The 63,620-nt window shown below is 48.1% G+C and overlaps 2 protein-coding genes across 3 annotated transcripts; one reads left to right on the forward strand and one right to left on the reverse strand.

Annotated features, from left to right (window-relative positions):
• Nucleotides 1–2,365: 2,365 nt before the first annotated feature.
• On the forward strand, nucleotides 2,366–18,151 carry LOC121298777 (E3 ubiquitin-protein ligase CBL-B-like). 2 transcript variants are annotated; one of them, XM_041225986.1, is made up of 15 exons: nucleotides 2,366–2,419; nucleotides 4,586–4,954; nucleotides 9,230–9,376; nucleotides 9,453–9,609; nucleotides 9,745–9,866; nucleotides 11,685–11,822; nucleotides 12,024–12,111; nucleotides 12,384–12,515; nucleotides 13,622–13,819; nucleotides 14,294–14,416; nucleotides 15,078–15,209; nucleotides 16,095–16,168; nucleotides 16,945–17,115; nucleotides 17,407–17,483; nucleotides 17,916–18,151. In XM_041225986.1, the coding sequence occupies exons 2-15, from the start codon at nucleotides 4,593–4,595 to the stop codon at nucleotides 18,083–18,085; spliced, it is 2,091 nt and encodes a 696-aa protein (XP_041081920.1). In that variant the 5' UTR covers nucleotides 2,366–2,419; nucleotides 4,586–4,592; the 3' UTR covers nucleotides 18,086–18,151. The 2 variants fall into 2 exon arrangements, with proteins under 2 accessions (XP_041081920.1, XP_041081921.1); XM_041225987.1 differs by having other exon boundaries at nucleotides 14,297–14,416.
• A 10,747-nt stretch (nucleotides 18,152–28,898) lies between these two features.
• bcam (basal cell adhesion molecule (Lutheran blood group)) lies at nucleotides 28,899–60,077 on the reverse strand. The gene is made up of 17 exons (XM_041226578.1): nucleotides 59,847–60,077; nucleotides 39,877–40,004; nucleotides 39,426–39,642; nucleotides 38,251–38,321; nucleotides 38,034–38,130; nucleotides 37,242–37,424; nucleotides 36,868–36,992; nucleotides 35,849–36,005; nucleotides 35,240–35,355; nucleotides 34,825–34,966; nucleotides 34,170–34,297; nucleotides 33,376–33,520; nucleotides 32,659–32,694; nucleotides 32,180–32,200; nucleotides 31,410–31,554; nucleotides 31,010–31,124; nucleotides 28,899–30,565 (listed from the first exon to the last, which is right to left on the reverse strand). The coding sequence occupies exons 1-17, from the start codon at nucleotides 59,905–59,907 to the stop codon at nucleotides 30,563–30,565; spliced, it is 1,890 nt and encodes a 629-aa protein (XP_041082512.1). The 5' UTR covers nucleotides 59,908–60,077; the 3' UTR covers nucleotides 28,899–30,562.
• Between the last annotated feature and the right edge of the window lie 3,543 nt (nucleotides 60,078–63,620).

Below are 63,620 nucleotides of genomic sequence, written 5' to 3' on the forward strand. Positions count from 1 at the left end.
TGCTTTACAATGCTTCTCTATGCTTTGCCAGACTTCTCTGTGCTTTACAATGCTTCTCTATGCTTTACCAGACCTCTCTGTGCTCTACAATGCTTCCCTATGCTTTACCAGACCTCTCTGTGCTTTACAATGCTTCCCTATGCTTTACCAGATCTCTCTGTGCTTTACAATGCTTGCCTATGCTTTACCAGACCTCTCTGTGCTTTACAATGCTTCCCTGTGCTTTACCAAACCTCTCTGTGCTTTACAATGCTTGCCTATGCTTGACCCTGTTGTCACTGTGCTGTATCACACTGTGCTGTATCACACTGTGCTGTGTGTTTCTGTGGGACACTCAGGGCAGCTGCCAGTGATTCACCAGCTAACCATGGTGGGTAATTCAGGGGCTTCCTGACAGCTGGGCTGCAGCAAACAAGACCCGCATGTGACTGAGAGATTGGTGCCAGGGCAGGTGTGTGTCTGTGTGTGTGTGTGTGTGTGTGCGCGCGCATGTGTGTGTGTGTGTGGATGTGTGTGTCTGTGTGTGTCTGTGCGTGTGTGTGCATGTGTGTGTGTGCGTGTGTGTGTGTGTGTGTGTCTGTATGTGTGTGTATGTATGTGTGTGCGTGTGTGAGTGAGTTATTGTGTTGGTGTTCATGCAAATTGAGAGCTGTTCATGCATTGTGAGATGATGACAAAGTTTATAAAAGTTTCCCCCAGTAAAAGCATAGCCAAGTGTGATAAAGCACAGTGACAGCATTGTAAAGCACAGAGAGGTCTGGTAAAGCATAGGGAAGCATTGTAAAGCACAGAGAGGTGTAAAGCACAGAGAGGTCTGGTAAAGCATAGGGAAGCATTGTAAAGCACAGAGAGGTCTGGTAAAGTATAGGAAAGCATTGTAAAGCACAGAGAAGTCTGGTAAAGCATAGGGAGGCATTGTAAAGAACAGAGAGGTCTAGTAAAGCATAGGGAAGCATTGTAAAGCACAGAGAGGTATGGTGAGGCATAGGGAAGCATTGTAAAGCACAGAGAGGTCTGGTAAAGCATAAGGAAGCATTGTAAAACACAGAGAGGTCTGGTAAAGCTTAAGGAAGCATTGTAAAGCACAGAGAGGTCTGGTAAAGCATAGGGAAGCATTGTAAAGCACAGAGAGGTCTGGTAAAGCATAGGAAAGCATTGTAAAGCACTGAAGGGTTTGGTAAATTATAGGGATGCATTGTAAAGCACGGAGGGGCGTGGTTAGAGTTGGTACAGTTATTAGAGACACTAAAAGATTTTTGAAATTCGGCCCAATGTTGACTAGTATTGTGCTGTCAAAGATACAGGGGGAAGCAGCGACCTCTGCCGTTCAGCAGACGAATTACAGCACAGTATTAACTCAATACAGTTGATAAAGGGTTTTGTAAAAAGGGCTTTTGGAAAACATATCAGCCTCGGTGAGATTTTTTTTGTCATGTTCCGTGTGTGGTTTGAAAAATGATGAAAAGAGATTTGAAGATGACTTTGTCACCATAAAACCAACCCTAAAGCTGAATTCTATTCTTGCGACACTGCGTTATCTCCGAAAGGATTCGGTGTCTGAAAAGCCATTCCATTCGTGACCACAAGGGGGCAGCAGTCATTATCACTTCACGCTGCCAATATCCATTTACAGTAATAGTTCCCCGCCATGCCTTTCCCATGCGTATGCTGTGCAATGGGCACGGTTTACCCTAGTCTGCCAAGTTTATTCATTTCCTTTAATGAACTCGCTGTGCTTTACAACACTTCCCTATGCTTTACTGGACCTCTCTGTGCTTTACAACACTTCCCTATGCTTTACCAGACCTCTCTGTGCTTTACAACACTTCCCTATGATTTGCCAGACCACTCTGTGCTTTACAATGCTTGCCTATGGTTTACCAGACCTCTCCCTGCTTTACAATGCTTTCCTATGCTTTGCCATGCTGTCACTGTGCTTGATTAAGCTGTGCTCTTACCATGGTGAATGTTTCAGAGGGATCCCATGATCTCTCAGGCTGGGTCTTTCCTGTCTCAGAGTCAGTAAAGTGACATGTTTAAAACTCAGGGACATTCCTGTTAGACCAGTTCTGCAGAGAATTAACAGCGAAATATAAGAGAGCTAAAAATAATACTGGAAAATAAGATGTGATCAATTCAGTGCAGAGAGTTAACATTAGCATGAGGTACAGACACACACACACACACACGCACACACACACACACCAAGCTGATTGCTATAGATGGAGCAGGTTATCCATTTTCTAATTACTTCTCTCTCGCTCTCTCTCTCCCCTCCTGTTGTCACAATGACCTCACCAAACAAACCTGTTTGCTGAAGATCAATGAACCAGGAAGAGAACTATCAGTGAGCGAGAGGGAGGGAGAGAGACAGAGAGAGAGAGAGAGAGAGAGAGAGAGACCTCCGCTCAAATACAGGGTAGGTTCAAGTTTATTTGCAGGATCACTCGCACACAAACACACACAGACACACACACACACTCTGAAGCACGCTTTCTCACTCGCTCACACACACACACACACACACACGACTGTGCGAAAGAGTGAGCCTCGCTATACACACACACACACACACACACACACACACACACACTCTGAAGCACGCTTTCTCACTCGCTCACACACACACGCACACACTCTGAAGCACGCTTTCTCACTTGCTCACACAGACACACACACACACACACACACACACACACACACTCTGAAGCACGCTTTCTCACTCGCTCACACACACACGCACACACTCGATGAGACGACTCACTCACTCGCTCACACACACACACACACCACACACACACACACACACACACACACACTCTAAGCATGCTTTCTCACTCGCTCACACACACACGCACACACTCACCTCTCTGAAGCACGCTTTCTCACTCGCTCACACACACACGCACACACTCTGAAGCATGCTTTCTCACTCGCTCACACACACACGCACACACTCTGAAGCAGGCTTTCTCACTCGCTCACACACACACGCACACACTTTGAAGCACGCTTTCTCACTCGTTCACACACACACACACATGCGCACACTCTGAAGCACGCTTTCTCACTTGCTCACACACACACACACACACTTTGAAGCACCCAATTTCAAACTCGCACACAGACAGCACATTAGCGACACAGAAACTCACTGATCAGACTCAGACAGAGCACTTCAGAACACTCACAAACTTCTTCAAACTCAGAGATGCAATCGACACACAGACAGGCTTTCACACAGCATGCAGAACCAACACTAACACAGGAACGAGCAACACACACTGAGACACCCGCACGCTGAGACACACACACACACACAAGACCACGCACACTGAGACCACACACCCGCACGCTGAGACACACACACACACACTGAGACACACACACACTGACACACACACACACACACACACTGAGACACACACACACACACTGAGACACCCGCACACTGAGACACACACACACACACTGAGACACCCGCACACTGAGACACCCACACACACACACACTGAGACACACACACACACACTGAGACACCCGCACGCTGAGACACACACACACACACTGAGACACCCAGCACGGGAGACACACCACACAAACCACACTGTGTCTCTGTGGGTGTGACTCTGGGGTGACACACACCCCACCCTGAGACTTGACTTGGGTGCACACACTGAGGACCCACACACACACTGCCACACACACTGAGACACACACACACACACTGAGACACCTGCACACTGAGACACACACACACACACTGAGACACCCGCACACTGAGACACACACACACACACACACACACACTGAGACACACACACACACACACACACACACACACAGAGACACCCACACCAAACACACCTGAGGGCGTGCACACACAACTGGTCTGACACACCGCACACTGAGACACCCCAGACACTGACACACTGAGACACACACACACACACTGAGACACCACGCACGCTGAGACACCCACACCCACACCCACACACACTGAGACACCACACGCTGAGACACACACACACACACACTGAGACACCCGCACGCTGAGACACACACACACACACTGAGACACCTGCACACTGAGACACACACACACACACTGAGACACCCGCACGCTGAGACACACACACACACTGAGACACCTGCACGCTGAGACACACACACACACACTGAGACACCTGCACGCTGAGACACACACACACACACTGAGACACCTGCACACTGAGACACACACACACACACTGAGACACCCGCACACTGAGACACACACACACACACTGAGACACCCACACACTGACACACACACACTGAGACACCTGCACGCTGAGACACACACACACACTGAGACACCTGCACACTGAGACACACACACACACATACTGAGACACACACACACACACACTGAGACACCCGCACGCTGACACACACACAAACACACTGAGACACCTGCACGCTGAGACACACACACACACACACTGAGACACCCGCACGCTGAGACACACACAAACACACTGAGACACAAACACATCTCAGAGCTTTGCTGCTACTCTCAAAATAGATTTGCCGCTCGTTGCAGCTCAGCGATGGCATCGGGAGCAGGGGCAGTGGCCCAGCGGAGAGGGTCCGGGGCCCCTGGGGTGGTCGTGGCCCCCGTGGATCGCAGGACAGTGGAGAGGACCTGCAGATACCTGGAGAAGCTGAACAAGCTGTGCCAGAACCCGAAGCTGGGCCTCCGGAACAGCCCGCCTTACCTCCTGGAGCTGGTCCCAGACTCCCTCCAGCACCTGCAGCTCGTGGTGGAGGTGTCGGAGCTGCGCAAGGAGCCCCCCTGGCAGCAGGAGTACTTCTGCGTGTACCTGAGGAATCTGCAGAGCAAAGCGCAGCAAGCCATCCGCATCTTCAAGGAGGGCAAGGATAGGATGTACGAGGAAGGGTCGCCCTCAAGGTCAGTGAAGGACAGGGAATTTATCTGAGAGGAAACGCGGCGAGAGGCCCTTTTATACAGTTTGATTTCATACCCCTCAAAGGTCCAGGAGCAAGGGGCTGCTCTAATAAAATCGCACGGCGCTGTATTGGCAGGGCCGCTCGGACTGTCTGCATGCCACGCTTGCATCGTTGCCTACATCTGAGGAATCGCTTATCTGATCGGCGTGGAACCTGGTGTCGACATTGTTTAGAGTAGCTGCTTGCTGTGTGTGTGTGTGTGTGTGTGTGTGTGTGTTTTTGCTGTATTTGGTTTTCAGGGGAATGGTTACACATTGTGCGTGTTTTTGTTTGTTTGTTGGTTTGTTTTGACTAGCTGCCTTCTTTGAAATGTAGCCCCGAGTCTAGAATGCTCTGAAATACAAACAGCATGTAAAGCAAACAGAAAGACACAGTTGGGCCGGTCTCCATAGCAACAGCGCACGTCCTTGTACGGTAACGTTTTAAAATAACAGCTGCACTTTCGCGCAAATCTGCAACGTTGGCTACAAAGCAAGAATGGACGCGCAGGTAATTAAAATCTACGGGAACGAACAGGGGGCTGAATTCACAACGAGCGGCTTCAGAGTCCTGTGCAGTGTTTCACGTTGTGCTTTCTTCCTGTCAATCTGTTAACGCAACATTATTCCAGGGGGGGTTATGAAGCTGAAACGAGTTTGTTCCAGCTGCACACATTCAAACATCAAGCTGGCGCAGTGGAACATGTGTTTTAAATGGACTGATTGTGTCTTAATAACAAGCCACTGTTCAGAGCTCCTGGACTTCCCCCCATAGTGAAGCTGAATTCCCTTGTGAAAATGAATCCGATGGCTTACTGTAGCAGGGTGTCAATGATAATGAGTATGTATAGGTGACAGTTTCCAGTCAGTGTCTCTGACGTGCTCTGTGTGTGTGTGGTGCTTCTGTAGTGAATGCAGGTGCATTTACACATCACTGCATTGTTAGTATGCAGAGTTACAATGAACTTTGTAAGCTGAGCTCAACAGCTCTGTGTGTGTGTGTGTGTGTGTGTGTGTGTGTGTGTGTGTGTGTGTGTGTGTGTGTATGTTCAGTGTGTTTCAGTGTGCGTGTGTGTCACTCTCTCTCACTCTCTCTGTCTCAGTGTGTGTGTGTAGTGTCTGTGCTCTGAGGCTGCACACTGTGTGGTGTCTGTGCTCTGTGCTCTGTGCTCTGAGGCTGCACACTGTGTGGGTGTGTGTGGTGTCTGTGTTCTGTGCTCTGTGCTCTGAGGCTGCACACTGTGTGGTGTCTGTGCTCTGTGCTCTGTGCTCTGAGGCTGCACACTGTGTGGTGTCTGTGCTCTGTGCTCTGTGCTCTGAGGCTGCACACTGTGTGGTGTCTGTGCTCTGTGCTCTGTGCTCTGAGGCTGCACACTGTGTGGGTGTGTGTAGTGTCTGTGCTCTGTGCTCTGAGGCTGCACACTGTGTGGGTGTGTGTGGTGTCTGTGTTCTGTGCTCTGAGGCTGCACACTGTGTGGGTGTGTGTAGTGTCTGTGCTCTGTGCTCTGAGGCTGCACACTGTGTGGGTGGCTCTTTATTGTCCGGTACACAGATGGCTGATAGTTATGCACAGCTCAGCCCCTCTGCTCCTCTCAACCACACCTCTGATTATGGTTACTGCTGTTATCAGAACTCTCTGTACGAGTTTGTGCTTCTGTAGAGAGAACCGTTGATCTGGCTGCTGTGCAGCTCTCGCAGGGCCTTGTTCAGCACAAGCTAACGCCAGTATCACAGTCTGGGGGTGAGGAGGCTGTCTCTCAGTCTGGGGGTGAGGAGGCTGTCTCTCAGTCTGGGGGTGAGGAGGCTGTCTCTCAGTCTGGGGGTGAGGAGGCTGTCTCAGTCTGGGGGTGAGGAGGCTGTCTCTCAGTCTGGGGGTGAGGAGGCTGTCTCAGTCTGGGGGTGAGGAGGCTGTCTCAGTCTGGGGGTGAGGAGGCTGTCTCTCAGTCTGGGGGTGAGGAGGCTGTCTCAGTCTGGGGGTGAGGAGGCTGTCTCAGTCTGGGGGTGAGGAGGCTGTCTCTCAGTCTGGGGGTGAGGAGGCTGTCTCAGTCTGGGGGTGAGGAGGCTGTCCCTCAGTCTGGGGGTGAGGAGGCTGTCTCTCAGTCTGGGGGTGAGGAGGCTGTCTCTCAGTCTGGGGGTGAGGAGGCTGTCTCAGTCTGGGGGTGAGGAGGCTGTCTCTCAGTCTGGGGGTGAGGAGGCTGTATATTCTGTGTGTGAGTGTGTGTGTGTGTATGTGTGTCTGTGTCAGTGTGTCGCAATGTGTGTGTGTGTGTGTGTGTGTGTGTGTGTGTGTGTGTGTGTGTGTGTGTGCAGTGTGTGTGTGTGTGTGTGTGTGTGTGTGTGTGTGTGGTGTGTGTGTGTGTGTGTGTGTGTCAGTGTGTGTGTGTGTGTGTGTGTGTCAGTGTGTGTGTGTGTGTGTGTGTGTCAGTGTGTGTGTGTGTGTGCGTGTGTGTGCGTGTGTGTGTGTGTGTGTGTGTGGGGCTGTGTGTGTGCGTGTGTGTGTGTGTGTGTGGCTGTGTGTGTGCGTGTGTCTGTGTCAGTGTGCGTGTGTGTCAGTCTGTCACACTTGTATTTTAAAGCTGCTCCAGAGCACTGCCTGTGTCTTGCATTGCCATTGCAATGTAATTCGGAATTGCAGGGTTGCTGCTGGGATGGACCCTGGCTGTGGACTCAGTTTCACTGCAGCGCCGGCACTGGTGAGGCAAACAGCTTTTTGTTTTTCGTCCTCAAGTTGTTTTTTTGGTTTCTTGTTCCATTTCGAGAGGGTACGGATTCGAACAGGAAATATAGTGACTGACCACCGACTGTAACCACAGCAACCTAAAAAAACCCACCCTCTGAGCCCTCGCTATACATAACAAACAGCTGCCTTCACCATACTGTGATAAGAGTCTTCTAGTACCTGCTTCACTTACAAAATTGCCCCAAAATAACAGCACAGCACAGTCTGATAAAGCACAATGAAAGCATGATATAGATATTATAAAGCACAGAGAGGTGTGGTAAAGCATAGGGAAGCATTGTAAAGCACAAAGAGGTCTGGTAAAGCACAGGGAAGCATTGTAAAGCACAGAGAGGTCTGGTAAAACAGACTTCCCTATGCTTTACCAGACCTCTTTGTGCTTTACAATGCTTCCCTATGCTTTACCAGACCTCTTTGTGCTTTACAATGCTTCCCTATGCTTTACCAGACCTCTCTGTGCTTTACAATGCTTCCCTATGCTTTACCACACCTCTCTGTGCTTTACAATGCTTCCCTATGCTTTACCACACCTCTCTGTGCTTTACAATGCTTCCCTATGCTTTACCAGACCTCTCTGTGCTTTACAATGCTTCCCTATGCTTTACCAGACCTCTCTGTGCTTTACAATGCTTCCCTATGCTTTACCAGACCTCTCTGTGCTTTACAATGCTTCCCTATGCTTTACCAGACCTCTCTGTGCTTTACAATGCTTCCCTATGCTTTACCAGACCCTCTCTGTGCTTTACAATGCTTCCCTATGCTTTACCAGACCTCTATGTGGTTAATAACAAGGCCCAAGACAATACAATTCAAAACAAGGCAGCTAAACTTGAATGACCAGCAGAACCACTCTGAGCTTTTGTGTTTTTGTTTAAATAGTCGTTTTCTTTTTTTTTATTTTATTTAGTCAAGCAGACCAGCGTTTGGGCTCTAGTGCCTTCATCAGAGTTATTGAGATCCTTGTTGAACGATTTTTAAAGAAATTGACAACAAGTTGTCATTTTCTTGCTTAAAGTGTGACAAACACCCCCACCCCCCCCCACCCCCCACTGCTGCAGTGGAAAGTTCTTTCACCACAAACCTTGCCGGACTGTAGGACAGGAAACTAAGTACTTGTGTGTTTCCTTTGCGCTGTCATCCAGAGAGATTGTGTGTTTGTATGAGAGCGTATGTATGCATTGTAAAGCACAGAGAGGTCTGGTAAAGCATAGGGAAGCATTGTAAAGCACAGAGAGGTCTGGTAAAGCATAGGGAAGCATTGTAAAGCACAGAGAGGTCTGGTAAAGCATAGGGAAGCATTGTAAAGCACAGAGAGGTTTGGTAAAGCATAGGGAAGCATTGTAAAGCACAGAGAGGTCTGGTAAAGCATATTTAAAAAAACACAGTTTGTCACCAGGGTCCATTTGAACCATGGTACGTCTCAAAAATTTGGGCCCCACCCACCCAGTACATGTTCATATGGTACGGACTCTTTCTGTCTGTCTGTCTGTCTCTGCAGGAGGAACCTCACGAAGCTCTCTCTGATCTTCAGCCACATGCTGGCTGAGGCCCGGGCTCTGTATCCCGATGGCCAGCCCCACAGCGGCCCCTACAGGCTGACCAAGAGTGAGGCGGCCAACTTCTGGAAGAGATCCTTCGGGGACAGGTAGGGGGCGACACAAATAAAATGAAATGAAACACCTTTAAAAGCGCGTACCTCTTATCCTCTCTGCTCTCCTCAGGTGTCTGGTTCACTGGTCCTGTTTCCAGGAGCAGCTCTGTCGAGTTCATTTTTTCCAGCATGGTTTGGAGTCTGTGGCTCTCAAATCCACCATCGACCTGACCTGCAACGATCACATCTCTGTCTTTGAGTTCGACATCTTCACACGGCTCTTCCAGGTAACACGCCACGTACAGTAGCAGACACACACGTACGATTTCTCTTTCTCTGTGACTCTTGGTCTCAGTAACAATTCTCCCTTGTTCTCCCCCTCTCCCTTTGTCTCTCCCCTCCCCTCCTCTCCTCTCCCCCAGCCGTGGCCAACCCTGCTGAAGAACTGGAATCATCTGGCTGTGACTCACCCAGGGTACATGGCCTTCCTGACCTACGACGAGGTGAAGATCCGCCTGCAAAACTACAGCAGCAAGCCAGGCAGGTATGAGAGAGAGCGAAAGAGATACACGGAGACAGATGCAGAGAGATACACTTAGAGAGATACAGAGAGATACACACTGCAGAGCTGCAGCAGCAAGCCAGGCAGGTATGAGAGAGAGCGAGAGCGAGAGAGAGAGATGAGAGATAGAGAGAGAGGGAGACAGATACAGAGAGATACACACTGCAGAGCTGCAGCAGCAAGCCAGGCAGGTATGAGAGAGAGAGAAAGAGATACATGGAGACAGATGCAGAGAGATACACTTAGAGAGATACAGAGAGATACACACTGCAGAGCTGCAGCAGCAAGCCAGGCAGGTATGAGAGAGAGATAGAGAGACAACTCTTCTCTCGCTCTCCGCTCTCTCTCTTATAGCTCTATCTATGAGATGATGATATGTCTTCTATATGTGAGTATCTGGCGTGCGACTAGCTCGACATCGTCGTTCGGATCGTCCATACGTCTATACTGAGAAGATCTCGTCGCAAGCCTCTCTATATGACGTCGATGATCTCTCTCTAGACCGAGAGGATCTATGTCTAGACGATCTAGAGGGTGTGACGTGCAGCAGGTCGTCCATAATCTCTCTATTCTATGTTCTCTACAGAGAGTACACCACTAGACGTAGTCGTTCGCAGCAAGCCCATAGCCAGGTCCTGACTATATGTCTCTCTATGTGAGGAGTTCTCACACTGCAGAGAGCGGTACGTCGCATCACCAGGGCAGGTATCGCTAGAGCTCTAGAGATACAGTGCGGATACGTCACTGCAGAGTGCAGCAGCAACGCAGTCTCAGGTCTATGCGCTCCTAGATATCTATGCTGTCTATCGTTCTTGTGAACGTATCGACGTACGTCGTCGTCCTGTCCATATTGCAGAGCTGAAGCAGCAAGCCAGGCAGGTATGAGAGAAAGATAGAGATACAGAGAGATACACACTGCAGAGCTGCAGCAGCAAGCCAGGCAGGTATGAGAGAGAGATAGAGATACAGAGAGATACACACTGCAGAGCTGCAGCAGCAAGCCAGGCAGGTATGAGAGAGAGATAGAGATACAGAGAGATACACACTGCAGAGCTGCAGCAGCAAGCCAGGCAGGTATGAGAGAGAGATAGAGATACAGAGAGATACACACTGCGGGGCTGCAGCAGCAAGCCAGGCAGGTATGAGAGAAAGATAGAGATACAGAGAGATACACACTGCAGAGCTGCAGCAACAAGCCAGGCAGGTATGAGAGAGAGATAGAGATACAGAGAGATACACACTGCAGAGCTGAAGCAGCAAGCCAGGCAGGTATGAGAGAGAGCGAGAGCGAGAGAGAGATAGAGATAGAGAGAGATACACACTGCAGAGCTGCAGGCAGGTATGAGAGAGAGCGGAGCTATGAGAGAGAGATAGAGATACAGAGAGATACACACTGCAGAGCTGCAGCAGCAAGCCAGGCAGGTATGAGAGAGAGATAGAGATACAGAGAGATACACACTGCAGAGCTGCAGCAGCGAGCCAGGCAGGTATGAGAGAGAGATAGAGATACAGAGAGATACACACTGCAGAGCTGCAGCAGCGAGCCAGGCAGGTGTGAGAGAGAGATAGAGATACAGAGAGATACACACTGCAGAGCTGCAGCAGCAAGCCAGGCAGGTGTGAGAGAGAGTGAGTGGAGATACACACTTGCACTGCAGCAGCGAGCCGGCGGTTGTGGTGTGTGTGAGAACGAGAGTTAGAGATGATTCCCCACCAATGTGGCGCCCCCAAGAGCACTCAGTCGGGGGATCCGTCTTCCCTCAAGAGTCTTCAGGCAGTCTCAGCTCCCTGTCTCCTCAGCTATGTCTTCAGGCTGAGCTGCACCCGGCTGGGGCAGTGGGCGATCGGCTACGTCACTCGGGACGGCAACATCCTGCAAACCATCCCCCAGAACAGGCCTCTCTTCCAGGCTCTGATGGAGGGCTACCGCGAGGGCTTGTGAGTATCCCATAACCCAGACTCCCCCCGCACCCCAAACCCAGACCCAGTCCTGGACCCAAACCCCAAGCCCAGACCCAGACACCAGAACCCAAACCCCCAGACCCCAACCCCCTGAAACCCTGTCCCCCTCACTGAAGAGCAGTGTGTGTCCTCAGTCCTGGTGAGCTGGTTTGCTTAACTGAAGTTTGTCCTTCACAGCTACCTGTACCCAGACGGGCGGAACATTAACCCCGACCTGTCCTGTTTAAATGAACCCGCCAATCAGGATCACATCAGAGTGTCGCAGGTAAGGACTGTCTTCTTTTGCAGTGTGGTGCCTTCAAAGCAGAGCCTAACTCTAACCCTCTACCTCTCCCCTCTACCTCCCCCTCTCTCTCTCTCCCTCTCCCCCTCCCCTCTCCCCTCTCTCCCCTCTCCTCCCCTCTCCACTCTCCCCTCTGGTCTATCCCCTCTCCGCTCCCTCTCCCTCTCTCCTCTGCCCTCTCTCTCTCCTCTCCCCTCTCCCCTCTCCCCTCTCCCTCTCCCTCTCCCCTCTCCCCTCTCCCCTCCCTCTCTCAGGAGCAGTATGCATTGTACTGTGAGATGGGCTCCTCATTCCAGCTGTGTAAGATCTGTGCCGAGCATGACAAGGACATTCGGATCGAGCCCTGCGGGCACCTGCTGTGCAACCACTGCCTCCACGCCTGGCTGGTGAGCAGAACCACGAGCCGTCAGAACCACCAGACCCGATCCGCTCCACACACTCACACCCACCAGACCCGACCCGCTCCACACACTCACACCCACCAGACCCGACCCGCTCCACACACTCACACCCACCAGACCCGACCCGCTCCACACACTCACACCCACCAGACCCGACCCGCTCCACACACTCACACCCACCAGACCCGACCCGCTCCACACACTCACACCCACCAGACCCGACCCGCTCCACACACTCACACCCACCAGACCCGACCCGCTCCACACACTCACACCCACCAGACCCGACCCGCTCCACACACTCACACCCACCAGACCCGACCCGCTCCACACACTCACACCCACCAGACCCGACCCTCTCCACACACTCACACCCACCAGACCCGACCCGCTCCACACACTCACACCCACCAGACCCGACCCGCTCCACACACTCACACCCACCAGACCCGACCCGCTCCACACACTCACACCCACCAGACCCGACCCGCTCCACACACTCACACCCACCAGACCCGACCCGCTCCACACACTCACACCCACCAGACCCAACCCGCTCCACACACTCACACCCACCAGACCTGACCCTCTCCACACACTCACACCCACCAGACCCGACCCGCTCCACACACTCACACCCACCAGACCCGACCCGCTCCACACACTCACACCCACCAGACCTGACCCTCTCCACACACTCACAACCAACAGAACAGACACAGAATACACACTGCGTACCAATCCATTCACCTCTCCTATCTCTGCTCCCCTCACCTCTCCTCTCGCCTCTCTCCTCATCTCTCCTCTCACCTCTCTCCTCTCAACTCTCTCCTCACCTCTCCTCTCCTCTCTCCTCTCTCCTCTCCTCTTCTCTTGCCTCTCTCCTCACTTTTCTATCTCTGCCCTCCCCTCACCTCTCCTCTCGGCTCTCGCCTCTCTCTCCTCTTCTCTCGCCTCTCCCCTCTCTCCTCTCCTCTCCTCTCCTCTCCTCTCCTCTCCTCTCCTCTCCTCTCGCCTCTCTCCTCACCTCTCCTCTCGCCTCTCTCCTCTCCTCTCCTCTCGCCTTTCTCCTATCTTATCTCCTCTCTCAGGAGTCAGACAGCCAGACCTGCCCTTTCTGTCGCTGTGAGATCAAAGGCATGGAGCCCATTGTGGTCGACCCCTTCAACCCACCCCAGGAAGGTCAAGTTCAGGGGATGAAAGTCAACGAGGGGTCGGAGGAGCTGGAGGAGGAAGAGGAGGATTTGGAAGATGTGGAGCAGGTGATGAAGATAGTGGCTTCCACGAAGGTAAGAAAAGCATTGTAAAGCACAAAGAGGGCTGGTAAAGCATAGGGAAGCATTGTAAAGCACAGAGAGGTCTGGTAAAACATAGGGAAGCATTGTAAAGCACAGAGAGGTCTGGTAAAGCATAGGGAAGCATTGTAAAGCACAGAGAGGTCTGGTAAAGCATAGGGAAGCATTGTAAAGCACAGAGAGGTCTGGTAAAGCATAGGGAAGCATTGTAAAGCGCAGAGAGGTCTGGTAAAGCGTAGGGAAGCATTGTAAAGCACAGAGAGGTCTGGTAAAGCATAGGGAAGCATTGTAAAGCACAGAGAGGTCTGGTAAAGCATAGGGAAACATTGTAAAGCACAGAGAGGTCTGGTAAAGCATAGGGAAGCATTGTAAACTTTTTTTATGCTAAGTTTATCATCAGTACATTGTAAAAGTAACTGCAATTGTATTTTGCTTATGAATTTTCTCTGTCTATTTGTCTCCGTCCAGCAGTCCCAAGATCTCTCGTCCCCCACCCTGTCCTCTCCCCTGCCCCCCCCTATGTCCATCCCTCCTGTCCCCCCCCGATTAGACCTGCTATCAACCAGAAGCCCTGGCCTTCCCACACCACAGGTACCTTACAGCTCTGTAATCACCACCCAGAACTAGAGAGAGAAGAGAGGGGAGAGGAGAGGGGCAGAGGAGAGAGGAGAGAGAGAGAGAGAGAGGGGAGAGAGAGAGGGGAGAGGGGAGAGGAGAGAGAGAGAGAGGAGAGAGGGGGAGAGAGAGAGAGAGGGGGAGAGATAGAGGGAGGGAGAGGGAGAGAGGGAGAGAGAGAGGAGGAGAGAGAGGGGAGAGGAGAGAGAGGGGAGAGGGGATGGGAGAGAGAGAGAGAGGAGAGATAGGGGATGGGACTCTAGAGGGGAGATGAAAAACCTCTACTCCTGTCGCCCCTACCCTTCTTCCCCATCTACTCTAGAGAGAATCCCCTACCCTATCTATGCTCTAGTTCCTCTCTCGATGGGAGAGGAGAGAGGGGAGAAAGAGGGGAGAGGGGATGGGAGAGAGAGAGGGGAGAGAGAGGGGAGAGGAGTATTTCTCTCTCCCCTCGGGAAACTCCCCTAAAGAGATGAGAAGATCTCGAATAGAGGACCCTTCTGACGGGAAACGAGGGTACCTCTAATGAGAGAGAGAGAGAGGGAGAGAGGCGAGGGGGGGATGTGATTCATTTTAAGCTGATATTATTTAAAGCTGCCCCAGCTGATGTCTTGCTGTGTGTCATTGTCCCCCCCAGGCCTCTTTAAATTCTGGGGCCCCCCCGGGGAGGAACCCCCCCCACCACCCTGCGGTGCCCCCCCGATCACCGGCACTGAGACAACGCACCCTCTGCGCAGCAGACCTGCTCAACAGGACAGCCAGCCTGCCGGTGAGAGAGAGAGAGAGAGATAGAGACACACACACCTAGAGAAGGGGAGGACACGCTGCACTGCACACACACTGACACCTAGAGGAAGACAGGACACACTGCACTGCACACACACTGACACCTAGAGGAAGGGAGGACACACTGCACTGCACACGCACTGACACCTAGAGGAAGGGAGGACACACTGCACTGCACACGCACTGACACCTAGAGGAAGGCAGGACACACTGCACTGCACACACACTGACACCTAGAGGAAGGGAGGACACACTGCACTGCACACGCACTGACACCTAGAGGAAGGGAGGACACACTGCACTGCACACGCACTGACACCTAGAGGAAGGGAGGACACACTGCACTGCACACACACTGACACCTAGAGGAAGGGAGGACACACTGCACTGCACACGCACTGACACCTAGAGGAAGGGAGGACACACTGCACTGCACACACACTGACACCTAGAGGAAGGGAGGACACACTGCACTGCACACACACACTGACACCTAGAGGAAGGGAGGACACACTGCACTGCACACGCACTGACACCTAGAGGAAGGCAGGACACACTGCACTGCACACGCACTGACACCTAGAGGAAGGCAGGACACACTGCACTGCACACACACACTGACACCTAGAGGAAGGGAGGACACACTGCACTGCACACGCACTTAGACCCAATGAATACCAGGGATGTTATTAAGACTCCCATTGCACAGCAGTGTGATCCATTCCTGGTTTCACTGAGTTTAATAATAAGACACACAACTGAGCTTGGTAGCTAGTCACACTGGGGGTAAAACCTGGAGTGGGTGAGATGGCTCTGCAGCAGGAGTCTGATTTCCGTCCCTGTCCTCTGTCTCTGCCTCTCTCTGCAGGTGCCAGTAGAGGTTGACGCTGAGCAGTATGACAATCGTGTGAACGCACTGAAGTCCAGTCTCTCAGTGCAAGAGTGAGTGTGAAGCTACTACTGAACCAAGCAGCTCAGAGAGCCTTTCAACAGAGTCCCGTAGTAAAAGCAGAGCAAAGTGCAATAAAACACAGTGAGAGAATGGTAAAGCATAGGAGAGCATTGTAAAGCACAGAGAGGTCTGGTAAAGCATAGGGAAGCATTGCAAAGCACAGAGAGGTGTGGTAAAGCATAGGGAAGCATTGTAAAGCACAGAGAGGTCTGGTAAAGCATAGGGAAGCATTGCAAAGCACAGAGAGGTGTGGTAAAGCATAGGGAAGCATGGTAAAGCACAGAGAGGTCTGGTAAAGCATAGGGAAGCATTGTAAAGCACAGAGAGGTCTGGTAAAGCATAGGGAAGCATTGTAAAGCACAGAGAGGTCTGGTAAAACACATAGGCAAACACAGGGGTCAGACACTTACGTGAAGCACAGGGGGGGGGGGGGGGGGGGGGGGCTCCGGGGGGGGGGGGGGGGGGGGGGGGGGGGTGGGGGGGGGGGGGTGGGGGGGGGGGGGGGGGGGGGGGGGGGGGGGGGGGGGGGGGGGTGGGGGGGGGGGGGGGGGGGGGGGGGTCACTGGGGGGGTGGGTGGTGGGGTGGGGGGGGGGGGGGGGGGTGGGGGTGGGGGGTGGTGGGGGGAAGTGTGATTATGCAGAGTCACATATAGAGCTGCAGATGGTGTCCTATAAGGACCTGAGTGGTAATTACAATGACAAATCGCAGCTGAGAAATCGACCAATCACCGCTTAGGATTGCTAATTGTCTTGTACCCACCCCCAGGCCTGCCCCGTCACGAATCTGGACATTGGAGGAGAGATCGAGCAGCGAGGAGGAGGAGGAGGGGCAGGAGGCGGGGCTAGGGAAGGGGCAGGGGGGCGGCACTGAAACAAACCCTGTGCTCACCATCCTCTCCTCTCTCAACAGCAGCCACCCCCGCAGGAACCTCGTCTGGTAACTACACTGACACCCAGAGGAGAGGGGGACACACTGCACTGCACAGAGACAGACACACTGAGACACTGAGACACACTGAGACATACTGAGATACTGAGACACATTGAAACACAATGAGATACACTGAGAACTTTGTGTTACTCTATGTGACTTTGTATGACTATGTGGTGTGTTGGTGGTGGTGTGGACTCCTGAGCTAGACACACACACACACACACACACACACACACACATATACACATTTCTGATGAGTTCAATCTTGTTTCCTTGTTGCCCCCCCACCCCCAGGAGTAACGCATTCTGCTCGGAGCAGCGGGGGTCCCACAATGCACTGCAGCCTCCTCTGGTCAGCCACCAGTCATCAGGTCAGTGTGGTGTCAGAAACATTTCCAAATCAACTCTCAGAGATAGCAGAAGAAACATGCTCTGACAGTGCCCCTCCTTCTCCCTTCCTCAAACCATCTCCTTCCCTCAACCCCTCTCTCCCTCCCCCTCCCTCAACCCCTCCCTCTCTCGCACCCCCTCCCTCTTGGGGAGAAAGGAGAAGGAGGGAGTCTGGGGAGGGAGAGAGCGTGGGGGACCGGACCCCCTGGGAAAACCCTTTCTCAGAGGAGAGAGGAGAGGAGAGAGGCGGGGTCTTCCCCACCTATTCCCCTCCTCTCTCCTCTCTCTCTCCCCTCCTCCCTCCCTCCTCTCCTCTCCTCTCTTCTCCCTTCCCCTCTCACTCCCTCTCTCTCCTCTCCCCTCTCACTCTTCTATTCGTTTCTCCCTCCCCTTCCTCATCTCTCCCCTTACAGGGTGCACAGAAGCCCCACCCACCTCCCAGGATGGACCAATGGCGACGTTGCTGCGGGAGGGCTACAGCCAACAGGATGTGGACAAGGCCCTGAGCATCGCCCCCTCCAATCTGGAGCTGGCCAGAGCCATCCTGATATCATTCACCTCGACTGGACACAAGAGGCTCTGAGAGAGGAGAGGAGAGGAGAGGGGAGAGGGGAGGAGAGAGAGAGGAGAGGGGCAGAGAGGAGAGAGGAGAGGGAGAGAGGAGAGAGGAGAGGGAGGAGAGAGAGGAGAGGAGAGGAGAGGAGAGAGGAGAGAGAGAAGAGAGGGGAGAGGAGAGGAGAGAAGAGAAGAGGAGAGAGAGAGAGAGGAGAGAGAGAGAGAGGAGAGGAGAGGAGAGAGAGAGGAGAGGAGAGGAGAGGGACTCTCCCTAGGAGAAGCGGGAGGAGAGGAGGGAGGAGAAGACGAGGAGGGGGAGGAGAGGAGGGGAGGAACCCCGATCACCAACTCTCTCCACACGCATGAGACGCGATTGGTATGTTAACACAGCGAAGACCAGCGCGAGAGCAGACCCGAAGCGCGATGGAGGGGTGGGGGGGGGGGAGGGGAGGGAGGGGAGGGAGGGGAGGGGGAGAGAGAGGAGAGGAGAGGGAGCGGGACGAGCTGGGGGACAGGAGACGGAGGCCGGTGCAAGAGCCCATTGAGCCCTTTCCCATTGTCTTCAATGTAAATTCAGTGACAAGCATCTCAAAAAAGAAAATCTTCAATCTTCTTGACCTGCTGCTGCTGCTCCTCAAACATAGCTTGAGAAGATCATCGAAAGGAACCCTTTCGTTTTTATTTGTGTGTGTGTCCGGTCTGTCTACATATATATATATATATAATAAAAAAACACAAAATACTAATATTTAAAGCTGTCAATTAAAATTAAAATCTATTTTAAATGTATGACTGTTTTTATTTCATTTTTGTTCAATTGGAACCCTGTTGCCCTGTGACTATAACACCAGAAACGTCACCAAGGGTCCCATGCTCAGCACAGCGACACTCATATTTAATGTCTGAACCTGTTTCTGCTCGCATTGTTACTTTTGTCAGTTGATTACCGACTATTCCAGGGAAAGGTGCTTCATCGTGGCTACAAAGCGAAGTGGGAGAGGCGTTGTATTTCTGTATTTAGAAAAAAATAATAATCATGTAGTATCTATTTTACACCACTAGAGGGAACCAGATTGCCGGTTTGTATGTGTGTGTCAATGTGTGTGTGTGTGTGTGTGTGTGTGCTGAGTGCAGTATTTAAAAACAACAGCAGGTGGCAGCATAGGATGCCATGTCTTGTGTTTCTCTCTCTCTCTGTATTTTTGACTCATCCTTTGTTGGCTCAAGGTTGTCCTGATGTGGGTTGATGAATTCTACTGTGATGTACTGAGAGAGAGAGAGAGAGAGAGAGAGAGAGAGATCAGACTGTAGTAGGTTGACTTCTTTCTTTCTTTTCCTCTTGCTCCCTCTCTCTCCCTCCCTCTCTCCCTGGTGCTCTGTCCCCATCCGTCTCTTCCAGTTTACATTCCACACATTCCCAGGAGACTCATGAGACTGATCCTGCCCTGGCAGGTCAGAGCAGACTTCACTGAGAGACTGGAGCAAGAGCTGAGACACACACACACACACACACAGGTGGTTATTTACACAGGAGTTTTGCAGTTGATGACTTTAGTTTTAATTATGAATGTAGAAACAAAACTAACTAAAAGAGGCATGCGCTCTCAAAGCAGGGTAACCGCGCTGCAGACCAGAGAAGCAGTTTAACAGCCGTGGGATTCTCTTAATGGGGGCGCGACCTGTGAGATGTGGGGTCGCTGTAAACAAGCTGCACTTCAGGGAGTGTGCGAGAGGAGGGGAGAGGGTGGGTGTTAGTTTTCACAGGACATCGCTGGAAAGTGACAACAAACGATCAATGAATCGTGTTCAATTTGTGTTAGCTTAGCTTCACAGACTCTGACAGTTCAATGCATTTACTCATTGATTGCCTCTGTGTGTCTCTCTCTCTCGCTCTCTCTCTCTGTGTGTGTGTGTGTGTGTCTCTCTGTCTCTCTCTCTCTCTGTGTGTGTGAGTGACTATAATTCCTTCGACCTTCAAATCAATTGTTCCTGATTCTATTCACGGAATACAAAGTTTCCCATAATAAAAGCAAAACAAAGTACCAAAAAGCACAGAGAGGTCTGGTAAAGCATAGGGAAGCATTGTAAAGCACAGAGAGGTCTGGTAAAGCACAGGGAAGCATTGTAAAGCACAGAGAGGTCTGGTAAAGCATAGAGAAGCATTGTAAAGCACAGAGAGGTCTGGTAAAGCATAGGGAAGCATTGTAAGGCACAGAGAGGTCTGGTAAAGCATAGGGAAGCATTGTAAAGCACAGAGAGGTCTGGTAAAGCATAGGGAAGCATTGTAAAGCACAGAGAGGTTCTGGTAATGCATAGGGAAGCATTGTAAAGCACAGAGAGGTGTGGTAAAGCATAGGGAAGCATTGTAAAGCACAGAGAGGTCTGGTAAAGCATAGGGAAGCATTGTAAAGCACAGAGAGGTCTGGTAATGCATAGGGAAGCATTGTAAAGCACAGAGAGGTCTGGTAAAGCATAGGGAAGCATTGTAAAGCACAGAGAGGTCTGGTAAAGCATAGGGAAGCATTGTAAAGCACAGAGAAGTCTGGTAAAGCATAGGGAAGCATTGTAAAGCGCAGAGAGGTCTGGTAAAGCATAGGGAGGCATTGTAAAGCACAGAGAGGTCTGGTAAAGCATAGGGAAGCATTGTAAAGCACAGAGAGGTCTGGTAAAGCATAGGGAAGCATTGTAAAGCACAGAGAGGTCTGGTAATGCAAATTAATAATCACGGCAGACCAGGGTAAACCCTCACCCTGCTGTATCATACCGAGAGTGTCTGTGGCAGGGGGGGGGGGGGGGGGGGGGGGGGTGGGGGGGGGGGGGGCTGTGTGTGGCCGTAGAGAAGCGACACCCAATGCACCTGGTCACTGTGCAGACACACACAGACTGCTGCATGCCAGTGATCATGTTAATACAGCTAATAAGAGGTGAGAGAATGGATTTTAAAGATGGTCAGCGCACCTTTAAAGGGAGGGGCTGGCGATCCTGTTAATAAAGCTAATAAGAGGTGAGAGAATTGATTTGACATAATAAATATATTTTTCATGTAACATTTTTCTTTTTTTTCCACTTTGCTTTATATGGGGTGAGAAAATACAGCACCCTGTTCATCTGAGGCTCTGATGCATTCACTGGCTAGTCTTCCACATGCCCCCAGACACATCTAAAGACTAGAAGAGAATATTTTTTTTTTATCTGTCCCTATATGAGGTTGCTGTGCATGACAGGGCTAAGGGGAGCTGCATTGAGAATGCAGGGAAACAAACAGATTTGAAAGCCTCACTTAGCGCTCCTCTAATGGACATTATGAGACTTTACAGGCCGCAGTTATAAAGTGCTGTTACATTCTACCCCCCAGTTAAACAGCGTTGCTTTAAATCCACGACTCAGAGAGACAGGCTATGTGAAGCGCAGCTCATAAAGGAGAACGACGCATTACCAGCCCCCCCCCCCCCCCGGCACGGTGACCCCCGTATTGCTGGGTGGATTCCTGTGCAGGAACACGTCAGCTCTAACCACTAGACTAGGCCACACTGCCTCCCTTTCTCCCTCTCCCAGTCTCTCAGCTCTAACCACTAGACTAGGCCACACTGCCTCCCTTTCTCCCTCTCCCAGTCTCTCAGCTCTAACCACTAACTAGCCACACTGCCTCCCTTTCTCCCTCTCCCAGTCTCTCAGCTCTAACCACTAGACTAGGCCACACTGCCTCCCTTTCTCCCTCTCCCAGTCTCTCAGCTCTAACCACTAGACTAGGCCACACTGCCTCCCTTTCTCCCTCTCCCAGTCTCTCAGCTCTAACCACTAGACTAGGCCACACTGCCTCCCTTTCTCCCTCTCCCAGTCTCTCAGCTCTAACCACTAGACTAGGCACACTGCCTCCCTTTTCTCCTCTCCCAGTCTCTTTGCAGCTCTAACCACATAGAACTAGGCCACACTCAGAGTAGTCCCCTTTCTCCCTCTAGGCCACACTGCCTCCCTTTCTCCCTCTCCCAGTCTCTCAGCTTTAACCACTAAACTTGGCCACACTGCCTCCCTTTCTCCCTCTGTCTCTCTCCCAGTCCCTCACCTCTAACCACTTAACTAGGTCATCTATTTGCATTACAATAACTTGGTTACATTTTAAATTCTGTTCTAGCCCTCTTCTCTTTTCTCTCTCCCTCTCCTTTCTTCAAATCTTGCTCTCTTCCTTCTCCCCCTTCTCCGTTCGCCCTTCTCTCCCTCTCTGCGGTGACATCACCCTGATTATTGAGTGTCTGTTCCGGTAGCTTCTCCATTATTACAGAGTTGGAATATCTTCCCAGAACAGGGTCCCTGGTGCACACAGAGCGACGATGACATCACCAGCCTCACAGCTCAGCACTGCTCTGTGCATATCAACAAGGTGGCTGCAGCGCTGTGTCTTTATACTCAGAGCTTGGAAAATAGAGCAGGGCAAGCCAGTCAAGGATTGAAAACACACATCTCTATAGAGAGAACCAGCACTAGGAACATTACTATGCTGCATTACAAGAGCAGGGCCAGCCTAGGATTGAAAAAATCATAATTTAAAAAATGATATGGGCCATATCTTCAAAGCGTTTCCCCCTGTTGTTAAATTAACTCCTATTTTTTGGAAAGGACAAAAAAAAAAGAAAGAAATATATGGTACAAAGTTGGTACAAAACACATTGAAATATCCAGCATAACTCAGTGACATACAGTATAACTCAGTGGTTTGGTTCTACTTTTGTAAAATAAACAGGTGTTCTATGTTTTACCTTTTTTAAATATATATACAAAGCTACTGCAGCTAATCTGAATGGATTACCAAACCCGTGCTAGCAGCCCAGTCTCATTGTAAACCCGGTGCTATCTTCACTGCACTCCCCTCCATGCACTCGTCCAGAGAGCAGAGGGAGCCCGGGGCCACTTTGTAGCTCTGAACTGGGTTTCAGGAGACTGGGTTTCAGGCCGCTGCGCGGTACACCGTGGGAGACTTGGGGGTGTTTAATACAGCAACCTCAGACTCTTCAGCTGGTCTCCTGGACCCAGGCTTCAAGCCAGCGTTCCAGAAAAAGAGGCTTTAAAAACTTCCCAATATGACACTAGCAAGCAGGGCCATCAGCTTCATTGCCTCCCAAGCCCTGAGCTGCAGTATATCAACGCTGGGCCGTTGACATCAAGAGCAAGCGTTCGCCTTCTCCCCGAAATCTAATTAGGGAAGCTAGCGAGCCGTTGCGGTAATATCCTGAAATGAGGCAATTCCATCCCTCGCCGCGTCATTAAACCAGCCCCGGCTCCATTTGCCAGCTAATTCCCCTCCATTATAGACGCTGAAAGTGAAAATGAATTAAAAGATAATTACCCTATAAAAAGAAAATTGGAACTCGCTCAGCAAAGAAAAAACTTGTGTCTTCTTGTTTCTCGTTTTATCACAAGTTTAAAGCAAACCCTGCGGCCTTGCTAGACCTCTCAGAACCTTATCTAAATGACAGCGGAGACACCTGCTCCCCTCCTGCAACAGGACTTAGGAAATGTTACCTTATAGAAGCACTAGAGCCCAAATGCTGGTCTGCTCGACTCGGTCTCTTCTAGTTTCAATAACACTGATGAAGCACTAGAGCCCAAATGCTGGTCTGCTTGGCTCGCTCTCTTCTAGTTTCAATAACACTGATGAAGGCACTAGAGCCCAAACGCTGGTCTGCTTGACTCTGCAGTTTGTTCATGATATTTATAAAGAGTTCAGTTGGCTGCAGTGCTGCTGGGTGATGAAGGCGTTTCTGGGATATTTACGGCTCTCTTCTCTAATTGGGTTCAGTGCAGTGTTATCATAACCCTCCATCCACTAACCCTGCCTCAAACTACACCCACGGGACCTGTTAACTGCCTTATTGGGGTGAATCTTATTCTGTGGATAAAAACAGAATGATTCGTTCAATAGGAAAACGAATCAGTTTAACACTGAACTTTATTCAGCTTCAAAATCACGATGCAATACTATAAGAAACACGAATTGTAATGAGTTACCAATTTCAGATTTTACAGAGTGTAGCAACCTTCAATCCTCTGGTCTTCAAGGTTACTGGCTGCAAAGTCTGTCAATCAACAGGGGCAGCAGCTGGTTGGTCCATGAAAGGCCCGGGGGTGGGGACAATTTTGCTCTTAATCTGGACAGCAGCGGTCCGATTTTTGTAATCCTAGATTCTTTTTATCTGGATCATTTTGATCTGGGATTTTTTGCAGAAAATGTGACTAGATTACAAGTATCCAGATTACAAATAATTACGATAACAAAATCAGTTTTTTCCCCCTCGATCACAAAATAGAAGATTGCAAAATCTGGATTACTTTTACTCAAGATTACAAGTTTGGAATTGACCACCGGAAAGGAAGACTGGCGCAAAACTGAGACGACTTCAAACTAAAATGAAAATGCGTCTTTCCTGTAAACTCAAATAGAACTGGCTGTACATCCCAACATTTAAATGGAGTCATTTGATTACCAAAATTAAATATAACTTTCCAAATGTTCCATTTCATTATTATTATTATTATTATTACAATCAGCAATGCTGAATCGGATCTCTAAGATCTGCACAGTGATTCAGATATGAATTAGTGCCTCTCATAAACTTCAAGCTGTTTTAATTAGCTATGTGCTGCTATTAATCAAACTCAGATTCGGCTCAAAACCCTGTAAAGGCAGATTGAGAAAGAAATAACTCAATATTGGAGGAGAAACAGAAGCCTTTTTTTTTGTTGTTGCTTTATTTATCTCTCTTTCCCTCCCGCCCGCTGGGACACAATTATTTCCCTCACAGCGGGACTCAGCACAGCTGTCGATAACGAGCTGGGATTGGGATTGAATTCTGGATGACGTGCGGAGAATGAATCCAGAGTCGGACTGTTAGTCAGCAATCATCCCTCCTCTGTGCAAACACAAAAAGAGAGACGATCGCTCAGACAGACACTCAATAATGAGACAGAGAAACACAGACAGACAGACAACCACACACAGTGACGCTCGAAAACGAGACAGAAACACACACTCCTATACAGACAGGCACATATTCAGGCAAACAGTAACAGATACGCATACAAACACAAGCCAGACAGACATACATACTCACTGACAGACACTTTGCATCTGCAACAGAAAAGCACACGAAGAAAATGGATTGCAGTGATAATGTCGCTTGTGCTAATAACAGGCATGACAATGCATTACAAAAAAAGAAAAGTGTTTTCTCTGTCTTTCTCTCTCAAAAGGAGGTAGTGATAACACCGCCGGTGCTAATGATACAAATGCAGTGGTTGTGAATTGAAGGTGAATTTTATAACGTTGGCGGTGTCGTTGTGTATAACTCTTGGGTTTTCTATCGGTTTAATGCAGATGTGTTTTTCAACGTACTCTTAGCAAGGCAAATTCTCGACCTCGCCCCGTCAAACGTTAACAGTTAAAAAAAAAAAAAAGACCACATTAAATAATAAAGCAACGATATTCTCCTTATTCAGGGAAAATAGATGAAATAAATAAAGTCTCACGACTATTTAAAGCGGGAAAACTTTGAGACGCTGAAAGAACAGGTCTGTAGTTTGTAAACATTTATGGCAGACAGGTACTGAATCAATATAGCTTTTTGAAGATGTAATCACGGTCGTGTTTTCTTGTTATTGGTATTATTACAATTCCTCAGGAAAGATTGACCTTTCCCAGGCTGAACATCTTCAATTTAAAAACAACGCGCTTTTGTACGGCCCTGTCCCTGCGGTATACATCTCTCGCCGGAGTGGATTTTTAAACTAGAGCGGCTAATGAGCCTCCCCGCTGGGAAGCGAGGGAGACTGGCCGGCTGGCGGCTGTTCAAAGTGGACACCGAGACGGGACGCAGGTGAGGTGGGAGCCGAGAGGACAGGCGTTCAAAATGGAGTTAATGGCTCGACTGTGCCTTTATACTTTCCCCCCCACGGGGTTCTGAATTGTGTTTGAGTTTTTGACGGTTATTTAATTAATTCATGTATTCATTCAAGAAGCGTGTTCAGTATTGATCGCCGACAACAGAAGCAGGTGCGTCGGCCCGCTATTTAATTATGAAGCGTCTGTGATGATTAATTACATTGTGTTCGGTTTTTTTCTGTCTCCTTTACACACACACATTATATATTATATATATATTATATATATATATATATATATATATATATATATGCATACATAAGAAGCAGAGCGCCTCTTATCGCATTTACTCAAACACTATCCTTTAAAGTTATAATAAGAGATACGAAACGTAGTTATTTTATAAAGCCTTGCCGAAAACTCGTAATGTTTAGGGGAACGTGTGATAAGGTGGCTAGAATGGATTCTGTCGTGTTCCCCCCATTCCCACCCCCACCGTTTATTGATTGCTTCAAAACAGTCTTTTGGGAGATATATAACACCGTGTAACAAATTATTATTATTATTTTTTTTTTTGTTCCTGGGTAGTAAGTGTTATTTCCTAATTGCTTATGCCTCAAAAGTATAGAAAATGGCTATTATTCCCCACAAACTTTGCTTTTGTGACCAGGACAGTGATATTTCAAAATATCACTATTTCCAATGGGAAAACGGGAGCTTTTGTGTCTTTTCGTTCGCATAGTCAGTAAAAAAAAAAAACATATGAATCCAAATTAACATGTATTTATACTAAAGTAATACAAACATGACTACAAAAGATTTAGAAGTGAGTAGTTTTTCGAAAATCTCAAAACTACTCACTTCTAAATCTTTTGTAGTCATTTTTGTATTACTTTAGTATAAATACATGTTAATTTAGTCTTAATGTAGTCTCTGTAAGTGGCTTTGGAGAAAAGCGTCTGCTAAATGACTGTTTAATAATTAATAAATAATAATTACTACCGACATTTACCTTTAAATCTCAAGAATAACCAAGTGCCTTTACCAGTGACCTAACAGTCCATTCCATCATAATTCCGGACATGTACCAACACGCTTCTAAATGAGAAGATTAACCAGTAAATACAATAGATTACTGTGTAGATGTTGACAGCTTTAACGGTAAAACTTAAGCTTGACCAGATTGTGTCTTTTACTGTAACATAAACTTGTGCAGTGAGGCTGCAGCTGAGTAAATCTCTTCAAACACCTTGTTCTGAAGCTGCAGATTTGTAGCCCAGCTGTGTTCAGACAGGTCGGTGCTATTGTGGTAACCAGGGAGCCCTGTACAGCCACCAAGTATTTCATTAGAGAGGTGAAGGGGAGGAGTGGGGAGAGCAGGGGTCTGGAGCCCTGTACAGCCACCAAGTATTTCATTAGAGAGAAGTGAAGGAGGGGAGGAGTGGGGAGAGCGGGGGTCTGGAGCCCTGTACAGCTACCAAGTATTTCATTAGAGAGAAGTGAAGGAGGGGAGGAGTGGGGAGAGCAGGGGTCTGGAGCCCTGTACAGCCACCAAGTATTTCATTAGAGAGGTGTAAGGGGAGGAGTGGGGAGAGCAGGGGTCTGGAGCCCTGTACAGCTACCAAGTATTTCATTAGAGAGAAGTGAAGGAGGGGAGGAGAGGGGAGAGCGGGGGTCTGGAGCCCTGTACAGCTACCAAGTATTTCATTAGAGAGAAGTGAAGGAGGGGAGGAGTGGGGAGAGCGGGGGTCCGGAGCCCTGTACAGCCACCAAGTATTTCATTAGAGAGGTGAAGGGGAGGAGTGGGGAGAGCAGGGGTCTGGAGCCCTGTACAGCTACCAAGTATTTCATTAGAGAGAAGTGAAGGAGGGGAGGAGAGGGGAGAGCGGGGATCTGGAGCCCTGTACAGCTACCAAGTATTTCATTAGAGAGAAGTGAAGGAGGGGAGGAGAGGGGAGAGCGGGGGTCTGGACGCCAGCAGAAAGGTGATGGAGCTGGGGCACCCACGTAGGGGCAAGAGCTAAAAACTGAACAGTGAGAGAGGGAGACCAGGAGGAAGAGAGAGAGAGGCCAGGGGGAAGAGAGAGAGAGAGGGGAGGAGAGAGAGATAGAGGGAGACCAGGAGGAAGAGACAGAGGGAAGGAGGGAGGGACAAGAGAGGAGTGAGAGAGGGAGGAAGGGAGAAAGAGATAGAGGGAGCCCAGGAGGAAGAGAGAGAGGGAAGGATGAAGAGAGGGAGAGATAGAGAGAGGGATAGACTGATGGGATGGTGCCCTCTCTGTAACCTTTCCTGTGTATTTTGTTACACCAGTTGTATTTGAAGGCTCGTGAACAGCCTCCACATTGCTGTGCTGCTCATAATAGAGAAGCGTGCCGCGATCCCGCATGCAGTCAATGAGTTGGGGGAACTTTCTCTTCATGATGTGTCGGATCCTCTCAGAGGGGTTTGTGTCGTGATACGAGACCACAGGCTCACTGCAGCTCACTGCAGCTCTTCTTGAATGGAGAATAACATTTTGAGCATGCATACAGACTCTCCCCATCTCATTGACAAAACAGCCCTACATGAGAAGATCTTTGGATGTTATTGTGTTATCTTACAAGCAGCCCACCGTGCTTCCCAAGGAGGACCCGCTATGTGTCTGCTGGTTTTCATTCCAACTGAGCTCTCCGTCAGTGAACTAAACCCTGAACTGAACTAATCATTTGCTTAATTAGTCCTTTTTTTAATTGTTCTCTGCTCCTGACAGGTTGCAGATTTCAAGTTACTGGTACGATTTTACAGTTAACTTGAAATCTCCAGTTCTTTAACTGAAAACAATTAACAAGGCTTAGTTCAGCTAATTGAGAGATCAGTTGAGAAGCGCTGGCGTATCGTACAGCGACCTGCATATCATGACATCAGTGTAGCACTGCACCCCTGCTAACAAGCAGAACCTCTTTCTTGCACAAACTCCACACAACCAGATTTCGGGGACGAACCAGTTTATTTACATCTTTTGTGGATATTTTTTCTTCAGAAGCATTTCCATTATTTTTTTTTTTTTTTTTTTTTTTTTTACAGCAAGGTCGTGCGACTTTTACCTGAAAACACACACACAGGCTTACAAAAACAACACAAATAATATTGCAACCTAAAAAACGGTAAAGCAGCAGAAAATAAAGCATATTTCTATATTAAAAAAAAAAAAAAAAAAAAAAAACGATCCAGTAAAAGAAAGGTCAAAATTTGAATGAAACCCAGAACTAAATTGGATGGAATCCACATTGCATTTTTCACAATCTTTTATTTTTAACAATTACAAACATGTTAAAATAAAATGCAAAGCACACTAGTTTCCAGTGGTAATAATAATAGGAAGGGAGAAGCAATGGGTGGAGATTATTTTATATGGAGCACATCAATAAAGTGGATTTTGTGTTTCAACTATACAGAGTAGTTCTAGAGTGGGGGGGTCACGTGACACTTGCATTGCTAGCCCATTGGTCGCCCTAGCAACCGGCGCCCAGCCTTTTAGAAATGCAGACATCGAGGATGAACGTTTAACATCACACACACACGCACGTGCGTTGGACAGACACAGCAGTACTGATGCGAGCTTCACCAGTTTGGACGGGATGGTTTTAAAAGAAGAGAAAGAAAAGGGAAGGGGGGGTGCTATCTCATGCTGTGGTATCGACAGCATTGTCCAGTTCTTTGAAAAAATACACTATCTTTAAATATCGATAAAGTAATAATAATAAAATGCGCCAAAAGATAAAATCGCTCATATTTTCTTGTTCATTTCTCAAGCCATTATACAAAAACAAGACAGCAGAACTCATAATTGCAATGGGTGACACTAGTTTAAAAGATCTGTGTACTGTTAAATGTCATATATATATATAGACAATTACACACAATTGTTTTAGCTGTTTGAACAGTTACAGTGCAGGTCTAGATACAGTGTTAATTCAGACAGGCTCCCTGCAGGACTGCATGCATCGATAGAGACACGGTCAAGCTTCAGTATTTACAACTGGGAGATAATGGTGTTAGGAAGTGGGATCCGTGCCTGTTTTTCCAATTCCAATTCTGCTTTAAAATCAATTCCTAATTCCCAATTCCAAATTCCCATTACATTTGAATCAATTCCAGCACAGCGCTGATCAAAATCGCAATTCTGCAGCATTCTGTTATAATAGAGATTCTTGCCACAGTGACAGCGCTTTCCCTTCGATTGAAGGTCTTTAAATGGAAGCAGTTGAGTGATCACAGCGGTTATTATGACGTCTATAAAACATCAATTCCAGTGCCCTCGAAGGAATTGGAATCAGGAATTCATTATAAAATGGAATTTGATGGAAAAAAAGGACTAGGTCGGTGGCAGACAGCGTTGAACTTCTTTTGTCTTCCAACAAATCTTGTCAGATAAAACAAAAAAAAAAAACAAAAACAAAAAAAAAATCAAACAGAACAGTTTCTTGTCTTGTTTTCTCTCCTGTGATGGAGGGTGTGGTCTTGACTGGGAAGGTCAGTCTTGGTTTTCACAGCTAGGTGGTGCCCTTTCGACGCGCCACCAGTTTTATTAAACTTTTCCCCCAGAATTCTCCACTGCCTTTAAGAGGCTTTGTGTTTTTTTTTTGTCCTCATCACTGCGAAAGACAGAAAAGAAAAAAAACCATTAAACTCATAGGGATGATGATGTTAATAAAGCTCATAAGAGGTGAGAAAACTAATTTATGATGCACTACAACATTAATGTGTGCGAGGACACATATGTACAGCATTGATGTGTGATTGGAAAAGACTGAATAAATAACCTGACGCGGCACACACCCTCACTGTGAGAATCCACACAGCTGTATCTGACGTCCGTCTGGTTACTGTTTAAACTCTAGAGCACTTTCTCACTGCTGGTCTTTGTTCCTAAACCCTGCTATAAATGGTTAATCTGAACCAACTACACCTCCATCCAAACCCTGAGGTCATTCGTTATCTCATGGAAAACCAGGAGTGGAATAGCCCTCCAGGACAGGGATTGACTGATTGATTGATTGATTGGACCCCCCCCCCCCCCAATGGGTTTGACCCCTCACCTGATCTCGCATTGGCCTCTGGCGCCCGCTGGAGTCCAGAAGTCCCGCCTCCTCGTTGGGTTTGCCAGACTTCATCTCCACAACTATCTCGTCTGCGTTAGGCTCTGTGTTCACACTGAGAGAGAGAGAGAGGTTTGATAAACAGCTAACCAATGGACGCTGTTTCCAATAAACCCTGCTAATGCAGATGCAACCACCTCTCAGTGCAACATCAAATGAACAAGTGTCAAATTAGATGGGGAATTTGATTCTGAAAGCTCCACTGAGGGCCACAGGAGTGCTTTAAACTTTAGTTCAATCCGGAGAGATTGGGAGTCTTTATTTCCAAGTCCTGCAGAGACCCGTAATGAGTTTTGTATAATTAGTCGATACGCTCCGAGAAAGACCCTTTCGAACTCACATGTCTTCCTTCCCCTGCCGGCCGCAGGGCAGCTTGCCCTTCTTCTGAAGGAAGTAGAGGAAGCCGACGAGAATGAGGAGCAACAGGACACAGACCACGACTGCGATGACTGCCGCGCTGCTGCCTCCCTGCTCCTGACGATTCGCTGAGAGAGAGAGAGAGAGACGGAGAAACACACGGCTGAAAAGACACAGACACACCTGAAACCAGCATACGGAAGCAGTGAACACGCAATCAAAGACTTCTAATGGAAACGTTTGTCAATAAATTTACCTCGAAGACACTCGGAAAAACTTCTAGTGGAAACGTTTGTCATTGAGTTTACACCAAAGACATGGAGAGACTTGTAGTGGAAACATTTCTCATTAAATTTACCTTGAAGACATTGAGAAAGACTTCTAGTTAAAAAAATGTTCCACTGATTTTACGCTGAAGACGCCAAGAAAAACTTCTTATCGAAACGTTAATCCTTCCTAAGCTGCTTTTAGTATTTCTAGATTCAGCACTGTCGACAGTTTAGCAGCTACGGATGAATTTCGGACAAGCCATGGGGAACACAAGGGAACAAAAATACATTGAACAACCTATAGGGGGCGCTGTTGAAGACCGTGTCTGCACAGCACACGATTAACTGCGAGGTCCAGAACGTGACTAACTAAAGACAGCAGGATGAAGGGTTAATAAAGCCCGGTCCGCTTCAGAGCGTGTGATGGGTCGTGCGAGGGACGAGGTGAGGAGAAGCGAGAGAGAAGAGGCAGATCAATACAAACCTGTCTTGTGTATGGGGTCCACTGCAGGCAGCATGATGGAACAGGAGAGAGAGGGTTAGGGGCACACAGACAGGCAGAGCACAGAACACAAGCAGGGAAAGACACAACTCCCATGGGGGGGGGGGGGGGGGGGGGGGGGGGAGTTAATTTGTTCTTTCTGCCAGCAGCCAGTACAAAGAGAGACCCAGGTGGACCACTCTCAATGCAAGCAACAATACAACAATACAGTTATTCTAAACCATTACTATACGTCCAGTAATAATACACACACACACACACACACACACACATACACACACACACACACACACACACGTGGTTGCTTTAGACCCTACAACGTGCTAATAACCACTCCTGTCTGCTTGCTTTGGGTTTCCTTCTCAGACTCTAGCAGGAAGTATGGGTGTGTAAATATACCCAGTGTGTGTTTCGGTCGCTCTTGGTTGTGCTATAAGTTTGTAGAGCAGGAGCCCGCTTACCTTCAGTATCTACAGGAGGAGTGACTGTTGGAGTTTCTGAAAATAAACAAATAAATAAATAAAAGCAATGAAAAATGAGAAGGAGAAGTGGAACCACTGCAGCAAAGAACTAGAGAGACATGCATGGAGGGAAACACAGAGCAGCTGAACCAGTTATCTATACTCAACGAGGGACTGATCGCTGGCACAGTCCTGCTTGTTTCAGGGGTGGAAATAAGACTCCTGTTGCATGGCAGCTTCACCCATTCCAGGTTTTACTACGAGCTTGATAAGAGAGGAGGTTTGGCGGTCCAGTGGTTCAAGAGAAGGGGCTTGATACCAGGAGGTTCAAATCCTGGCTCAGCCACTGACTCACTGTATGAGCAAGTCACTGAACCTCCTTGTGCTCCGTCCTTTGGATTAGACGTCATACAAACAAGGTCCTATTGGAAGTGACTCTAAAGCAGCAGCTGTTGATGCAAGTCTCTGTAAGTCACATGTGGATAGAAGTGTCTGCTAAATGACGAATAATTACTACAAGCTTGATTAGCCGCAGTGTCTGTGTAGGTAACAAGCTCAGGTGTGTCTTATTAAACTCAAACTGGATCAGAATGCTGTGGAACGGGCTTATTTCCATCCCTGCGATTAAACAGGTTGTAACAATGTTTCAAGGAAGATCTCAGCTCCTTTGACAGGGGACAGGGTTTTATCTGAAGAATGCTACAGTGTGATGCTGACCTTTGTAGATCGTCACTTTGAACTTCTTGCTGCTTGAGCCGTGCTCGTTGCTGGCCTCGCAGGTGACCCCGCTGTCCACCAGCATGGGGGTCACTGGCAGGGTCACGGTGCTGGTCACTTTGTTCCCTGTCACTGAGCTGATAGCCTGGGTGAGAGAGAGAGAGAGTCAGCTACCGAATTCAGATTCTTACCCGTCACACATTCCAGATGGCCCTTGAAAGATTGTTTTGGCTAGTGCCTTCAAGATGGTGCAAGCTGCTGGCTTCCGTACCGCACCGTGTTCATCATTACAGTGTCTGTTCTAAGAGATTAATTAAATGTGGTGCTGTGTTAGAATGGCTCAGTGTAACTCAGATGTAAATGTACTGTACCAGCTTTGAGGAGACATGTTTCAGAGCTCTACTCAGAGGGTGTTTTTTAAACCCCCCTGTTTCTTCTAGTTTTTATTCCAACTGACCTCTCAATTACTTAATTGAACTATTCATTAGCTTAAATTAGACCTTTTTAATTGTTTTCAGCTTTTAAACAGTCGGGAGATTTCAAGTTAACTAGACAGTTTTATAAGTAACTTGAAAAAAATCAGCAACTTTTTAGGAGCTGAGAACAATTAAAAAGGTCTAATAAAGCACATTATCAGTTCAATTAAAGGTTTGATTAAGTAATTGAGAACGGTGTTGGAATGAAAACCAGGAGACACAGGGATTGGGAAACCCTGCTCTAAGCTACGCTTTTAATGAAGATGGTTGTTTGAATGTGTGTGTATGGGGGGTGAGGGGGGGGGGGGGTTCGCTGACCTCCAGTCCAGCGGGGGTCCATGAGATTTGGGGTTCGGGGTGACCCTGAGCCGTGCAGGACAGAGTGAGGAGCTCCCCTTCTTTTGATACCTGGCCGCTGTAGGGCAGGTGAACGATCTGGACTTTTCCTGAGACAGATGGGACAGACAGACAAGCGTTAGACAGACAGAAGACACACTTATAAAAGTCTGCCATAGTTAAAAGCACAGTGAAAGAGTGGCAAAGCATAGGGAAGCATTGTAAAGCACAGAGGGGTATGGTAAAGCATAGAGAAGCATTGTAAAGCACAGAGAGGTCTGGTAAAGCATAAGGAAGCATTGTAAAGCACAGAGAGGTCTGGTAAAGCACAGAGACGCATTGTAAAGCACAGTGAAAGAGTGGCAAAGCATAGTGAAGCATTGTAAAGCACAGAGAGGTCTGGGAAAGCCTGTTAATAAACATGGCAAACCAGGGTACACCGTGGTAAATGCACAGTATAACTAGGGGAAAAGCATGGGGGGAAACCTCACAGGTTACCAGGTTAATCTTTTATACAGGGCAGCGGCGCAGGGCTCTTCCTTACAGCTCAGCTGGTTACTTTGATTTATTTATTGTTTTGTTGGTGTGTTTCACTTTGACGCTGTGTGAGGGTGCCCCAGTGTTCCCAGTTACTCACCAGTAACAGTGACGGTGACGTTGGCCTCCTTGACCAGTCCAGAGACGCCGGGCACGCTGGCCACACAGCTGTAGCTGCCTGCTGCATCGAACGAGACCTCCTTCAGGACTAGCGGAGTAGACTGGGAGACCACCTGGGAGCCCTGTGACAGAGAGAGGAGGAGCGGGTTAACACAGAGACAGTCAGTCACTAAGAGAGATACACACAGTCACAAAGACAGACACTGAGATACAGAGACACTCGCACGAGACAGAGAGACACTCACTGACACCCACACACGCACAAGCTCACGCACACACTGAGAACCAAACAACTAGACTCCAGATAGAAGGACCAGTGAAATGCAGTCGGATTGTTTAAAAAGGTCTTAGTTTTAACATGCCAAGCTGAAATTGAATAAAACACAACGACTCGCCTTCTTCCACATGAAAGAGGGTGTCTTCGAGCCAGTGGTGGTGCAGCCCAGCTCCAAACTGCCCCCTAGAGGAACTGAGACGGAGCTGGAGGGAGACACAGTGACCGGGTCCAGATCTGTGAATGACACACACACACACACACACACACACACACACACACACTGAGTCAGATCTAAGAACACACAACCATTTCCAAACACATGAACTAAACCAGCAAGTCAGGGGTGTTCACCCCAAGGAGCCACCACTTGAAATAATAAAAAAAAGAGAGAGCCATCAGTAATGTGAATAAGGAGGCAGATCACCGTGACCACTGCATGTTGAGAAATGTAATCGTGAACCGCAGACTGCTTCCTTCATATACTGATTAACTCAGCATGCCTTTTCCATTTGTATTTGAGAATAACTGGAGATGTAAGACTCAAGATTTATCTGATTGTATGCAAGTGTGAGAAGAAGACTGCTTCTATTCACCTTACAAGAATACTGTGTAACAACTGCCTCTTAAAGAAAGCCCTTAGCAAGTTTCCTCACAATCGGGCAAACGCTTTTCAACAGAAATGAGGCAGGTGTGGACAGACAAGGCTTACAGGGACGGGGACACTCACAGTGGACTAACAGAGTGACTTCCTTCTTCAGTTTGACCTCTGCGGGCGAATCGAAATCCAGCGCCTCGCAGCGGTACTTGCCCCCGTCGTCGCGGGTTACCGAGCGGAGGGTGAACGTTCCGGAGAAGGTGCCCTTTTCCACAATGCTGCCGTCCGACTAGAGATAAAAATAACAACTCCCCCATCGTGAAGCACAGCAAAGTGTAATAAAGCACAGTGACAGCAGGGTAAATCACAGAGAGGTGTGGTAAAGCATAGGGAAGCATTGTAAAGCACAGAGAGGTGTGGTAAAGCATAGGGAAGCATTGTAAAGCACAGAGAGGTCTGGTAAAGCATAGGGAAGCATTGTAAAGCACAGAGAGGTCTGGTAAAGCATAGGGAAGCATTGTAAAGCACAGAGAGGTCTGGTAAAGCATAGGGAAGCATTGTAAAGCACAGAGAGGTCTGGTAAAGCATAGGGAAGCATTGTAAAGCACAGAGAGGTGTGGTAAAGCATAGGGAAGCATTGTAAAGCACAGAGAGGTCTATTAAAGCATAGGGAAGCATTGTAAAGCACAGAGAGGTCTGGTAAAGCATAGGGAAGCATTGTAAAGCACAGAGAGGTGTGGTAAAGCATAGGGAAGCATTGTAAAGCACAGAGAGGTCTGGTAAAGCATAGGGAAGCATTGTAAAGCACAGAGAGGTGTGGTAAAGCATAGGGAAGCATTGTAAAGCACAGAGAGGGCTGGTAAAGCATAGGGAAGCATTGTAAAGCACAGAGAGGGCTGGTAAAGCATAGGGAAGCATTGTAAAGCACAGAGAGGTCTGGTAAAGCATAGGGAAGCATTGTAAAGCACAGAGAGGTCTGGTAAAGCATAGGGAAGCATTGTAAAGCACAGAGAGGGCTGGTAAAGCACAGGGAAGCATTGTAAAGCACAGAGAGGGCTGGTAAAGCATGTTAAAAAAATCAAACCATGGTAAACTAACCTTTATAAAAAAAAGGTTTACCACAGTAAAAGTGTGTGTGTGTGTTTTCTCACCTGAATCTTTGTTAACTCGTACTCTGGTTCAGGGAAACCGTCTGCCTTACACTTCAGAATGACATCATCGCCCTCCTTCACCTTTTTCGGGGTCACCACAGCAAAGGTCACTTCCTCCGTGTAATCTGGGGAGGGGGGGGTGGTATGGTAAATGCATGACATCATTGCAACGCCAAAAAAAAAAAAAACGTACTTTCGCTGGACAGCACCTCTATTGGATCTCAAACGAGAGAATCACAGAACACAGCTGTGTATCAGAACTACAATACTATCTGTGGGGAAACAAGCCATCATAACCACAGACCTCTCTAGTGTATCTCCGTTTTTAATATTTAACCTCACTCCGCGGTACAGCTTGCTTGGTGAATACTCACAGTGCAGGGACAGGTTGAATTTGGGGGAGGCCTTGGTTTCCATCCTACCCCCTGGCATGTTGTACTCCACCTGGCAGTGAAACTCGGAGTCTTTGTCCTCCTTACTGGTTTTGAAGTACAGTGTGTTGGTGACGGTGTAGAGACCAGACGATTCCTTCACTACACGAGGCACCATGTACATATCTGTGAAGGTACAAAAGAGAGAACAATACCTACAATTTACATTGATATAGACTGAGATCTAGCAATACAGAGAGAGAAATAGTGACTCCATTAGTGTTATTGAAACCAGAAGAGACCGAGTCAAGCAGACCAGCATTTGGGCTCTAGTGCCTTCATCAGTGTTATTGAAACTAGAAGAGATCGAGTCAAGCAGACCAGCATTTGGGCTCTAGTGCCTTCATCAGTGTTATTGAAACTAGAAGAGACCGAGTCAAGCAGACCAGCGTTTGGGCTCTAGTGCCTTCATCAGTGTTATTGAAACTAGAAGAGACCGAGTCAAGCAGACCAGCGTTTGGGCTCTAGTGCCTTCATCAGTGTTACTGAAACTAAACTGAGTCAAGCAGACCAGCATTTGGGCTCTAGTGCCTTCATCAGTGTTATTGAAACTAGAAGAAACCGAGTCAAGCAGACCAGCGTTTGGGCTCTAGTGCCTTCATCAGTGTTACTGAAACTAGAAGAGACCGAGTTAAGGAGACCAGCATTTGGGCTCTAGTGCCTTCATCAGTGTTATTGAAACTAGAAGAAACCGAGTCAAGCAGACAAGTGTGGCTCTTGTGATTCGCTACTCACTGTCGTTGCTCTCTGTGACCTCAGGAAGGGGGGTGGAGTCTTTGTACCAGATGATTTTGGGGGCGGGGTTTCCATTCTTGCTGGTGCAAGTGCTGACCTATCAGAAGAGAGGAAAGGGGAGGAGTTTGGAACAGGGCATCATGCTGATTGGTCCAGGCAGTACAGGTTATTCAATGACCGTTGTTGCACAATAATGATTTGTTTTTTATATTCTTACCTCTGACACTGAAAGGTCAGTCACTGAGATGATCTTGGTTTGGGGGCTGACTTCAGGGGTCTGTGGGGCAGCTGAGAGGGGAAGAATAAAAATAAATACATTCATAACCAGACAAACGCTGCCTTCATCAGGGTTACTGAAACTAGAATAGAGCGAGTCAAGCAGACCAGCATTTGGGCTCTAGTGCCTTCATCAGTGTTACTGAAACTAAACTGAGTCAAGCAGACCAGCGTTTGGGCTCTAGTGCCTTCATCAGTGTTATTGAAACTAGAAGAGAGCGAGTCAAGCAGACCAGCGTTTGGGCTCTAGTGCCTTCATCAGTGTTATTGAAACTAGAAGAGACCGAGTGAAGCGTTTCAGGTATTGAAAATGGCACTGGTGGTTTCATTGTGTTGTGGGTGTAGCAGCTCTAGCTGCTATCTGTGTGCGTCAGAGAGACATGCTGGGGGTTGATGGTATCTGCATGACCAGCTGTACCCGTCAGAAACCTTGTTGTAAAAACACCACCTACAATAACACAGCGTTGCTATTGTATCAGATCCCTCTGTGATCTCCCTGAGCTGCCTTCACATGCACGCAGGGCTGTCCTGCTGCGTGTTTTTCAAGCAGAACTGAAAGGTTCCCTTTTCTGTGTGTCTTTCCTCACTGCAGACTCAAAGCTATGCAGTGTGTTACTATGTATCTCTCTCTGTGCGTGTGTCTCTATCTGTAGACTCATGCAGTAGCTGGTCTGTGTGACAGTGGTTCTGTCTCTCTCTACAATAATAATATCTTAATTTTTATATAATGCCTTTCACGAAGCGCTTTATAGAGGCAGGCTGTGAACTGTGTATTATATGCAGAGTCACTACAGTAGGACCTTCATTTAACATCTCATGCGCAGGATGGAGCACAAGGAGGTGAAGTGACTCGCTCAGGGTCACAGTGAGTCAGTCAGTGGCAGAGGCTGGGATCTGAACTGGTGACCTTTTGGTCATAAGCCCTAGACTTTAACCACTGGATGACACTGCCTTCTGTACTCAAAGTAGACCTGCAGGTGGCCTGTGTGACAGTGTGACTCTCTATACTCACAGTAGACCTGCAGGTGGCCTGTGTGACAGTGTGACTCTCTCTCTATACTCACAGTAGACCTGCAGCTGGTCTGTGTGACAGTGTGACTCTCTCTCTATACTCACAGTAAACTCGCAGGTGTGCGCTGCCCTCTCCGCTCCCCGCCGGTCCCGCAGTGATCTGGCAGTGAAAGTCTCTCTCATCCCCGATCTCCACAGCGCTGAGAGAGAGAGAGGAGTCCTGGTCCACACTGACCCGGCCTGACAGCTCTGTGTTCTTATCTGTGCCGGAGTCCGAGGAGCTGCGATAGGCAACGCGCTGTCTGTCCCCCCCGCGCTCCGTCTGAGAGAGAGAGAGAGAGCAAGGGGTTAACTATGGTTTCTGAATGGCTGACAGTCAGTAGCCGTGCCCTAGATTGCGCCACCATCAACTACAGTGCCCCCCGCTGGACTGATCTAGCCTGTCTGTGAGAACGGCAGAGAAGCACAGCCCCCCCCCACCCAAACTGCACGAGATCAAACCTCTCTTACAATTATTATCAGACAGACAGACAGCCTGCGCGGGCGGTGCACTTACGATGAACCACTCCACGATCACGTTGCTTGTCTTGCTGCCTGAGGAGTAGGTGCAGGGGATGCTGACAGACTTCCCCAGCTCTGCGTCCACCTCCTGAGGGACAGAGACCTGGACCACGGCCTGCCCGGCTGCAGAGAGAGAGGAGAGAGGAGAGGAGAGGGTTAGGAACCAGAGTGGCTTTCATTGGGGGAAACTTTTATAAGGGTTAGCTTACAATGGCTTGTTTTTTAATGTGCTTTACCAGACCTCTCTGTGCTTTACAATGCTTCCCTATGCTTTACCAGACCTCTCTGTGCTTTACAATGTTCCCTATGCTTTACCAGACCTCTCTGTGCTTTACAATGCTTCCCTATGCTTTACCAGACCTCTCTGTGCTTTACAATGCTTCCCTATGCTTTACCAGACCTCTCTGTGCTTTACAATGCTTCCCTATGCTTTACCAGACCTCTCTGTGCTTTACAATGCTTCCCTATGCTTTACCAGACCTCTCTGTGCTTTACAATGCTTCCCTATGCTTTACCACACCTCTCTGTGCTTTACAATGCTTCCCTATGCTTTACCAGACCTCTCTGTGCTTTACAATGCTTCCCTATGCTTTACTAGACCTCTCTGTGCTTTACAATGCTTTCCTATGCTTTACCAGACCTCTCTGTGCTTTACAATGCTTCCCTATGCTTTACCAGACCTCTCTGTGCTTTACAATGCTTCCCTATGCTTTACCAGCTTTACCTCTCTGTGCTTTACAATGCTTCCCTATGCTTTACTAGACCTCTCTGTGCTTTACAATGCTTGCCTATGCTTTACCAGACCTCTATGTGCTTTACAATGCTTCCCTATGCTTTACTAGACCTCTCTGTGCTTTACAATGCTTGCCTATGCTTTACCAGACCTCTCTGTGGTTTACAATGCTTCCCTATGCTTTACCAGACCTCTCTGTGGTTTATCACACTGCGCTGTGCTTTTACTGTGGGGAAATTATATAAGATACAGTTGGTGTAGGGGAAACATTTTTATATGAGATTTAAATCCAAACCATGTTAAATTAGCCCTTCCCTGTAGGCAAAGCATAGCAAAGCAAAGGCATGACAAGGCATTATAATGCACGGAGAGGTATGGTAAAGCAGATTAAACAAAAACACGGCAAGCTAAATGCAAAGGATAACCACAAAATACAGGGCAAGGCTACCACGGGAACGCTTTACAAGGGAGCCCGCTGAACATATGTTTGGAACACGTGGCTGCAACAGATTTCATGAGCTTCAGTAGAAAACAGCCACCAGTCACTGTGCCCCCAATAAAGTCCCTTTGTTTGCAGAGGACAAGCAGTTGCTACAAAGAATGCAGCCAGAATGAATTAGCGGCTGGTTTTAAAGATGCCTTCAATAGCCCTGCGCTGCCTTCTCCATTTCATCCCCTCTCTGATCACTGTTTTCTTGCAGTAGTAATCTTTGTTTAGTGTCACAGCAATGTCCACGCTCCCTCTCCCCTTCATCCCCTCTCCCCTCTCCCCCCCACTGGTTCAATAAACCTGTTCTCTGGACACTGGTGCTGTTGTTCATTGTCTGCCTCCCTATCACAGGGAAATGTGAGGAATGTGAAATAAAACCTGGCTTTAAACTCCCAGAATGGACCCCCCCCCACCCCCCCCCCCCCCCCCCCCCCCCCCCCAAACACACACACACACAAACACACACACACATGGATATCCTTCAAGGTGCTACGACGTGTTGGTGATGTTTCTCAAAAGGGGTTGTACCCAAACACCACAGAAGCATAGTGGGAGTAGAGCTGGGGTTTCGCTTAGATCCAGCAAACACAATTCCCTAACGTGTGCACCAAGATGGTGGTAGGGTGAGATGAACTTAAAGAGTCCTTTGCTTAAAACAGGGGAACTAGCCCATCAATCCTCCTCCTCCTCCTCCTCCTCCTCCTCCTCCTCATCATCATCATCATAATAATACTGATCATGAAGCCGCACACTTCATTCATTTAACTGGAGCCAGAACAGTGTCTCTGCATCTCAGGTTCCTGGTTTAGCAGCCTGTGTTGCTGGCTGTGTTTCAGATCCCACACGCTATCTAATCAAGCAGAGCTGCTGAGCGCTTTGGTGTTTTCAAAGCTCACTCTGGTTAATATAATGAGCTGTTTCGGCCGGTCTGCTCTGGAGTTCACACGGCAGTCTTTACTCTTCATAAAAACAATTGCGGTTTCAAATACTGAGAATGCTTCCCTATGCTTTGCCATGCTGTCACTGTGCTGTATCACACTGTGCTGTGCTTTTACTGCGGGACACGGTCAGGTCTGTTACTCAGTCCCTCTGAAGGGATATTGAACATGTCGGACCGCGCTTGTATTGCTGTTCCTATTAATCAGCCCCCCCCTCGCTCACTAACGAAGTGACTCAGCTGTGCTTGTCCCCCCATGCAGAGGTGCAGATGGTGACTGGGTAATTCGTGGGGTAATTAGAGACTGCCCGCACCGACTGGTCAGAGCGCTCAGCTGGGGGCTTCGTTAGGAAGGTGGGGGGGTACTCCGGCTGGGCAGCTTGCCAGCTAGATCACCCACCCAACCCCCCCCCCCCCCCCCCCCCCCCCCCCCCACACACACACCACACACCCCCCCCCCAGGAGGCTGAGAATATTCTAATCCAGATAAACACACACTCACACAGAGACAAACAGACAGATAAACACACACTCACACAGAGAGACACACAGACACACAGAGACACACAGACAGATAAACACACACTCACACAGAGACACACAGACACAGAGACACACAGACAGATAAACACACACTCACACAGAGACACACAGACAGATAAACACACACTCACACAGAGAGACACACAGACAGATAGACACACAGAGAGACACACAGACAGATAAACAAACACTCACACAGAGAGACACACAGACAGATAGACACACACTCACACAGAGAGACACACAGACTTGCATACACTCACAGACACACACACACACACACCTTTCACCTTCCTCTGGGTGCCTGGGTTCCAATCTAAGGGGCTAGGAGAGAGACAGACAGACAGACTTGCACAGTGAAGTGAAGGTATGGCACTTTGCTCAAACGAATGACAGCTTGTACTGTTAATAGCAAGGTATATAGCAATGTCCTCTGATCCAGGATTCTGAAGAAACTCGCTCTGTCATTACAGCGGCACAGACCAGCTAGCCTTGGTGCTCTGCCAGTGAAAATTAAAAGGGCAAGGCCACACACTACACCCAACTTGTATCCATGTTTTAATGTGGACCCCACGTGCTGCTCAGCAAAATGTAATTCATTGCAAAGGCAAGCTTGCTGATAAGTAAAGTTAGTCAGGAAACCCATTGCTTATTCAGGTATGATATATGGAGGTTGGATATATATATATATATATAACACACAACTGCAAATACATTTAAATGCACAGTGGAACGAGTGCAGAATACCGATGATAGCAGCAATTAATGAATAACAGAAATAGCAGCATCAACAAGCTAATAGCAGAGATCAGGCTTTAAGAGCACGGAGAGCAAGAACAGGCGGGTCTGGGGAGTTGATTTCAAGCTAGTGACGGTGGGAGCATCACACACCAAAGCGGGAGAGAGTTCCAACTCATGATGACTTCAGAATAGAATGTTTATATATATATATATAAAAATGTGGGACTTTCCTACAATTAATAAACTCCCACACTGACAGGAAGTCGACAGTGCCAGAAACAAATATAATGAAACAATACAAGCTGCAGATGCTGTGCTACAGAAATAACTTCCCAGGGTGTCCGGCAAAACCATTACCACTGACAGAAACACACCCATCACAAAACAATAGGCAATACACGCGGGCTGACATCAGCGAACGCCAAACGCAACACTCGCTAAGAGACAAATTCCGGGGCAAAATGTTTTTCAATGCAAACATTTGTCAACATCAAGGAGCTAAATATACTCAAGTAACAGCTGTAGTGATGAACTGGACACACAACACAGACACACAGAGCTAAATATACACAACAGCGCTGCAGAAGCTGGAGAGAGGCACAGGTAGCTCTGGTGATGTCTGCTTCAAACGTCCTCCACTCTCTGTTTCAGGAAATCTCCTCCCGATAACGCATCTGCAGAATGAGGCAGAAACCCTGCAGTAACCCGAATCGAGAGCGATTCAATTCCGCTCCGAGTGTTTGAAAATAACAAGATCGTTTTTTATATATATATTTTCAAAGACGCCAGCGGTCCGGGGCGAGAGCAAAGTCCGCTTCTAAAAAAAAAAATAAAAAAAAAATAAAATCGGCTTTCGAAACACCTTTGAACCGCCACGGAGCGGCGGCGCACGTTGTAAAGGTGAGGGAAGGGCAGCTTGACCTGGGTTTAGAAAGGGACACGTGAACGAAGGGAGTTATTTCATGCCTGCAGGAAAATAGCTCTTAAAAGGGGAGTCTGAGTCTTGGCACACCCCTAATCTATCCATCTCTCTATCTATCCATCCATATCTCTCTCTCTCTCTCTCTCTCTCTCTCTCTCTCTCTCTCTCTCTCTCTCTCTCTCTCTCTCTCTCTCTATCTATCTATAATACAGTGGTTGGCAGAAGTATTCACCCCCTGCAGAGTTTTCACATCTTGTTCGCACCTCAGCGGATTATATTTCAGTAAGCGTTAGACTCCTGTGAAGGTTGGGAAGATTAATTTGGTTCAAAACAACAACGGCAGCAGCAAGAGCATCCTCTTGAGTGAGTGCAGCTGGTTTGCAGCACCCTGCAGCGCTGGTGAAGAGGGGCAGACCCTGACAGACAGGAGACAGACTCGCTGCTCTGATGCCAGTGGACCCCAGTGACCCCGCCTCGCTCACACGCTGCAGGAATGCGGGACCGTCCTGGAAAGAATCCGTTTACAGGACGTCAGGACTGAGTCTCCTCACAGTGTCCTGCAGTAAAACCACAGCACAGTGAAGCCATGGACAAGCGTAGGGAAGCATTGCAAAGCTCTCCCTCTCTCTCTCTCCCTCTCCCTCTCTTCCCCTCTCTCTCTCTCTCTCCCTCTCTTTCTCTCTCTCTCCCTCCCCCTCTCCCCTCTCCCCCCACAAGGGTCACACCCGCCTCGCTCACACGCTGAACAGGATAAGCGTGCGGAACGTCATGGAAAGCTCTACCCTGTTTACAATCTCTCTCTCTCTCTCCCTCCTCTCTCTTCCTCTCTTTTTTCTCTCTCTCCCTCTCTCCCTCTCCCCTCTCCCTCTCTCCCTCTCCCTATCCTGCAGTCCCTCTACACATCCTCAAGTGAAGCCATGGACAAGAGGTAGGAGCGGGGGAAGCATTGACAAGAGCCTTCCCCATATCTCTCTCGCTCCATCGCTCAGGGCTCCCTCCCCTTCTCCCTCTCTCTCTCTCTCCTCTCTCTCTCTCCTCTCCCTCTCTCTCTCCTCTCCCCCTCTCTCTCTCTCTCCTCCCCCTCTCTCCCCTCCCTCTCTCTTTCTGTCTTCCCATCTCTCTCTCTCTTCTCTCTCTCCTCCCCTCTCCCCTCACTCTCACTCTCTCCCCTCACGTGGAGCAGGAAGAGGGACTGGGAATACACGACCACGACTGGCGTCAGAGGGACATTTGTCACTGCCTCAGTGAGTGTCCCTCCACGTGGTGCACTGCATCCTGTGGAATTCACACCGCCTGGCTTCAAGGGCATTTGTCCCTGCTCTCTCCCCCTGCCCAGCCCCGACTCACTGTGCTGGCACTTCCACTGGGATCCTTGGCTAGCAAGGCTGTTTTTAAACTTTCCATTCCTTCAAGAACAGAGTCACAGGATTTCTGTGGCTGCATCCGATTTAACACACAGTGTTCCAAGGGGCTTCTCCCTTCAGTGCTACCTGAGACTGGAAATCAAAACCTCCTATCGGCTTTATTAACATGATCACCAACCCCTCCCTTCAAAGGAGCGCTGACCATTTTTAAAAGCCATTCTCTGACCTCTTATTAGCTTTATTAACAGGATCACCAGCCCTCTTTAAAAGAATGCTGATCTAGGCGTTTACATCTAATCTTATATCATATCAGCACACTGTATCGCAGTCAGAGAATGGCTGGAATTTCAAATCTGTTTTTCTGCACAAAACAAAAAACTCAAAAGCAGAAAGCGCTTGGGAGAATGTTTTGACTGAGAGCAGAGATCAACACCTGACTCACAGACAGCTGGGTCAGCAGATCAGATCAGGAAGAAAAACATCAGTTTGGAAGCACAGCCTGTAAATAATTAACCAGCTCACCTCACCGCTGTGCAGTAAACAAGACGTGCTCCTCAACTGAGACACACTCGAGAGAGCGGGGCGTAAAACTACTGAAGGAAACTCAGTGAATTCAATGACAGACGCTTGCACTAGAAATCTCTCTCAGTGTCTTCAATGTAAATTCAATAGGAAACTTTCATAAGGTTTACTTCCCTATGCTTTACCAGACCTCTCTGTGCTTTACAATGCTTCCCTGTGCTTTACCAGACCTCTCTGTGCTTTACAATGCTTCCCTATGCTTTACCACACCTCTCTGTGCTTTACAATGCTTCCCTATGCTTTACCAGACCTCTCTGTGCTTTACAATGCTTCCCTGTGCTTTACCAGACCTCTCTGTGCTTTACAATGCTTCCCTATGCTTTACCAGACCTCTCTGTGCTTTACAATGCTTCCCTATGCTTTACCAGACCTCTCTGTGCTTTACAATGCTTCCTTATGCTTTACCAGACCTCTCTGTGCTTTACAATGCTTCCCTATGCTTTACCAGACCTCTCTGTGCTTTACAATGCTTCCCTATGCTTTACCAGACCTCTCTGTGCTTTACAATGCTTCCCTATGCTTTACCAGACCTCTCTATGCTTTACAATGCTTCCCTATGCTTTACTAGACCTCTCTGTGCTTTACAATGCTTCCCTATGCTTTACCAGACCTCTCTGTGCTTTACAATGCTTCCCTATGCTTTACCAGACCTCTATGTGCTTTACAATGCTTCCCTGTGCTTTACCAGACCTCTCTGTTCTTTCCCATGCTGTCACTGTGCTGTATTTCACTTTGTTTTTACTTGTATAATGGAATGTTTTTCTTTTTTACAGGGAATGTAACAGGTTAGAGTTAAGAGTGAGAAAAGCCTGGAAAAACAAAGCCGCTAACGAGCTAACTGCTAAATGAAACCAAACAGAGAGGAGGGTGGGTAATTAGCAGACTCCCGCCAACACGCAAACTGTAAAAACAAAGAAGGACAAGCTTGTCTGAGCGCGCTGGAATGTGGGAATGGGTTTAGCTGCCGGGAGCAGAGAGCTGTAATCAGGCTTGTCCACTCCAGCGCTTCACAGCCAGTCATTAAACAGCAACAGGTGCTACAGAGCTCAGAACAGCTGTGAGGGGCAGGTGGGGGGGCAGGGGGACGGGGGGGGCGGAGGGGGTTCCTAGAAGCTCCGCGGGAGTCAGAACGAGTCTCGACATGGCAGCGGGCTCACACTTGAAACAGGAGTGCCTGTAATGAAACAGGAATGCCCACAGTCAGCCAGCTAGATATAAGCTCAGCTCAGTGAGAACAATGTTTGATAGAAGACAGGACTGTCTCTCATTAAAATCTGGGTGCTCTTGTTAGTTTTTGGCACAATGGCACACAATGAGAAAAAAGTAGCAAGGTCCTGGGGGGGGGGGGGGGGCGTGGTAGATGTCTCTTGGACAGGTGGCACACGCCAGCGGGTCACACTTACCTCCCCCATTGAGAACTCTAGGTGGTAACCTCTTGAGTGAGCACTTACAGACCTATTCTGCACTTCAATAAGACACTGGACGCAAGACAACCGAAATATACGAAGTCAATATTCACAGCCTTTGATATGTCTTTATAATATACAGCACTAGACCCTTATAATGATGAGATGCTCTCTGAAATGTCTTTATAATATACAGCACTAGACCCTGATATTGATGAGATCCAGCCCTCTGAAATGTCTTTATAATATACAGCACTAGACCCTGATATTGATGAGATCCAGCCCTCTGAAATGTCTTTATAATATACAGCACTAGACCCTGATATTGATGGGATTAAGCCCTCTGAAAGTCTTTATAATATACAGCACTAGACTCCTGATATTGATGAGATCCAGCCCTCTGAAATGTCTTTATAATATACAGCACTAGTCCCTGATATTGATGAGATACAGCCCTCTGAAATGTCTTTATAATATACAGCACTAGACCCTGATATTGATGAGACACAGCCCTCTGAAATGTCTTTATAATATACAGCACTACACCCTGATATTGATGAGATCCAGCCCTCTGAAATGTCCTCTTCAGTGGAATAACAAACATGTATCCCGGGCTGGCTAGCATTTCTGTAAGTTCTTCGCATTACAACAACTTCCCAGAATCACAAGACCCTGGAGTCAAAGTTGACAGACCTCAGTTGAACAGAAGTGGAATGTTGAATTAGCCCCAAGACACCCCCCCCCCCCCCCCCCCCCCCCCCCCCCCCCCCCCCAGGGACAGTCGCACAGTGCCTCCGTTAGGGGGCCAAGTTTCGTCCTAACGACCCTGGCTCATGAACAGTACAATGGATAACATTACAAGCTTGGATGAACCAGGAACTGTGGGGCGGGAATATGTCCTAATTCATTTCCTCAAAAAACAAGTTCACGCAACCCCTATTAGAGAAAGCTGTCACATCTGTCCCAATAGCGCGTTAGAAACAGCCTTGAAAACCGGAGCGCATGAGATCCAATGACATGCAATAAGAAACCCGTCCCTCACTAGAGACACCCTGTCCTCGCATCCTGGGCGACGGGTTTAGGGTTTCTCCCCATGTGAGGGGTGACCCTTTCCTCGCATCAAGTATCGGGTTGGCGACGGAGGTCTGTGTCGTTTGCATCGGGGTGCAGGGACAGCGCAGCTCGGTGTAGATCAGAGAGCGGGTCTTGAATGAAGAATAATGGAATTTTATAGTGGATTTGATTGCATACAGGAGTCTTAACGAAACGGAAATTAAATCACAGTTTCGATGTTATCTGTCATATAGTAATGCACTCAGGACCGTCGCACGTATCATATACAAAACTTATATCAAATTCATATATAGAGATGTATTAAATTATATATGACCCCCCCTCCGCTGCTCGATAAACAGAAAGAAGCCCAGAGATAAGGGATCATCTCTAAATTACCTCCCCACTTCCGAATGTTTCTCAAGGGACCGTTAGATAAAGGATCGACTCCCAACACTGTTAAAAACGCAGCTGATTTGAAACAATCTCACATCGTTGTCAGCCTGCCTGAGGTATTTTTCTTTCGTTTCTCTCGAGTTATTAATATTTTTCTCTCTCCCGTTATTTACAGATTGTTTTTTTTATAACTTTAAAGCGACCGAAAGCTATAGTAAAGGCGTAGAACCATCAAGGCAAAAACCACCGGGGGACGGGGGACGGGGGACGGGGACTCTCTGTTTATATTATATTGACTTCTGAATCTAATCATGTTGAGATGGAGCGGGGTGTCTATACATTATGCATGACTCCTTTATCCCAGCCATCTTCTCCTCTCTCATCCTTTAATCACCGTTTCATCCTTCCTTCGCTCCCTGGAGTCTCCAGCCTGCCTCTCAGCGAAAGCGCATTAGCAAACACGACAGTGCGACACACGGAGAGCTTTTACTGTGAGGAGACAGAACGGACCCCCCCCCCCCCCCCCCCCCCCCCCCACACACACACACACAGGTTAACACCCTTTAGTCACAGCACAGCAAATGTGATACAGCACATTGACAACATGGTAAAGCATAGGGAAGCATTGTAAAGCACAGAGAGGTCTGGCATAGGGAAGCATTGTAAAGCACAGAGAGGTGTGGTAAAGCATAGGGAAGCATTGTAAAGCACAGAGAGGTCTGATAAAGCATAGATAAGCATTATAAAGCACAGAGAGGTATAGTAAAGCATAGGGAAGCATTGTAAAGCACAGAGAGGTCTGGTAAAGCATAGGGAAGCATTGTAAAGCACAGAGAGGTAAAGCATAGGGAAGCATTGTAAAGCACAGAGAGGTATAGTCAAGCATAGGGAAGCATTGTAAAAGCACAGAGAGGTCTGGTAAAGCACAGAGAGGTCTGGTAAAGCATAAAGCACAGGAGAGGTCCTGGTAAAGCATAGGGAAGCATTGTAAAGCACAGAGAGGTCTGGTAAAGCATAGGGAAGCATTGTAAAGCACAGAGAGGTCTGGTAAAGCATAGGGAAGCATTGTAAAGCACAGAGAGGTATGGTAAAGCACAGAGAGGTAGCATTGTAAAGCACAGAGAGGTCTGGTAAAGCATAGGGAAGCATTGTAAAGCACAGAGAGGTATGCACAGAGAGGTCTGGTAAATAGGGAAGCACTGTAAAGCACAGAGAGGTCTGGTAAAGCATAGGGAAGCATTGTAAAGCACAGAGAGGTCTGGTAAAGCACAGAGAGGTCTGGTAAAGCATAGGGAAGCATTGTAAAGCACAGAGAGGTCTGGTAAAGCATAGGGAAGCATTGTAAAGCACAGAGAGGTATGGTAAAGCATAGGGAAGCATTGTAAAGCACAGAGAGGTCTGGTAAAGCATAGGTAAAGCAAAGCAGAGAGGTCTTGTAAAGCATAGAGAAGCATTGTAAAGCACAGAGAGGTATAGTAAAGCATAGGGAAGCATTGTAAAGCACAGAGAGGTCTGGTAACGCATAGGGAAGTATTGTAAAGCACATAGAGGTCTGGTAAAGCATAGAGTAACTGTGGGAAAAGCATAGGGGAGGAAAACTACAAAAATCCCATTAAATCTATTTTCCCGTCTTAAAAAAAAAATAAAAATCCACAGGGTTTATTTTTTCCATTGCATTCCTGGCAATGAAGTTTAAAGCAAACTCTAGGGCTTCGAGAGAGAGCTCTGAGAATCGTATCTAAACCACACGAGCTGCAGCAGCGTGAGAGCATTCCTTCCCACAGGGCGTGCAGTGAAAGTGTGTTTTTATTTGCTGCTGTATTTCCGAGAGGTTCGAGTGTTGCCGGGGGGGTAGGTCAGTGGTTACACTCTGGTGTAGCTGCTGCACTCAGAGACACGTTTCACAGCTCCATTGAGACCCCAGTGCTGTTTCCATTAGAAAGACCCCCTGGGGTGCTATGAACGAAACAGAAAAGGATTGAGAGAGATGCAGTGAGTAACCTGCGAGGTCTGAGACACTCAGAGTCACGTGATCACTCCGACACCAGCCTGCTCTTTGTGTTAATCACAGAAGTGCAATTGAATCACTCTGAGAGGCTAAGGACAGGCTGCTCCACCCCTCCCTCTCCCTTCACCCCTCGCCCGCACCCTCTCTCAATCTCCCTTTTATTTTTATAACAACTCAAGCAGTTATAACTGGATTTACAGAGATCAGATCCAATGGGAAAGGGTCACTCTTCCGGGATAAATAAACCAGGACCCTGATCCAGGACGAGGGGAGCAGGTGACTCAGCATTTCGGAAACCATGGTGCCCCCCTCCCGCCCCTCTCTCTCCTGACTGTCTTGTGATTCTGGCTGTCCTCTCTCTCCTGACTGTGTCTCATGATTGAGGTAGTCCTTTGTCTCCTGACTGTGTCTCATGATTTAGGTAGTCCTCTCTCTCCTGGCTGTGTCTCATGATTCAGGTAGTCCTCTGTCTCCTGGCTGTGTCTCGTGATTCAGATTGTCCTCTCTGTCCTGGCTGTGTCTCATGATTGAGGTTGTCCTCTCTCTCCTGGCTGTGTCTTGTGATTCAGGCTGTCCTGTCTCTCTTGTCTGTGTCTCGTGATTCAGGCTCAGTCCTGTCTCTCCTGGCTGTGTCTCGTGATTCAGGCTCAGTCCTGTCTCTCCTGGCTGTGTCTTGTGATTCAGGCTGTCCTGTCTCTCCTGGCTGTGTCTCGTGATTCAGGCTCAGTCCTGTCTCTCCTGGCTGTGTCTCGTGATTCAGGCTGTCCTGTCTGTCCTGGCTGTGTCTCGTGATTCAGGCTCAGTCCTGTCTCTCCTGGCTGTGTCTCGTGATTCAGGCTCCTGTCTGCTGTCTGTCCTGGCTGTGTCTCGTGATTCAGGCTGTCCTGTCTGTCCTGGCTGTGTCTCGTGATTCAGGCTCAGTCCTGTCTCTCCTGGCTGTATCTCGTGATTCAGGCTGTCCTGTCTGCTGTCTGTCCTGGCTGTGTCTCGTGATTCAGGCTGTCCTGTCTGTCCTGGCTGTGTCTCGTGATTCAGGCTCAGTCCTGTCTCTCCTGGCTGTATCTCGTGATTCAGGCTGTCCTGTCTGCTGTCTGTCCTGGCTGTGTCTCGTGATTCAGGCTGTCCTGTCTGTCCTGGCTGTGTCTCGTGATTCAGGCTGTCCTGTCTCTCCTGGCTGTGTCTCGTGATTCAGGCTCAGTCCTGTCTCTCCTGGCTGTGTCTCGTGATTCAGGCTCAGTCCTGTCTCTCCTGGCTGTGTCTCGTGATTCAGGCTCAGTCCTGTCTCTCCTGGCTGTGTCTCGTGATTCAGGCTCAGTCCTGTCTCTCCTGGCTGTGTCTCGTGATTCAGGCTCAGTCCTGTCTCTCCTGGCTGTGTCTCGTGATTCAGGCTCAGTCCTGTCTCTCCTGGCTGTATCTCGTGATTCAGGCTGTCCTGTCTGCTGTCTCTCCTGGCTGTGTCTCGTGATTCAGGCTCAGTCCTGTCTCTCCTGGCTGTGTCTCGTGATTCAGGCTGTCCTGTCTCTCCTGGCTGTGTCTCGTGATTCAGGCTGTCCTGTCTGTCCTGGCTGTGTCTCGTGATTCAGGCTGTCCTGTCTGTCCTGGCTGTGTCTCGTGATTCAGGCTGTCCTGTCTGTCCTGGCTGTGTCTCGTGATTCAGGCTGTCCTGTCTGTCCTGGCTGTGTCTCGTGATTCAGGCTCAGTCCTGTCTGTCCTGGCTGTATCTCGTGATTCAGGCTGTCCTGTCTGTCCTGGCTGTGTCTCGTGATTCAGGCTCAGTCCTGTCTGTCCTGGCTGTATCTCGTGATTCAGGCTGTCCTGTCTGTCCTGGCTGTGTCTCGTGATTCAGGCTCAGTCCTGACTTGTCTCTATTTTTTTTTTCTTTCCCTCTCTTGTGTATGCAGCAGCTCTCTGTTGTCTGGCTGGATAGCGTGCAGCAGAGACATCTGTAAACACACCCGCATGGAATTCTTTTTGATGGTAAAGTGTGTGTGTGTGGGCACGTGTGTGTGTGTGTGTGTGTGTGGGGGGGGGGGGGGGGTGGGACAACACACGTCAAAACACTTTTTCTAGGTGTGTCATGCTTGTCCAAAGTTGCTGTTCGAACTCGATATAGTTTCATGTTTGTATGCCTGTGTCTGTATCCATTGATGTGGGAAGAAAGAAAGAGATAGAGAGAGAGAGTATTGAAGAGAAAAGGAAAGAAAGAGATAGAGAGAGAGCGAAGGAAGTGGCTGCTGCTGCATCTGAGCTCTGTTAATCCCTCTCCTGGTTTCTGAGTGAGGCCCTCCTTGGAAACGGTCGCCGTGGATACAGGCTGCCCCCCCCCCCCCCCCGACCCCCCCAGGAAACGCAGCCAGCAGCTCCTGAGTTCCTCTTGAATATGGAGTGTGCTGCTGTGTCTCTCTCAACCCCCAGCTCTCAGTCCTCTCACACAACTTACTGTTGCATTCAGAAAAACTCAGTTTCTTCCAGTTTCGATAACACTGACGAAGGCATTAGCCAAGAGAAAGCTCTGTGCTTGATGTGTGTGAATTCTCTTTCTCTCTCTCTCCCTCGGCTGTGCTGATTTTCCAAGGTCGCTGAAATCCTCCACTTTGAACCGGTCTGAGACAAAGCCCTGCCTGAGTGTGGAAAGCTTTCTTTTGACAGAGCTGCTGTCCTCTCCCAGCTCAGAGACAACAAGACCAGCTGCTGCTGATCAAACACACACACACAGACAAGAACACAGACACACACAAGCACACAGAGACAAGAACACAGACACACACAAGCACACAGAGACAAGAACACAGACACACACAAGCACACAGAGACAAGAACACAGACACACACAAGCACACAGAGCTTAAAAAGTTTCACTGGAACTAAAGAGTGTGGCCCAGGGAGGAGATGGAGCAGGGGAATGCACTCAGACTGGCTCTCAAACTGCTCTGCAATGGGAGTCTTATTATTAATCTCATGAAGAAGCTCACAGCATGAAATCCTGGCGTGTCTGTCAGAGTGCTTGATCTTATAGCTGCAGATTGGGCTAGAGGTGGGCTAGAAGTGGGATAGAGGAGGGCTAACCCCTTCCCCCACCCCCGATCCGTCAAACAAACAGAACGTCTTCCACTTTAGAGAAAGCAGCAAATTCCAGGGAAATAATCTCAAACAAGAGTGTGCCAACAACCCTCCCCCTGGAACGCTTTCACATTTAACAGCACTGCATTGTTAACAAGCATTCCACAGTGATGGGAGCGCAGGTATTTCACTGTGCAATTACAAAGAGCAAACAGCGCTCGGAGAACAAGAAGAGGGCTACGGGGGAGGGGGGCAGGGGCATTCATTCACCTCCGACTTCAAAAATGACCCCTCCTTCCCCCCCTTCCTAAATCAGTGTTACTGAAACTAGAAGAGAGCGAGTCAAGCAGACCAGCGTTTGGGCTCTAGTGCCTTCATCAGTGTTACTGAAACTAAACTGAGTCAAGCAGACCAGCGTTTGGGCTCTAGTGCCTTCATCAGTGTTATTGAAACTAGAAGAGAGCGAGTCAAGCAGACCAGCGTTTGGGCTCTAGTGCCTTCATCAGTGTTATTGAAACTAAACTGAGTCAAGCAGACCAGCGTTTGGGCTCTAGTGCCTTCATCAGTGTTATTGAAACTAGAAGAGAGCGAGTCAAGCAGACCAGCGTTTGGGCTCTAGTGCCTTCATCAGTGTTATTGAAACTAGAAGAGAGCGAGTCAAGCAGACCAGCGTTTGGGCTCTAGTGCCTTCATCAGTGTTATTGAAACTAGAAGAGACTGAGTCAAGCAGACCAGCGTTTGGGCTCTAGTGCCTTCATCAGTGTTATTGAAACTAGAAGAGACAGAGTCAAGCAGACCAGCGTTTGGGCTCTAGTGCCTTCATCAGTGTTATTGAAACTAGAAGAGAGCGAGTCAAGCAGACCAGCGTTTGGGCTCTAGTGCCTTCATCAGTGTTATTGAAACTAGAAGAGACCGAGTCAAGCAGACCAGCGTTTGGGCTCTAGTGCCTTCATCAGTGTTATTGAAACTAGAAGAGAGCGAGTCAAGCAGACCAGCGTTTGGGCTCTAGTGCCTTCATCAGTGTTATTGAAACTAGAAGAGAGCGAGTCAAGCAGACCAGCGTTTGGGCTCTAGTGCCTTCATCAGTGTTATTGAAACTAGAAGAGACCGAGTCAAGCAGACCAGCGTTTGGGCTCTAGTGCCTTCATCAGTGTTATTGAAACTAGAAGAGAGCGAGTCAAGCAGACCAGCGTTTGGGCTCTAGTGCCTTCATCAGTGTTATTGAAACTAGAAGAGACCGAGTCAAGCAGACCAGCGTTTGGGCTCTAGTGCCTTCATCAGTGTTATTGAAACTAAAGAGACTGAGTCAAGCAGACCAGCGTTTGGGCTCTAGTGCCTTCATCAGTGTTATTGAAACTAGAAGAGAACGAGTCAAGCAGAGCAGCGTTTGGGCTCTAGTGCCTTCATCAGTGTTATTGAAACTAGAAGAGAGCGAGTCAAGCAGAGCAGCGTTTGGGCTCTAGTGCCTTCATCAGTGTTATTGAAACTAGAAGAGAGCGAGTCAAGCAGACCAGCGTTTGGGCTCTAGTGCTTCATCAGTGTTATTGAAACTAGAAGAGAGCGAGTCAAGCAGTTTGAGCCGACGCATCAATGAAACTCGAATCTTCAAATATTATATAATGGTCTCTGAACCGCAGCCTGGCTGTCTGCCCAGGAGATACAGCAGGTACATCTTACAGGACTGACTGAAAAAACCTTAAAAGGATTGAGGCACCAAAACAGCCTTCTCTTCCTGGCACTAAAGTAATGAATCATAAATAACCAGGAATGAACAGAGCAGACCACACAAACACAGAGAGAGAGAGAGAGAGAGAGAGAGAGGAGAGAGAGAGAGAGAGAGAGAGAGAGAGAGAGAGAGAGAGAGAGAGAGGGAGAGTTCTCTCTCTCCTTCTTCCTCTCTCGAGGATCTTCTAGTCTCCCCTAGGAGATCCCTCCTCTCGAGCTGATTTCGAGAGCCGAGAGAGAGAGAGAGAGAACGCAATGACAAACACTGACACACTGACAGATACAAATTTATTAGATCTGTTTCGACTCATTCATAAAAATGACCCATAGTAAAAGCACAGCAAAATGAAGTAAAGCACAGAGAGGTCTGGTAAAGCATAGGGAAGCATTGTAAAGCACAGAGAGGTCTGGTAAAGCATAGGGAAGCATTGTAAAGCACAGAGAGGTCTGGTAAAGCATAGGGAAGCATTGTAAAGCACAGAGAGGTCTGGTAAAGCATAGGGAAGCATTGTAAAGCACAGAGAGGTCTGGTAAAGCATAGGGAAGCATTGTAAAGCACAGAGAGGTCTGGTAAAGCAAAGGGAAGCATTGTAAAGCACAGAGAGGTCTGGTAAAGCATAGGGAAGCATTGTAAAGCACAGAGAGGTCTGGTAAAGCATAGGGAAGCATTGTAAAGCACAGAGAGGTCTGGTAAAGCATAGGGAAGCATTGTAAAGCACAAAGGGGTCTGGTAAAGCAAAGGGAAGCATTGTAAAGCACAAAGGGGACTGGTAAAGCATATTAATAAACTTCACAGTCAATGCGAAATGCATCTAAAGAACACACCAGTAAACACAAACAAGGTCAGTTTTGACCACCGAGTGTATTTCAAACTTTTCTTCCCCAGTTTCGAATTTTCGTCACATTCATCAAACCACTGCGGTTAGATCTCCTTGTGTGATACATCAATTAATAAAAATATAAAAGAAAGAATATAACAAATGACGTGCTGAGTAATGAAGCCCCGAATGGGAGCTCAGGTCACACTCGCTGAAGCCCTGAGCCCGTGCATCTGCATCTGAAAGCCTGTCAGCACTGAGTCACTTGCTCGGGTGACCGGGGGGCGACGCGCCTGCTTTCTGTCTTGGCGCTTGTGACTCAGCAGCCCGCCGGCCGCGCTGACACTGCGCTCTATTCATTATCATCAAGCGGCTTGCTTTCCGCCGAAGCCGCTGTTCAGCTAGAAGTATCCTCCGACCTTTGGAGATGAAAGGCTGACGGGGATCGCGGGGTATTTGTCAGGGAGAGGGGACAGCCCTGTGTGTTGGTTTTGCACCGCGGTAAATTTACCTGAATTAGACCTCCGTGAAAAGCGCTTCGGTTTGAACGGCCTGGCTCTTTTTGGGAGGCTGCGTGTTCCGGTGATCAATCATCAATTAATAATCAATAATCAATAATAACAATAATCAATTAATAATAATAATCAATAATAATAATAATAATAATAATAATAATAATAATAGCAGTCCCAGTGTATCTAGGTAACAAGCTCAGGTGTGTCTTATTAAACTCATTGTGAAACCGGAAATGGTTCTAACTGCTGTGCAAAGGGAGTCTTATTCCCATCCCTGAATTATATTAAACAAAAACAAAAACCCAACCCGCTCCTTCTCTTTCATCTCCGGTCTCTGTTTTTCCGCTTTATTAACCGGTTCCCCCCTCAGGCACCGTTCTTAATTTTCCTAATGGCTTCCTTGTGTGTTGTAAAGTCTGCAGTAGCTTTGCACAGCGCCAAGCAGAAAATTACACCAGCAAGCTGTGAACAGTGCCAAGACAAGACAGGACAAATCAAACAGCCCAACTGTGCAACCCTCAAGCAATGCATCACAGCCCCCTGCCAAACCCACTTCCACAGGGCCATCTCTCTCTCCTCAGAGCCTCTTCCTTCACCGTACTCTTACAGCTTGACACTGCATTCCTGCATTCCACCACCCACCCACATATATATATATATATATATATATATATATATATATATATATATATATATATATATATATATATATATATAGAGCCTTGAGCGCCTTTCGCGATGAAGCGCTACTTATTTTGGAAATCAGGAGCTTTCAAAGGTCCTCGAAAGTTTACTCTTTGAGATTGTGTGTGTTTGTGTGTGTGTGTGTGTGTGTGAGAAAGAATGTGTGTGTGTGTGTGTGTGTGTGTGTGTACGAGAGAGAATGTCTATGTGTGTGTGTGTGTGTGTGTGTGTGTACGAGAGAGAATGTGTGTGTGTGTGTGTGTGTGTGTGTGTGTGTGCGTGTGCCTGTGCCTGTGCGTGTGTGTGTGTGTGCGAGTGCGAGAATGTGTGTGTGTGTGTGTGTGTGTGTGTGTGTGAGTGCGAGAAAAATGTGTGTGTGTGTGTGTGTGCGAGAGAGAATGTCTATGTGTGTGTGTGTGTGTGCGAGTGTGTATGTGTGATGTGTGTGTGTGTGTGTGTGTGTGTGTGTGTGTGTGTGTGTGTGTGTGCGTGTGCGTGTGCGTGTGCGTGTGCATGTGTGTGTGTGTGTCTGCGTGTGCGAGAGAGAGAATAGGTTATGCATGCACCCGCATTACTCTATAAAAGGCTATTCGGCTCGTTTGATGGATTTCAATTGGGAGGTCATGGTTTAATTATGACTATTATTAGTAATTCATTCAGATCCCTATTATTGCAAAGTGTTCTTTTAAAAGCACACACACAGAGATCTATACAGCCCCACCCACAATAACACAGGTGCTCAGCCAAACTCCGGCCGCCGCACACACACACAAAGAAAATCTGCTCATTTTAATTAAAATCCGCTAATTATTTTTTAAACAATTAAAACGAGCCTAGGCAACTGCGGAGCCCGGAGGAGACCGACAAAGCAGCCTGATGCTGGTCTATTCTACTGCCGGCACAAAAGCACCGCGGCGCTATCCGGGCTAATAACAGCAAGCCCGCTGTTTGATACACAGAGCGAAGCGCAATGGAAATGCGGGCACCGGACTGATCCCGCAGCAGACTTTGGAATCAACCGCTCAGCCACTTTCTCAGAGATTCGGTTTGCTGTGGTTTTTTCTAGTGTGTATCTGTTTTTTTGCAGTGCACGTATAAAGCGCTTAGTCATCTGCTATAAAAACACACACACACACACACACACTGACAGACAGACAGACACACACACACACTGACAAACACACACACACACACACTGACAGACAGACAGACACACACACACACACTGACACACACACTGACACACACACACACACACACACACACACACACACACTGACACACACACACTGACAGACAGACACACATGCACTGACCCCCCCCCCCAATACACATACAAGTTAAGATTTATAAATAGAATTAAAATATTTCTACAGTCAATGTCTATTGAATGGTAAGCAGTTATTAGTTTTGGTTTGAAACGGCTACGCACACACACAAACTAGACAGTGAAAAAAAAAGCAATTGACATTTATTTTAAAATACGGACCAGTCCGGCACCGGTTTAGTTTATTGAAGGGTAGACCCGAACAGACCCTCCCCCCCCAAAGAACGACGCCCTTGTGGCACTGGCTAACGCGTCGCACCCTTTGTCAGAAGAAACAGACCGCAACAAAGTGGAACAACTCTGACACAAAAAATAACAAAAAATATACACTGTGTACTTGTTGAGCAAAACTATTTACACTGATTTAATAGCGATCACAGTGCCTGCTACACCAAATGAACTAATAATAAGAATAATAAGAATAATAGCCTATGATTAACCGCATAAGTGTCCCACAGTAAAAGCACAGCAAAGCTAAAGCACAGGTGAGCATTATACGGTAAAGAACAATATTAACCAGACCAGGGTAACTGCGTGTATAGCAAAACAAATAACACCGCAGAAAAAGCGCAGAAACACTGTGATAAACTCGCATAGGTGTGAACCTGTGTGTTTTTTAAGTTAAACAAGCCCCCGCGTATATTTATTCGGACTCGCTTACCTTGCAAGGCTGCAGCTGCCACCACAAGGACGCAGAGCAAGCGAGCGAGTTTCCCTTCCATGCTTCCTCCGGGTCGGGGGGGTGTTCTGAGTTCTGCGGGTCGGATCGCTGGAGGGGCTTGTTTTCGGTCGCCGCGCTGCTAAGCTGCGTTGAGAGTGTGTGTGTGAGCAGACTGGTGGGCTCCGTGTGTGTGTTAGTGGGAGCTGCGCTTTGGGGGAGATGGGGGTGGAGCGAAGGCGGCTCCTTTTTTTAGAATATTTTTTGGCTTCCCCCCCCCCCCCCCACGCTTCCCCCCGTCCCCCCCCCCCCCATGAACACCCTTTATTTGACAGACAAGATGACTGTAGGAACAGGTGGACCCGAGCGCGCTGCAACTGTTTTGGTGAGCGCTTAAGAAAATACTTTTAGCTTTTTGCTTTTTCTTTTTAAAAGGACCGCGCCCTGTTTGTTTAGCCTCGCTGGTGCAGTTCATTAATAATGTGTGTGTGTGTGTGTGTGTGTGCGCTTGAAAGGGGGTATAATTGTACAGAAATGAATGAAAGGTATTTTTTGGATGTACACAGAAAGCACACGCACTGGGTTCCTCTCTATTTGCAATAAGTAACACTGGACTGTGGTTTACTAGCGGGCGACTGACGCGTTATAATACAGAACAGAACCCTGATTGGATTCCAAAAGGTTTTATATAAAATGAAATGAACTCTGACGAACCGAGCAGGTTCTAGAGAACGCGTAACAATGGCTCCATGGTTCTGGACTCCGAATGTGACGTGTCGAATTGTTCAGCTTTGATTGATTCTATTGGACTCGCGTTGAAGCCGTTCTCTTTATAATACAGGCGCCCCAGCTATGCACATCTTTATAACGCGAATCTTGAACTCAAAGGCGTAGCCGGGTGGGCGTGTCCAATCTTTGAAAAACTCATCTACTATTATGTGTTACTATTATTATGATTAAAATCATTAGCTGTATTAGTACAGCTGTTACAGTATTGTCTGGTTCCCGTCCAAACCCGGGTATAGGGGTAGTTTCATAAGGGCTGTTTACTGTAAATGTAGGTTTGCGGTTGAAAAGAATGAAAGAACAACACATCAGTGGAGATGCTTCAAAGAAAGAAAGAAAGAATGATACAAACACAAGAAATTAAAGAAACAGTGCCCCCTGCTGGCCCTCAGCCTCACTGCAGTATCTCTCCCACGGTGTATTTGTAAGATAGATCGAGAGATAGCGATCTCTTTATCCGCTAGTGGTTAGCTAGTCACGGGGGTGGGGTGTCAGTGATTGTGTCGCTAGCTCTAATTAGTAAGAAAGGCAGTGGGTTTGAAAGAAGTCTTGGTAGCACGCCTTTAAAGGGAGTGGCGCTCGCAGTGTGCTAATGAGGTTAGACTTGGGTCTCCCTGACCCCCTTCCGGCGCCCCCCTCAAGACACACCTGTTCAGGCAGCACCTGTAAAGCTCACAGCTCTCCACTGGACTGGACTCGGGAGCACCCAGTTCTACCAGTACCTGACCCAGCCTGTACTCGCACTGAACTGCTCCATACCTCGCCGTGTACTACTCTACCTTGTATTTGAGTTTACTATCAAAGGAAACCGCATTAACTTTTCTCTTTCGTAATTGCTCTTATTTGAAATCGTTCTGATCCATTTAATGGATTTACTCTCATAAGCAGATAGTTTGAAGTTTACCTGCTTTGAGTCCTAATCGCTCCCAAACCTAATTTTATTTATTGATTTGTGTTGTCCTTTTTTCTCTTCTGAATTTGCCCTCACTTACTATAATTTTTTATTGTATTTTATAACTGCTCCTGTCTGCAATGGGATATGTTCTCTGTACTGATTCTAGAGAGAGGAGACGACCTGCGCCGTCATGCGAGGAGATAGATCATGACAACAGAAACCGAGTCACTGCTGGCTCTGAAAAATCAACCCGTGCCGTCATCCCTGAAGAGAACCGCTCACTAGGGGAGCCGATCGGAGGGAAAGGTCGATGACGGTGTGTAGAAATGATGCAGCATCCCTATGAGGGGCCGGACTGGGCTGTATGTTGGATTTTCAAGCATGAGAAAGACAGAAAGCGAGCTTTCCCATATTAATGACTTGGCAGGCGATGCAATTGATTTCAGATCCAGCGCGTTTGACAAACTGGAAGCGCTGGGAGGCTTTGTCAATACAGAATAATGAATAAAGCAATCAGCTGCTGCTGAGACAGTTACTGCTGTCGGGTCATTAAAGGGCTCTGTGGGGATAGAGCTGGTGTGTGTGTGTGTGTGTGCGTATATATATATATATATATATATATATATATATATATATATATATATATATATATATATATATATATATATATTATATATACCATATATATAGACCCGGTTCAAATCCCAGCCCAGTCACTGTGTGTGACCCTGAGCGAGTCACTTCACCTCCTTGTGCTCCGTCCTTGGGATGAGACGCAAAACAAACAAGGTCCTATTGGGAGAGACTCTGCAGCAGCAGTTGTTGCTGGTGAGACCCCCCCCCCCCCCCCCCCCCCCCCCCCCTCTGTACGATAAAAAGCTGAATGACTAATTCATATTGTTACGAATCGAACTGTGATCTAACTATTATCTATAAACGCATCATAATTACTCTGGGTACATGCAGTCAATCCCCTACCAGAGCAACAGCGCTGAAGAGAATTGATTCGCCGATGCAATTACCATGCAGAACGAATCAGTCCGAAATGAAACGCCAGTATCTGTGTAGTTATCGATTCTACAAACAGGAACCAAGACAGCCGAGCACAATTCACAAAGAAACAGACACGAAGAACAGATTCAACAATAGCAAAACATTGCTACAATAAAATACACCTTTCAATATTACCATAGAAAAACAACAACAAACAAATAGTGATATATTTTGGAGTCACGTTTCAATGGAATGGCTAAATGGTCAGTCCGGCGACAATAATTGCCCAGTTTGGTTCTCAAAGGGTTAAGTCCACCCGTGGGTGTCTTCATGTGTGTACCTAACACACTTTACTGACTACTGCTGCAGTGCCACTGTCTGTCTGTCTGTCTGTCTGTCTGTCTCTCTGTCTGCATGGGCAGATCCCGTGAGGGAACAGTCTACAGTCCCCACCCTCGCTTCCCTCGAAGGGGTGAATTACGGGGGGGGGGGGGGGGGGGGGTTGACGGCCTCCTCCCTGGGAGATAGGGTATCTGTAGTTTTGTGAAATTTTACCAAATGGTTAGTTATAACAATGCTTCCCTATGCTTTACCACACCTCTCTGTGCTTTACAATGCTTCCCTATGCTTTACCAGACCTCTCTGTGCTTTACAATGCTTCCCTGTGCTTTACCAGACCTCTCTGTGCTTTGCAATGCTTCCCTATGCTTTACCAGACCTCTCTGTGTTTAAAATGCTTCGCTATGTTTTCTTTGTTTTCTTTGAACTGTACACATTTTAACGAGTGAGAATGCTCTGCACCCTCCTTAAAATCCTGGAATATCTTACCGGCAGGGATGAATGATCTTATTATGATGGGTGTTAGTGATGGTGTTATTGCTGAGAATCCCCAGCCCCCTGTAACAGACGTGTTTGGAATGCGTCTGGCACGGAGTCTGTCTCTGTGTCAGCGCTGGAATTCGAAGGGTGAGGTGAGGGGGAGGTCTGAGTGAGGAAGAGGCATCGAGAACATGCAGCCTGTCAGCACAGCCCCTTCTGCTAATGCAGCAGCTATCAGGACTCAGGATAAGGATGCCCGAAGGGTGTGTGTGTGGTAGAGGGTT

This window comes from Polyodon spathula, chromosome 24 (genome assembly GCF_017654505.1).
Source record: "Polyodon spathula isolate WHYD16114869_AA chromosome 24, ASM1765450v1, whole genome shotgun sequence".
Classification (NCBI taxonomy): domain Eukaryota; kingdom Metazoa; phylum Chordata; class Actinopteri; order Acipenseriformes; family Polyodontidae; genus Polyodon; species Polyodon spathula.

What these genes read in the sequence shown, in the direction of transcription:
- LOC121298777 (XM_041225986.1), top strand. Translation starts at nt 4,593, where the DNA reads ATGGCATCGGGAGCAGGGGCAGTGGCCCAGCGGAGAGGGTCCGGGGCC. An exon ending in GAGGGCTACCGCGAGGGCTT is followed by an intron (nt 11,823 to 12,023) that starts GTGAGTATCCCA and finishes TGTCCTTCACAG; the next exon opens with CTACCTGTACCCAGACGGGC. An exon ending in AGATAGTGGCTTCCACGAAG is followed by an intron (nt 13,820 to 14,293) that starts GTAAGAAAAGCA and finishes GTCTCCGTCCAG; the next exon opens with CAGTCCCAAGATCTCTCGTC.
- bcam (XM_041226578.1), bottom strand. Translation starts at nt 59,907, where the DNA reads ATGGAAGGGAAACTCGCTCGCTTGCTCTGCGTCCTTGTGGTGGCAGCT. An exon ending in TGATCGTGGAGTGGTTCATC is followed by an intron (nt 39,643 to 39,876) that starts GTAAGTGCACCG and finishes TCTCTCTCTCAG; the next exon opens with ACGGAGCGCGGGGGGGACAG. An exon ending in CGTCACCGTCACTGTTACTG is followed by an intron (nt 34,298 to 34,824) that starts GTGAGTAACTGG and finishes CATCTGTCTCAG; the next exon opens with GAAAAGTCCAGATCGTTCAC.